The sequence below is a fragment of the Amblyomma maculatum genome, chromosome 2, assembly GCF_055883805.1.
Source record: "Amblyomma maculatum isolate TAMU_Amacu chromosome 2, ASM5588380v1, whole genome shotgun sequence".
Classification (NCBI taxonomy): Eukaryota; Metazoa; Arthropoda; class Arachnida; order Ixodida; family Ixodidae; genus Amblyomma; species Amblyomma maculatum.
This window is the reverse complement of record NC_139345.1, coordinates 133,517,934-133,590,022: the sequence shown is the minus strand read 5'-3', so window position 1 is coordinate 133,590,022 and position 72,089 is coordinate 133,517,934. Positions and strand designations below refer to the sequence as shown.

General features: G+C 46.8%; 1 long non-coding RNA gene across 1 annotated transcript; it reads left to right on the top strand.

Annotated features, from left to right (window-relative positions):
* Nucleotides 1-19,155: 19,155 nt before the first annotated feature.
* On the top strand, nucleotides 19,156-70,720 carry LOC146199927 (uncharacterized). The gene is made up of 4 exons (XR_014704778.1): nucleotides 19,156-19,316; nucleotides 47,132-47,199; nucleotides 51,437-51,526; nucleotides 70,573-70,720. It is a non-coding gene; the product is annotated as an uncharacterized LOC146199927 (long non-coding RNA).
* The last annotated feature ends 1,369 nt before the right edge of the window (nucleotides 70,721-72,089 follow it).

The following is a 72,089-nucleotide window of genomic DNA, read 5'->3' as shown; positions in this document are numbered from 1 at the left end:
GTTTATTGCTGCTCTCACTGATCCAAACGTCTTGGCCCATTTCAACCCATCCGCCAATACTGAACTGCGCACTGACGCAAGTGACAATGGCGTTAGAGCTATACTCGCTCACCGACAACACAGCCGCACAATGGTGACTGCATATGTCAGCCGCCTCCTATCTACGCCCGAAAAAGAATATTCTATTAAAGAAAGTGCCTGCGCTTGTTCGGGCTATTAAAAATTTCCGCCCTTATTTGTATGGCCACCCTTTTACAGGTATAACAGACCACCATGCCTTGTGCTGGCTTTCTTCCCTCAAAGATCCTACTGGCAGTTTGGGGCGCTGGGCGCTTCCATTACAAGAATTTTCCTTCGTCTACAAGTCCGGCCGGCTTTACCAAGAGGCAGACGGCTTTTCCCGTCATCCTGTTGACTCCCCTAGTCCTACCAACTCTGACGATGACACATGTGTCTTTTTTGTCTCGGCCTGTTCTAACATTGCCGACGATTAGCACTCAGATCCTTCGCTGCATTCTCTTATCCTCCGTCTTACCTCCGACCGCCCTGATCCATCTCTCGCCTTGTTCGTACTCCCCCAAAACACCCTTTTCCGACGTAATATGCGGTCAGATAGTGAAGGCTTTTTGCGCGTCGTTCCTCAACATCTGTGTTCCACCATCCTTGAGCAGTTCCATGACGCTACCATGGCTAGCCACCTGAGTGTCTCTCACACATACGAGAGCCTACGCCGATGTTTCTAATGGCCAGAGATCTACCGCTCCATCCAGCACTACATTGCCGCATGTGAATTGTGTCAGCGTCAGAAGAAGCCTACAATCTTGACTTCAGGTCATTTTCAGCCTACCCCCATACTGACTGACCCGTTCTCTCAAGTAGGCGTTGAACTTGGCATTTCGCAGTTGCCGCCTCGAGGAACAAATGAATCGCCGTCGCCACCGCTTACGCTGCGCGGTACGCTATTATCCGAGCCATCCCGACCAGCTGCGCCACAGACGCCGCTGACTTCCTTCTAGAAAACGTTGTTTTTCTTCATGGCACCCCTCGTGAACTACGTATTGACCATGGCCGCTACTTCTTGTCGCAAGTGGTTGACGAAACTCTCTAATCGTGTTCCATCCGCCACAAATTAACTACCGCCTATCACCCCTAGACCAACGGCCTCACGGAACGTCTAAACCGTACCCTCACAGACATTCTGGCCATGTATGTGTCTGACAACCACCGGGATTAAGACGTTCATCTACCCTTTGTGACATTCGCGTAACGCCCATCTGTACATTATACCGCTGGATACTGTTCATTTTATCTCTTATTTGGCCGACACCGTTTACTGCCCTTCGACACCTCACTACCCGCGGCAGACAGCACCAGTACTTACGCCAGTGATGCCATCACCCGCGCTCATGATGCCCCCAGATAGCTCGTGCCAGGCTCTCTGCATCCCAAGACTGCCAAAAATGCCGGTAAAACAGTCGCCGCCATCAGGTCCACTACACTCCTGGATCTCTTGTCTTGCTGTGGCTCCCGCGCCGTCGAGTGGGGCCGCGCGAAAAACTTTTGCCTCATTACACAGGCCCGTACCGTGTTTAGTGCCCCGTGACCGACGTCACATACGAAGTTGAATTTGTGTATCCAAAGTTCTAGTGCACAGCGCCACTCATCGAAATAGTGCATGTGTCCCGTCTAAAGCACTATTATGCATGTTCTGTTTCACTAACGTAGAACGCACCGGGACTGTGCTTTTCTCGAGTGGGGCAGTGTTACTTAGCTGTATTCGCTGGTCGTGCTGAGGAAAATGAAATGAGACAGGCTCCCAGAAGAGGACGACGCAGACGGATGACGAGATCTTTTCTGTCATCAACGTTAGCTGTGCGGGCGCCTATCTTTCTGTGAATCTTGACCGGCTCCCCGCAATCAAGGATAGCAAGGTTCGTGCTTTCCGGCTGATCGCAAATCAAGCGTTCCACCCATCACGAGACAAAGCCGTTTTCTGTCACGCATGGTTTGACATGTACTGTACCACTGAGCAAAATTAATAGCTTTTAGCCATCGATCGTACTCACATCCCTAACTAATATCACACCCCTTACTGTCTACTGCACAGTGTAACAAACAATGTGCAGGCACCCGCGACGTTACATCAATCAAGTCCTTGTTCAGGTGCGTTTGATTACCGCAGTTACGTCTTGCAGTGAGAATCCAACTTTTAAATTGCTAAAACAAGGCACACCACTAGGAGACAGCACTTAGCCTTCTTTGTTTGATGCCGAGAGGCGACGGCAGAAATTCCGGTAAGTATAATGACAAAACCATAGATGAAAAACTGTAAGCATAAAAAGATCGCGTTCATTGCCTAAAGTGTAAACCTGGACAATATGTATCGCGAAAATGATTGCGGCTCACCCGATTCGCCCATTTTTTACGGAGCGAAGCAAATCTGCACGAATTACAAACGAAATACGAGACGAAACACCATTGCAATCTTAATTTTCTGCACGCTAAACCTGCCACACTGGCGCTCGCAGCACAGACAAGACTTTCGCAGCTAATAAAAAGCTTCATTAGCTGAACGCCCAAACACTGATAAACCTAGATGGCTTTATTTAAGTGTCTTCGACTGTCAGGACACGTTCATTGACCCCTCCAGTAATCTTTTATGCCCTTTAAGTTTTCAAGCGGTACACCAAAGTACCCCGCAGGTGCTACAGGCCGGGGGATATTTTTATAAAGGAGAAAAAAAATAATGCGCTAGTAAAGCAGTTTAAATATTTTATATTGTTTTCGTATTAAATTTTTATTTTTTGTTTCTATAATCAGAGTCGCTACAGGTATTATATGGCGTACAAAGTACAGAAAACAGCAATTTAAATTGGCGGAACGAGCCTGAATAGAAGCACGAGACCCTCCAGTCAGCTTCTCGACCATATATTTCTGCTTGACGGGTTCGTCCCTATCGACAACGCTATATCTTTAGAAGATATGACGGAACGGCGAATGTGCCTACGTAATTTAGTAGAATGTTCTTGTTGGTTCATTTCCAACGAAGGTTATGAACTTTGCCTCTGCTTTGTACTTTTTTCAAAATCATTAATTCTAAGAATTAGTTTTGATGATGCAGCCACGCAACTAAGCAAGTTCAACAGCCTCTCCTGGATGGTGGCTCGTGCAAGAAATATATTAGTCATTCCACGTCTCATCAGTTATATATTATCATTTCCACACATGTATGTTGCTGTCGGTGGGGATGAGCATAGCTATGTGGCTTTGACTTTTGTATAACAAAGGCTCTTTAAATACAGGCTTGAAGAAAGCGTAAGACACTATAGTGTCTTGGACGAAACGCCTCCCTGACCGTCGCTATGATTCTGTTAAGATCGACAGCTGCGCTCTTTTTGTTCAGATATCTCCTGATTTCTAGCGCTCAAGACGGGACAGATGAAGACAGTGAGAGTGCGTGGAAGGTAACCATGTAATGCTTTTTTATCTGCTCTAGGCAGAAAGTGCAGGACAAAAACATCTCCTGGCTCTGTTTGTCAAATTGAAATTAAGCAGAACATGACGCAAGTTTAATTTTATGTCGCGTTATTAGGACCTCACACTACAGCCTCTGTGATCGCGACCGCGTGATAGAGTAGTAATGTGGTTAAAAAAGACTTCGTCAATTGTCCTCACTATACTATATCTCTAGCTGAGATCAAGACAAGCATTTCCTCGACTGCTCTTTCAACAAATAATGACACTTGATATATCCTTAGTTTATGTGTGTTCTTACTGGCCAGCATGATATGCAACGGTTGCCCTCTGACAATGTCTGTTCATGTGTATTTGTGATATTGTTTTGCATTTTTCGCTCAACCTAACTGATTTCAGGGCTAAACTTGATCACTTTAAGACAAAATGTATTATATTGTAGTGTGTCATAAACGTTGCTTGAGGTTTTTACTTTGGGGACAGTGGCGCTATTCTTTTTTTTTCCTCATCACTTTAAACTCAGAAAAATACGAACGTCTAGTCCAACAAATACTTTAAACGAAACTTCGAAGGCATAGTTTTATCTGCGTTATTATATTACATGAAATGTTCATATCAAAGCTTAGAAATTGCATTGAATTATCCTACATATGCAAGAGACGAAAATTGTTTTGAGTAGTAGGACTTCGTTGGCGTGAGTCCGGCCTCCTCCACAACCGGAGATCACCATAACAGATGCTTTGCATGAAGATTGTATCGCTGTAGACCTAATGTGTCTTCTCTGTGGCTATTCTTGCCGATTCTTTATCACATTCTTGTACGTTTGTGATTGATTACTCATCAATCGCATAGTTTCTGCCTCTGTTAGCTCCCTGTGTTCGACAATACCTTAAAGACCTACGGAGAAAGATATGAAGGCACACAAAAACCTAGCACCAGGGTCTTTGTTGCGCAGCTTTCCAGTAACATGTCCTACTATCAATCCAAGAGCACCGGAGGGCTCAATTACCATTTCTAAGGACTTATTCATATTGGTGGCTTCTGTGATGCGAGCGTGTAACGTCACACAGCTCGCAAACCAATCAACGTCTGTTCTTGTCCTGCCACTCACATGCCCAAAGCATGTACCGTCTGTTGCAGAAGTTTGCAGCCCAACGCGCCGGGTGGAGGAGCAGTATCGCTCCCGAGAGGCGGCGCTGCGCCCGCAGGCGCTGCGTGGTGACGTACTTATAAAGAGTGAGGAGGCTTGTTCTCTTCCCCTCATCCCGCGGTTGATATCGCACATCTTTGCTCTCAGCCGCGGGATGAGGGGAAGAGAACAAGCCTCCTCACTCTTTATAGCTACGTCACCAGGCAGCGCCGGTGGGCGCAGCGCCGCCTCTCGGGAGCGATACTGCTCCTCCGCCCGGCGCTTTGGGCTGCAAACTTCTGCAACAGACGGTACGTGATGTTTTGCTCATAACGCCGATTTTACTAGAGAACGTCGCTTTTTACATGTTATTGCTAAACATTAGAGAGTTTTAGCTTACCGTGATCCGCGATCCGTTACTGGGATCCGCCACCGCGCGTTCCACTGCGCATGCCCAGACCCCACTTGACGCCGACAGATGGCGCCACATACTGGATTTCGGCAAACAGACCTGCCGCGTCGGGACCAATCAGCTTGACCGCCCCCCGAAGCGCGGTAGAGAGCCACGATGGCGGATGGCGGATCACGGTAACCTAAATCTGTCTATTAGGTGGCAGCTCGTTAGCAGCATCATGGCAGACGTCAGAATGAGTGCGGATGCGTACCCTACCATCATTTTGAAGGTAGCGCAAAAAAACGAAGACAAAGGAGTAGAAGGACACAGCCCGAGGGTTTTTTCGCAACTAACCTTTTTATTGAAAAACAAGGGATAAATACCCATCTAACGGAACTAAAACAAAAGAAAACAAAGTGATAGGCTTAAAGTCCGACTCACAATCTTGATATCCCTGGCAGTGGTCAACCAAATGTTAGGACTTTCACCCTGATAGCGAGTTTTTGTCTTCCTTTGCTGTACATTTACAAAACATCCCGTCTGACCTATGTAGGTCTTTCCACAGGAAGCTAGCAGCTCGCATACCATCCCTGTTTTGCAAGGAATGAACCCTGAAGCATGGAATGCTTTAGACCTTCTCTTATTTTTGTTTTGTTCCTTCCAATTCGCCATGATTCTGCTCACTACGTCACACACTTTATTGAGCTTGTTTGAAGCGGATAATATTGCCTTTACACTATAGCGCTTGGCCACTTTGCTGATATTGTGTGAAAAGTCGGTGCTTGTATGGCATCAATACCTTTTCTTTTTTCCCTTATCGTCAGATGCCTTCTTTGGTGCGTTATCTTTTACACATCGGATAAGGCTATCACATGTAAACTTGATTGCGCTATCCGGATAACCTGATGCCGGTATTCTATTTACCTAGCTGTTCATGAAAGCTATGTGTGTGTATGTGTGCGTGCGTGTTTGTGTGTGTGAGCGCGTGTTGTCTATTGAGCCTAAATATTAGATTGTTGATAATGTCATAACTGCAATCAATTAACGCCTTAAAACAAACTGATTAGAAAGGAGGGAAAATAGCTACTTGTGAATAGCGTTAAGCGAAAGCAGGACTGCTGTCTGACGCGCTGTTCAAGCGACAGAGCTGCTGCGGCGACGATTCAACCTTCGGATTTTAAGGGCATCTAAGTTCGTGTTAGCTTGTCTCTCTTCAAAGAGGCCGTTTGCGCACACTACAACGGGGATAATATAACATTACTATGAACAGGAAGACGCCAAAGCGGGCATGGCGCGTGGTGGAATGATCGCTCTAGGCCTTCTATCAATTAAACCATTGTTCATCATAATGTGCTCATGTCGTGCCGGTTCCATCATTTTGCCATGTCATGTTACAATCTTTGCCACCATGCATTATCCTGGTAGCGGGCGTACCTCACTCTTCATCGTTATGTCCCTGAAGGAGAGCCATCCGCTCACCTTCACAGTCGGCTGCGTCTGAAATTAGGACAAAAGAATGAAATCCGCGTGCGATCTCACCCTTTCTAGCCGAGCTCAACAACCAGTTTTGCACTCGCTTGAGAGGTTAGGACGAAAACGCTGGAGACAGTTCTGCCCATCACTGAATTTCCTATTCAACTTCATCAAACCTAGGCATCATGGTCGAACTCCACTAGTAAATTACTTCAATCACGTATATGCATCTAGTACTGTTCCTGAACACTGAAAGATTAGCCACTTAGTCGCTTTTGTGAAGCCTGGGAAACCTCATTCCGAGCTTACCTCATACCGGCCAGTTGCGCCAGCAAGCTGTGTTGTAAAAGACATGAAAAGAATGGTGCTGACGAGACTTGAGCGGTTTCTAGAAACTAATGATGCAGTAAAGCAGGCATCAGCGGGGTTTCAAATTGGTTTGCACTAAAGAAAAGGTGCAGTATCTGTCACAGTTCTCCTCGCACTCTTTAACTGAGCCATAAGGAAAAGGAAACAGGTGGTAGTAAAAAAAGAGGGAAAGAGGTACCGTAGTGTAGGGCTTCGGACCACCGCTCAACAGACGAGTTAGCGTCATCGCTCTTTAGTGGTCTAAAGTGCCACCTAGAATTTTGTAGCGAGATGTAGATGCAGGTCTCGCGAAACTCCAGGTTTAACCGTAAGATGAACCACAGCTATTTGCTAAGAATGCGTCACCAACTAGCCCAGCATTAAGCTTTTTTTTTCAAGAGCGGTCCCACCCCACGTCTTCTTAAGAACTGTATGAAGAGGGCTACGGCAGCTAACTATGCCCAATCCCACGCCAGCAACATGCGTCTAAGACTCGATCGAACATTTTCCTTTTATGTAGAGCTCACTTCCCAAATACATAGATTTAAACATACACGTGGCCAGGCAGAAAGCCCGAGCAAAATGTGTAGAAAAATACCTAGCAACAAAAGCGAAAAAGCTATACACAGACGTCGCACTTTACCCATACAAAACAACGTGGTCAGATAAATGCAAAGCTGTAGCGACAGTGATAGGTTCGGACCTCAAGAAAAACGCTAGCGCGTCACCACGGGACTGAACGGGAACCGAAGGAGAGAAATGGCTGTTGATTTAGCGGCCGCGGAGGGTTACCGGGAAACGAACCCTTGACGATTCCAACAGTTTCGGGAGAGGCATGCCGTAACTTCACCAACGAAAGAATAGGCCACAAAGCGCTCGAAATTCTTCGCGTGGGCCTACGTAGAGCACCAATTACACGCACAATTTCCTGGATACCGGGACACACCGAGATTGAGGGTAACCAAAGGACCGATGAAGTGGCTCGCGAGCACATGAACCGAGCGCATGAACAACGCAGACCCAGATATCTTCATGAGAGCAATGCCAAAGTATTGTGATATTCTAGATTATTATAAAGGGACCAGACTAAATTACCGTTCTCCCCACAACGTCTTAAATAAACAGAAAGCAGTCTACTGGGGGAAACTAGAAACTGGAGCGTTTCATAATAACGCATCCTAAGCAAAATGCTCCCGAATCAATACAGAGATGTTTGTCCATGCTGCGGTGCTAGACCTACTCAATATCGATAACTTGGGAATGAAATAAAAACAAAGCTTTCCTCAAAATAGAAAATCCGAGAGCGGAATCCTCCAAAGAGGACTGGTCATCCGTGCCCAGCGAGCAGAAAACCTCAGTGGTGCCCTGGAATAGGGACGCCAACCCTGTGAGATAGAGTCAAGCCATCGACGAAAAGAAGAAAGGAGAGCAAAAACGTTTATCCTATCCTATCCTATCCTATCCGCATGATATTCTTGTCATCATGTATGCTTACTGCATAAACTTCGCCTAAAGGTCGCTTTCACGCGCAGGTACTTGTCTTTACTTCGACAGGCGGACTCCCCAGGATGTTCATCTTTTAACATCACCGGAACTGTGGACCATATAATATTAGTGTGTCCGTAATATATGTGCGTGAACAAAAAATGCTAGCCGCTTCTGTGAAGCGTTCGGACAAGTCAGAGGAGTTAATGCAGGGCGCTTGGCAGGGCCAGGGAAAGGGAAAGGGTGTACAGGCAGTGCTGGCTTTTTGCCATTTTTAGTGCGTAGCACTACTAGCCGCGTTCACGGTTTTCGCCGATGTCTGTCCGAAGCCGCTCACTCTCTACGTGAACTTTAGGTAGAGAAAGAGAAATTGGCGACGCGTGCGTCGAGTGGCTCGCCGGTGAGGAGGCGCAGCTGCAACAGAAGCCGCTCTCTCTCTGTCCGCCTCGCCGTGAACTTGAAGGGAAAGGGAAGGTTGCGACACCCACATTACTCGACTTAACTGTGAAGGGGCGGAGCAGCCGCGCAGATCCAACCAGTGAGAGAGTGGGGCGTCTCACAGTTGCAGACGTCACGACCTTCACCGGACAATATTGTACAAGCATGTGTTACTTCGAACTGAGCAATCGTGTTTCGCTCGGGCGTCCTCGACTTCGGCATCTCTCCCCTAGCATCAATCACTCGTCAGCCTTCACGGACAGCAGACGTGCACGAGCGGCGCTCACTGGACCTCGGTTCCGAGCCGCTGGCTGCGTCGTGAAGCACCTTGTGTTTACCTGCTCGCCTTAGCTGGTACTTGCCTTCAATTACATTTCCGTACTCTTTCATCACCTTTCTTCTTCTTGGAGACCTTCTTTCACTGCTCGGAATGTGTTGATGCAGAAACTCTGGAGCATCTGTTTTGCTATTTCCCTACATACTCATCAAATCTCTCTTTTTCTCCACATTTGATCCAACCCAGACCTTTCAGGCGCAGAGCAGTGCATTCCAAAGGGGTATTCAAAACATCATGCTTATTTTCGCTCATTTATGATAAGAACCATGGAACATGGTGTAAGGAACACTGTGGACGCAGCTGCGCCGCTCGTTTCCTTTGTGTCGCAATCAGGAAGCCGGGCCTTCTGGCACTGCGGCGCCGGTTTGCCGCGTTCGACGTGCTGAAGTACAATGGTTACGAAGACCAGCGGGAACGCGACTCTACTGATTTTGTTATATCAGATAAACGGCAAAAGAACCTAGAAGCACAAAAAATGAAGAAACGTCCTCAGCGTGCTCATAAAAAACGAAGCATAGGAAAATGTAAAATGCATGAAATATATTGCAGGAATGAGCAGTGCTACCCACTTCGCATTGATTAGCTTTGCGAATCGGCTGTAATATTTCTTTTGTGCCACACGGGGCTTGCCTCGCGCTTATAATCAAAGTTGCTTTGCCTGTATATATTGTTACGAGCGAGCTGTTAACTTACGCATGACAAACGGTGAAGTCTCGGCTGTATTGTTGTTATTTTTGTGCCCTCAGATAAAAACAACCACTTGCGAGTCCCAGCACGAGCCGCTTCTTCGTCGACCTCATCTTATCATGTTTCCATTTCTTGGCGTTCCACTTTCCCAGACGCATCCGAAGCCCACTGTTCGACTTAAACATCGTCGCGTGATCGATAAGGCTTTAAGCGAACAACGTGGGCGACATCGCTTTTTGCAGAACGACAGCGCATTTGGTGAGGCGAGCGATACGTTAATTGAGTTCGATCATTTCGGCAAGAAAGACAAATGGTACATTGTGGCAGCACAGCCACCTTTGTGACAGACCCCGCTTCCTGATAGGCCGCCACAGCAAGGCCAAACCTCCAGGCTGGTAAATAGCGTGACCGTGGTGGGCATCGTACCGTGCTTTCGAGCGATCCTGGGACACTAAGAGGCGAAAGCGGGCGAGCCGACGGGCTTATTCGACAAAGCAGATTGTCTCAGCTACTTAGGTATCTTTATGACTAGTGGCTGAAAACGGGAAGGTGGTATCTAGGGTATATCGCGGGTGGCTAGCATAGAGCAGGAAGGATGGACTAAAGGCAGTGGTCTCATGACGGGCTGCGTTGAAAGCATAGGTAATGAACGGTAGTACAATGTCCCATGGACAGCATGTTAGTTATCGTAACCCTAGTGAAAAATCCCGTATCGCGACAAACGGGTTTGAAACGGTCCTGTATTATCCCGCATAAATTTCATATCGGTGTGTCCAGTCCTGTATGAAGCTTAAATGGGTTTATATCGGACAGGTCATGTCCGGTATGAATCTCATTCCGGACGATTAAGTCCGGTATCGAGTTAATACAGGGCAGACCATGCATCTTATAAATGACATCCCAATCCGGTATGGATATGAAACAGGGCGGACCAGTCCTGTATTGAGCTCATATACAGGACAGGTCATGTCCGGTTTAACAGAAACCGGACAAACCCGATATGAATGAAACTGATACGGGACAGAGTATTTCCGCTTCCCAGTACAATTCGGGCGGATCATGAATCTCAACCAGGATGACCACGTCGGAACGTGCCTTCACGCTAAATAAGCATGAATCCATACATATTATACGTTACAACTTTTCTGTATATGTAGAGTATGCGTTGTTTCGCAAATACCTAGAAGATATGAAGCCGTGGATGTGTGCGCTAGCAAGTACATACACGCATTGCGTTTTGCTTTTGCGTGTGCAACAGTCGCTGCAGCTTGTGCGATCTTGCGGGGCAACTTCATATCTGCGACTGAAGATCTGCCACCTTCAACGCGAAAGTGCAAGCAAGAACGTATCGTTTTGTTAGCCAGGATAAAATACGCTCGAGAATAAATGAAACACATCGCTGACCATCGAAATATGCACAGGTCAGCCGGACATCTGGAGTCGCTTCCTCGAGTGTTCACGTATGCAAAACACTTGGTCAGAAGTAAATTCATTGACATCGCGGCTCCGCTGGCAGCAGGTGAAACTATAACAAGCAGTATTACAAGTATTACAAGTGTTGGTGCACAGCATATATCTATATGTAGCAAAAATTGCATGCGTTCGAAGACGATGACAAAACACATCAGCACTAGTAAACTGTGACATTCTGAGGTTTGTCGGCAAGAAAGCGATACAGTGTAAAAATGCGGGACACGGATAACCCTTCGTGATAGCCAGGAAAAAGATTCAGCGTGTTTAAAGGGCGATGGTTCAATTACGACCACAAATTCTACACTCTATTAAAATACACAAACTACAAAAAAGCAATGTCGAATATAAGCAGAAATATAACCACTATCTCCGCATCCTGCCGTGGTGTAGTAGTTAAAGTGCCTGCTTGCTGCGTGAAAAGACTGAATTTTGAATCAAATGTAATTTTTTTTTTTCGACTTTGTTTATGTTTCTTTTTCTTTCTTCGTTTCATTTTCAAATGTAGTGGTGTTATTTTATAGCTCTGCATACTTTTTCCAGCCTGGCGTCCAGTTTTTTTCTGAAACAAGGGCCACGGACCATACAGGAATTCCGGAATGAGAGCTCCGTGCGGTTTCATTTCGGTTCAGCCTGTATCAATTAACCAGAAACCGGACGAACGCGTCATTTCTGGAACTGATACTGGGCAGAGTATTTCGCTTCTGAACAGAAGCCGGGCCGATCGACGAAGCTTAACCAGAATGACCATGCCGGACACGCCAGCGCACTAAATAAGCATGATACCAAACATATTATACAACTATTCTGTATGTAAATGGCACGCTTCGTTTCCCAAATAACTCGAAAATGCGAAGCCATCGAAGTGTGCGCTAGCAAGCATATACGCGCGTCGCGTCGCTTTTGCGCGTACAACAGTCACTGCAGCTAGTACGATCTTGCGGTGCGTCTTCATATCTGCGACTGAAGATCTGCCGCCTTCAATGCGAACGTGGAAGCACGAACGTATAATTTCGCTAGCGATGACAAAAAACTGTTCTAGAAAAAATAAACATCGCTGACCGTCGAAAGATGCGCAAATAGCCGCACACCGGGCGATGCGACCGCTCATGAGCGGTTTCAATATGTAAACATTCGCTATGGTTGAGGGTGGCGCTGGTGAACACTCTCAAGGTTCGTATACAGACAACATAAATAGCCAAGAAAGTATCAGGGGGGACAGCGGCCGATGTAGCTCAGTTGGAAGAGCACCGGACGCGATATTGGGAGGTCGTGGGTTCGGTTCCCATCATTGGCACGTTGTTTTTCCTTCTACTTTGAGTTTATTTATCTTTCCCTAAACAGATATTACATTACTAATTTATGTGTTTACCGAAGTATAAATTTAAAAAATGCCAAAGTACAATCCCTTATGCTTTCCTTGGCCTCGCCGACTGTTGGCTTCCTTCCTTCATGTATTATAAAGAGCACCCTCATTTCCTCTTCATTTAAAGGCCTTCGGATGTGATAAATACTAATTTTTTTCTGTCCGCCGGGTGGAGAGGTGTTTGCCAATAGCCCGATCTGAGGTCAATGGCGGGAAAGTAAGAGGCAGAAAAAAGAGAGTCAATGGCGTCATCTATACGGGGAAGAGGGTACACTTCTTTCCTAGTGACTGCATTTAGACGACGGTAGTCAACGCAAAAAGCCGTGTGCCATCCTTCTTCCTGACAAGAATCAATAGGGAAGCCCAAGGACTCGACGACTCTTGGATAACGCCCTTCGTTAACATCTCCTTCACTTGTTCATTTATCACCTTTCGTTCAGACAGTGACACTGGATAGGGTGTCTGTCGAATCGAATGCGAGGTGCCAGTGTCGATCCTGTGTCGAATACGTAAAGCAGGAATTAAAGGTGGGCCACCTGGTTCGGAAAAGTCAAACAAGGAGGAGTGTTGTCCTAGAATGGCCAGCATTGCACGGCGGTCCTTCGTTGTGAGCGAGGGTTCAATCATGCGAAGCAATTGCGATTCATCTTGGATATCAGTCATTGCTTTGTGTATGGCATCGGTAACCAAGTTAACAGATATTGGCAGGTCATTATTGCAGGATGCAAGTTTCAAACCTATGGGAAGAACAATAGGTTCCGTTGAGCCACAATTGTAGCGCGGCCTTTGGCAACAGACACAATAGCATCAGGAATTAAGACATTTTTCTTGAGGCAGGTGAGGTGCACCGGCTCTAAAGTCGCTTCAGACATGTCCAGGGTGGCATTGCGGGAGGAAACCTGTACACATACATCCGGCGATGTAGGCACAACTGTATTCTCAGAAACGCAAAACGCACTCACATCCCTACACGAGTCTTCTATCAGACCAGGGATACCACATTTACCGACACTAAGTTCACCAGTTTGGTAGTCGACATTGGCGCCACACATCTTCAAAACCTCGAGCTCAAGCATGAGGTCGTGCGTAATCGGACAAGCACTGCCATTTCCGCACGGAACACTTCACCACACAAAGAATCTTCAGCACTGCACACTCCAGCAGCAAGCAATGGTTCGCCACTCACAACAAAAAACTGAACACTTTTATCCCACTTAAATAACACTTTTCTTCCGAGGCGACGCTTAAATGCAACACTCATTACGGATATGGTGTCCCCGCTATCAACTAAAGCCCCCATCATAAAACGTGGACTTTGTTCAGTAACATCAGCACAGGCGGGGGTATCTCTTCCAGCGGCGAAGGTCCAGCGGCCTCACTCCCATTGGTCGCGCCTACTAGTTTCCCGGCGGCGGTGAGCGGCGCCGGGGCAGTGGAGAACGGCGCGCGCAGGAAGCTGGAGGTGGTGTCATACTTCTGTTCGATGCCGGTGAAATATCCCGCAATGGTGCTTGCCATGGGTCCCCAAAATCAGGGGGAGGGGGGGGGGGTAGCGCGAACGACGAGAAGAGCCAGGATTTCAACCTTGTTGCTCAGGGTAGTTCATGGAGTCGTAGCCGTAACGCGATGCTTAACGGTGAGACCATGATCTTGAGAAGTGGCCAGGTTGGTCGCAGCCATAGCACACAAGAAGTCTGCGAAAATATGGCGCAGGCAAGTAGTCTCCACTGAGAGCGTCGCGCCGACTGTTGTCATACCGGTTATGTGTCGGTTCGTAGTAGCGGGTCTCTTGCCTTGGGGTGCTCTAGATATGTTACTCTGCCTAAGCTTCCTTCTCCCGCCTCCATATGCCTTCTCCCGCATCGTCACCCATTATGACCTTCTTTCGTCGTTCTTCCCGAGTTCAGAGTAGCAGGCCAGAATTTAATCATTCCACCCTACCTGTCTACCGTTCCTATCAATAAACACATTGATCTTTTTGTTAGCATGTGCGGATCTGTACGTGAGTGCGTGGACGGCGGAAAAGAAAATCTGTTTACCATGAGGTGTCCGCTGTTTGATGCAAAAAGCTGGAGACTGTTGTACACGTAATTGTAGATTTTTGGGACGGAGACATCTTTGAGAATTTTTCCCTTCAGCCCTCAACGAATTCGGCTTATACCTACAGAGAATGACGAAGGAGATTTGTATGATATGATAATGCTTTTAAATTGAATAGCATGTGAAATCGCCGAAAGACTGCCCGACATGCTGATCTTCAGTTACAACTCTCCAATAGAATTTTGGAGTCGGTATTGTAGGCAAATCTCATTTCGAAAACACGTGAACATACGTACCTGAATTTCACAGTGGAATACAGAAAGAGACTAATATAAAGATTTTATGATGAGATGTATTATTTGTGAACTGGGTCAGTTTTGACAATTCGGCCAGTCGATTGTTTTGTTTATATAACAGCAATACACATAAAAGAGTGGCAGTGGTATAGTACTCTCATGCATGGGCCAGAGAAAGTGTTTTTTGTTCTGGCGCCATTTCTAAATACTGTGGCAGCAATGTTATTTTTTTTGAAACAAATGTATTCGTATTAAAAGAAAGTCTGCTGGTAAAGTATTACCTGTATATCTAGGATTCCCTGCCGAAAACTACAGCGATTACACGGCAGACGCCAAGAGCTAATCGAAGAGCACTTTAATGGTTCAACCGGTTAAACCGGACTCAGGTACAGGTTTCGACGTATTCTCGGTTTGCAGCACGGGCATACAGGGGGAGTAGAATCGATCAAAAATCCACGTGAATAATCCTTGAAGAACAGCAATGCGGACGCAAATATACCAAAACACACATTTAACGGTCTCTGACACTAGAGTTCAGAGAAATGCCTAGGTACACATGATTGTCTCAGGGTTCACGAACTGGGGAGCGGCTTTGCCCTTTGTGAACCCCATTAAGTACTTATCAAAGCTTACAAACAGGCCACGGAAACTAAGAGACACTTCAGTCCCGTTTAATTATCTCCATCTCCTTATAGACCGTTTTATCATGGGCGCTGCCATTGTGTGTATGTGGCGTCATCTAGTGGCCGAGTTGTGAATAACCGCCATGCTGGTATGTGGGGTCCCATCTGCGGAATAGGCGACAAGTTGCGGAAATCGGCATTTTGGAGCTTTCGCGTGCAAAGTTTTGCTTTCTGAAAGTACCTAGCTGAAAGAAAAAGTTTTCAGTAGCAGCGAAGCCATTCGGTCAGAAATGACAAAAAAATTATGCTCCTGGTCAGGTCGGCTGAAGGCTACAAGCCTGATTACAATTAGTGTGTAACTTTTATGTGGCACAGAGAGGCGGCGGCGCACCCCTGGCAGTAATGGCAGCTTTCGATCTACTTTTTATTCTTAAATGATTTCTACAGACGGCTTACCATAACAATGTGAGGAAAGAAAGAAAGCGAATATAGCCGTTTCATGTCACGTTTAGGATCAATGCTAGTCGCGCTAGATTTGTTGGGTCAACCCATCATTCATATACTCTTTACTGCTTGAGCGGCTACTGTGGAAGTTCCCACACTTCACTGGGGTTCTATTCTTCAGTAACCGTTATCCATTTCGGATCCGTTTACTCTACCCTGGCTACTTTTTTTGGGTGACAATCAGGTAGGGTGTTCAAGCGTCCATTGCCAGGCAATCGGATTTCAGCATTGCCTACATGACTCAACTACCTGTTTGCCGGTATGTGCGGGAAGTGGCGATGGCTTGTCAACAGCGGAATCTGCTATCCTGCAATTTTTCTGACTGGGCGTTAGTTGCGATTGTCTGACGCTGCCATCATGCTGACATTAAAATACAAGACAAAATGGACAAATGATACCTATGGAATATGGACCCTAAATTATGTCCCATAATGACCTCATCAAAAGTTGCTTTTGTCAACAATTATATAGTCCATTTTTCGTTGCAAGGTTTGCTTACTGCAAGCAATCGCTGCTATTCCTGTGATGACATTCCCATTTATTATCGGCAGCAAAATATTACGAGATGCGTGTTTTCGAAAAACAAATTAGCGTTGTTTCACTAAATAAGTTGACAACCAATTTATTAGTATATTGTTGTCTTCAAGTGGGACAGGTTCTTTCATACTTGCGTTAACCTCAGGTGACTGAATCGAAATAGTTCATCCTTACCTGGCGGCATCTCGTAAATATTTGCCGCAAGGAATATCATCCGCTTATTGCCCAAAGTCTGCCGTTGTTGCACGGCTATTCAGTTTTTCTCATCCCTACTCTACAAACACAGTGTTCGGAACTCGCACAAAACGCTGCCAAAGCGAAACATTTTCGGTTGGGGCTTAAAATTCAGAAGCTGCTCGTCTTCGCCCAATTCAGTGAGTTGCAAGTGGAACAGTGTAGAGCAACACACGTGCATACCACCGCTGTTTATCTTTTACCTTCTGCTAATCATCTCCTTTTGGTTGTTATTTTCTTTGTTAATGCATACAACTGAGTAAAAAAAAAATTGCGTTAACCGCGGCACTCTTAGCTGCTAAACTGCGGCCGGCGGAAATAAAACGATCAGGGAAATGAAGGAAAGAAAGGGGCGAATAAAGAAAGAACAGGGAAAAAAGCACATCGCTCACATCATCTAATCGGCTTAGATACTTTGCGGCTATTCAAGGCACTCTGTGTGCAAAAGACTGCAACGTGTGCCCTTTCTCCGTAGAATGCCCTGCCGCCCCCGCTGCTATCCTCGCGTCCCCACATACCAGACAGGAGGAGCCGCGCAACGCGTTCCCGTTCGAGGCTATTTTCCTCCTCCCCGCAAAAGCGGTCTATACACGGAGGCGAAAGAGCATAAATGGGAGAAGCATTTCTCTCTCGCGCTTGGATTTTCCCCTCGCACCGTCGGCGCTGCCAGCTGCGCGGCGTGGCTCCGCCTCGCGCGCACAGCTGTAACCTTTGCGACTCCGCTCGTTTTAAAATGGAACCGACGTTTAAATCGGGGGCCTGTGTAGCCTAACACCGTTAATTCTCTGCGCGTTGACTTATCGGCCACAGTCGCGATTGTTCTGTGCGGCTTTTGTACGCTGTTCATCTCATTCATGCTGGTTCCACGCCTCTTCGTGAGACGAGGAACTTACCTGCATGCAGCTCCAGGTCCATGGACTCATTTCTTCTGCTGATTGTGTTAGCCATGAAGTCAGCTACAGCCGCTGTGGTTGGTGGTGTTGAACTTGTTACCTTCATGTGCTGTGGAGAGGCGTAAGTGCGTTTCAAAGACGCTGGTTCTTCCAGTAAAGATAGTGTAAATAATTCATCGTGTATTTTGTTTATCTATTGCACGGCAACATGTGCTTTCTTGTATCAGATGCCAACCACCAGGTATATCGAACGAATGCATTTACGCGTACTATACTTGCACTGCTTTGTTGGTATGCAACGCTTGGAATGAATATATGTACAATTTATTTGTTTGATATTAACAATGCACATGCTGACACAACCAGTGGTGGTAAACTGGGCTCTTTTGGAAACATAAAACAAACATGCAATATTGCGATTTTGGCGAAGAAAACTAATTTAAGCTTTTGAATATGTAAAGTCGCTTTTTTCTAGTGCGATACATGGTCGCATCTTGTCATTCTATATTTCCCGTGCACACAGTTAATACAATATGGGAACGATATCTGTTCTCTGTTCCATTTCGTGCCACGATCGGGCACGCTTGCTCGCAAGCGCGGGTGCCCTCGAGAGTGCTATGCCTGTGGTTTTTCGGTCCATCATACCTTTACTGTCGCTAGGCGGCCGCGCCGCAGTAGGACCGGCACCTCCTTAAGCGCACCGTTTTTCGGAGCGCCTCCGCTATACGGCCTTTGACGCACCTCCGCTCGCTACGAACGCACCTATATAAAGAGGCGTTTGTCGCTAGCCTCTGTAATTCGTGGCCGCTGGAAGGTATCAGAAAGTTCATCCCCCAGTTACAACATCAACTCAGAACAGCAAGCTACCATGTTCACATGACAAGCAGTGACATGTGTGGCTGAATAGATACGAGAAAGAGGCGTGTTGTGGCGGTTACGTCGTGAGTACCAAGTCGCCTGAAGCTGTGAAAAAAAATCTGTATTGCCGAAGATAAATCGCCCTAGTCTAGCGCAGTTTGAGGTCCTCCTCGCTGGCCCGAGCAAACTGCTTATGCTATTTGCGAGGGCCACGAGATATAGAAATTGAAATGTCAGTGGGGATATGAGATCTAGGTCTGTAATTTACTAGACGCAAGGGCCGCACCACTAGTAAGAGGTCGAAGTGAGGCACGCGATAAGCATTATGCCAAAAGGAATCATTCAATTGTGAAGGCACGGTAGGTAAATATGTAACAGGGAGAGCGGATGTCCCTTTATAAACGATGACTCAGTTCTTTTACGTTTAGTTGGTTATAAATTACTGTTTTGGCTACATCGGCATTCGGATTTTTCAACAGCAGCTGCAAAAGTAACAATTTTAACTCACCTAAAGTGAGTAATCAGAAATGCACATCTCACCAATAATTTCTTCCATATGCTTCCAGTTCATTGGAGGAGAAGGGGAAAATATGTACATCAGAAAACGAAATTTTGACCCTTATGGTAATGACATAATCAGGTGTACCATGGCCGCTCGCAATTCCACAAATGAAACTGCGAAAACTGCGCTCTATGCGACCAAATGGTTCAACACGAGTGAAGACAAAGGGTGAGTAGATTTCTCCTATAAAAGTGCACGCGAAAACGTATACTCGATTAATTTATCTCGCTTTTATGGCTCTGATAAGATAGGAAGAAGAATCCAAGGTGATTTTAGCATTGCAGGTCTTTTCACAAATGAAGGCAGCGAACATAGCTGCCGGTAGGGATGGCGGCCAAGAAATACAGACATAGACAATCAGTAGGCTCAGTCACTAGCTTTGGTTGCTCCGCTGATGTTTCCAAATGGGGAATGAAGATCAACAAATCACGCTATATATATATATGTTTTACTCCAAGGAGTATTTCCAGTTGCACGAAGAATTTGCCTAGTGACGCAAGATGCGACGGGCAAACGAAAATAGCACATCCTGATACCTATATTCAGCAGGATAGCTTAGCAGGCTAAAGCTGTAATGTTGTGCTTTAGCCTGCTAGTACGCGTGCTTTCCAAATTTAGAGTGCTTTCCAAACCACGCTATTTTCGAAACTGTCGATTTTGGCAACGTCATAGTTAGGGAAGAGTAATAAGCATTAGTCTACTGAGGATAAGCCCTTTCGGCGCAACTCGTCGGCCTAAAGGAGCAACAAAGTGTATGCTCGTTCGATTAAAGAGAGCATAGCTGTAAGAAAAAATGAGCCTATGAATAATGTCCTCGGTCATGCAAGATAGATGGATTTATTGAAAGGAAAAGGCAGAGAGGTTGGCCCGAATAATTCAAATCTGGCCTGCTACTCTGCACTGGGGAAGGGGACGGAGAGAAGAAAGAAGGTCATGATGGGTGACGATGTGGGAGAAGGCATATGAAATATATATACAGACACACCAGCTTGCTTTACAAGCGCGAATCAAGTCCGCTGGCGCTCAAATAGCGGCAAAGAGCAGGCACTGCCTGGACGCCCTTCCCCTTGTCCTGCCAAGCGCCCAGCAGCCATGCAAAATTTCAGCACATGTCTCCAGGTATTCGAGTTATACAGTGTGCAGGGGTATTGAGCCTGCCTTATATACCTGTCTCTTGCTACCATCCAGTAATTGGTAGTCATTTTATCCAGTTCTTGTTAGTTATAAATGACGCATTTTAATAAAGCCTGCCCTTAGGGGTATGATGGGGCTACGTTATTGGATCGCTGACAGCATTCGCTACTGATTAAATCGCACCTCTCTTACACCGTACCACCGTTTTATCACAAGTATTCTTAAACATACATACTATGCTGTAGTTGTTGCGACTGAAGGAACATAGAAAAAAATGTACAGGCCTGCTACTGGCTCTATAGCTGAGTCATTTCCGCTGCCTCGCGTGAACAGAAGAGAAAATAGAGAAGAAAGAAAAAGAAAAGGGAGAGAAAGACGCGAGTCACACAGCCATCGTCCTTCACCGAAAGAGTTACGGGTGCAACGATGGCCTACAACAGATAAACATTTGGTGGCAGGCTAGCCCCCGCCGCAAACGGCAGTGACCTACCAGTACCAGCCGCGTAGGGCCATGATCAACTACCGCAAAAAATTTCACCTACATACTGTGAAGTCGTGAGCTGCAGCGTTGTATAAAAGGACATACGACATAAGTCCCGTTTTAACAAAGTTATCCAGGCTTCTCTTCGTTCTCTAGTCATCATATCAAATTAAGCGTCACGGGCTAGAGACCCATATATTTTCATCTAATTGCTGCCGAGCTGGTAGAAGGACACTCCGGACACGAACCTCGCGCATCAAAATTCATGAGATCTTTTAAATTTCACATGACACAGGCATGCTCATGATGTTGCCTCCCCTATACGAACCAACGTTGCCTTCATTCCGCTACCTCATTGTACCTTACACTTTCCCCTTCCTCTCTTCCGATGCTACGTATACTTGGCTTCAGGCAGTAGTTTTTACTAATATTTTCAGTCGCCTGAAGCGCTTCATTAGAGAATCCATTTGGGCACACTATTCCGGATACACTTGAAATTCGCCTTACCTAAGTTTAGCACTCAGTAGCATTAAGAGGACTTTCGGAACATCAGCCCTCCCAATTACCACGCTGTTCGAGACGTCTTCGTTCCGGATGGCTATGACGATTTGCAGGAAGTCAAGTGCATTCCTGCGGCCTAGCTGCTCAGCGCATATTTCGAACGAGTCGCTCCCCAGGCCACACTAATAGCTGCCCACCGGTTAGGGCAACACAGGGGTCAACGAAACACCGCTCACGCAAAGAACAGGCTCCTCCTAAAAACTAGCTCCTAAAATGTTGAAAGGCCAATGCTAGAGTTCACTTATGTTTATTTGTCTCGGAAGCAGGTGTGTTATTCATTATGTGAGTTTAGTAAGTAAATTTCAATTTTTTTTAGAACTCAAGATAATTATCAGTAGAATGAATAAAGGTTGGAACATGCTAACAATAAAAAGTGCGCTAATTTTAAATGAATACCCAATTAATACGCTGCAATCTAACTTGAATTGTTTGGCTAAAATGTAATACTTATGAAACAACATGATTGTAACATCTGTCGTGATGCGCTTATTCTATAAGTATGCAGTATAGTGATAAGAAACATGCCTACCGGATTTGTGTCATAATGAAATGCAGAAAGTAAAAGAAAAATAAGGACCATAAAATAAAACTTGAATGTTTAATTTGTGCTCCAGCATGTTCCAAACAATAATTACTCTTCACTGAAGCAGTAGTCAATTGTTTTTTCTGTATATGGGGTAGCGTCAGAAAGGATGTTCTCAAGTATGAAGAACCTGTCTTGTCCGCCTGCTCCGTAATAGACGACATGGTAAAATAGCAGTGGGAAAATGATTGAAATCATACATTATTACAAGAATTGCGTCGTATTGAATTAAATATTTAAGTTATAAATGTGCTCTTTATTGCGGTACTGCGAAAACTGTACTGTACTTCCGAAGTGGTTTAGTTTTGTAATATGGCTAAGGTAAAGATGTTCAAACAGATGAGCCTACTGTATTTTATCCATCTAACTGTTCTTCAAGTGACACTCAATCGTATCTTAAGTTTTAATTGGTATTAGCAAACAGTTTGATAGATCCACTGGCGGCTACGGCATGTTCGACGTCTTCGACAGAACCAGCGTATGAGCGATGTGGTGGTGCATATTTTTTTAGCAAACTTAATCATAGCTACTCTACGCAAACCTGAAAGAACGCCTGAAGAGATGTGATGAGACTGCGGATAGTCAAGGTCGACTCAGCGAAGGCTAGCATTCATTCTGTGCACCAGAGGTCCGCTTCTTTATATTGGGCTTACGGCTTTGAGCGCTCCTGTTTACTATCCCTTCTTAGGGGTTACCAGTCATGCACTGGCCGTCAAATTACGCGCTTTCTGCAGCTAATGCGAGTGCCTCTGCTTCTTGTAGAGTAAGGTGTTTCTTCGCCAGCAGCTGCTTTTCAACATTCTTCGACCTGACGTCGCATACAATATGATCTACTGATCATTCTCTCCAACATCAATGAGAAATTGCTTATCAACTCCAGCCTTCCCCGAGGCGGACATGACTATAGGCAGGGACCATGATAAAGTCTCCCGTCACGTCCTACCCTTTGCTATTTACATCTTTTCGTCTTTGCTAAACAGTTATTCCGAAATTTGTGTGCGCCTATAATATCGCACGTCATCTCAAACATACCAGGCTACAGCACCAACCTGCCATATTATGCGACAGATCATTCCAAGTAGATATAAAGCACCCTTCAACCACGGATTCGGAAATACCTGCATGACCTAAAGGTTACATGCCTGACTCGTGATGAAATGGCTTCAGGTTCGATTTCCATGTTACCATCTGAGAGCTACATATTTTCCCATTTGGCAGGGCGCCGGCGTTCCAGAGTGTTACCGGCAAGCAAGGTTGCAAATGTCGATACACGAGATGAATCAAAATCTAGATTTTCATCAAGATGAAGCGAATTTCCGAAATGACACCCTAGAATTTTAAGTGTTCAATTTATTGTGGCGCGATTAGTTCTCCGTAGAGGTCTACGCATGCGAGTCTTGCAATGCGCGCACCACATTGCGGACAGCTCCTCATTCACTGATTGTGTTCAGCACCTATTTTATCATTTGACGCGAGGCGGCACTTACAACCCATGCCTGAGATTCATACCTGAGCAGAACGAGACTAGTCGCAAAACGGACAAAGAAGATTAGGGGAACAATATTGCTTACACAAATATGGGGGGACAAAAATAGCAGAGTGGCTTGAAATCAAGCAACAGATACAAGCAGAGGATAATACGATATATGGCTTTAAAGAAACGCACCTTAGGGATCTCGACAGCGCCCTGCTTATCTCTTGCTGCCGTTGGGAATGTTGTAATAGACGGGGGGGGGGGGGGGGGGGTGAATGCAAAGGTGCTGGCATAGGAGTGTTTATTAGAGATGGAATTATTTGGCAGCGAGTGACCAAAGAGTCTGAGGAGCATGTATGGGCTGAATGCAACATGGCTGGTAAAGACGCACGATTAAGTGAAGTGTACTTGGACACAGGAAGCAACAGCCGGTCGAGAAGAGAAACTTTACGAAATGTCTATCGAAAAATATCGGGAAAATGCGAGGCAAAAGTGATGCACATTCTAGGAGATATGGATGCTCACGTAAAAAAACTTGATGAAACTGTAGACTGCTCCGGAAAAATTATGTTGACAATTTGTGAGCAGCAAGACCTTATTATTTAAACAGAGAAGAAAGTGTGATGGTGTAATCACGTGAGAATCTGAAGTTTCCTTCTCAAGCATTGACTACCACATAATGATGAGAGGGTTATATGAAAGACTGGATGTGATGAAAAAAGACGAAGAAAACAAAAATTTATATTGGAAGCGACCATAAACGTTTAATGGTAAATGTGGGTATAGCGGGAAGGATAACGCTAAACCGCGGAAACATAGCGTTCAGTTCAGTTCAGTTCAGGCGTTCAGTCGTGTCCGACTCTTCGTGACCCTATGGACCATGTCACGCCACGCCTTCCGGTCTCTCACTATCTTCTTAACATCACATAGCTTCATCTGCAATGCCTCGAGAATGCCATCTAACCATCGCGTTCGCTGCCTGCCCCTTCTCCGGCGACCCTCAACCTTTCCCAACATCAAATCTTTCTCCAGCGACTCCTCTCTTCTCATCAGATGACCAAAGTAGCTGAGCTTTAACTTTAGAATTTGACCCTCCAATGAGCAGTCAGGGTTTATGGTCGACAATATCGACTGATTTGATCTTCTGGCAGTCCAAGGAACTCTTAAGAGTCTTCGCCAGCACCACAATTCAAACGCGTCAATTCTTCGGTGGTCAGCCTTTTTCACAGTCCAACTCTCGCATCCATACATCACAACTGGAAAGACCATAGCACGAGTTATACGGATCTTGGTTGGCAGACTAATGTCTCTGCTCTTTACTAGGCGGTCAAGGCTAACCATTGCTCTCTTTCCCAGAAGCAGGCGTCTCCTAATTTCATGGCTGCAGTCTCCTTCCGAGGTAATCTTGGCGCCCAAGAACAGAAAATCTGTCACAGCTTCCACTTCTTGTCCATTGATGCTCCAGGACTTGATAGGGCAAGACGCCATGATCTTCGTCTTTTTAATGTTCAGTTTAAGCCCAAACTTCTCACTCTCTTCTTGTACGCGCATCAGAAGTCTCTTGAGTTCCACTTCACTTTCTGCCATTAAAGTGGTATCATCCGCATATCTAAGGTTGTTGATACGTTTTCCAGCAATCTTCACTCCAGCTGAAGACTCGTCCAGACCGGCCTTTCTCATGATGCACTCTGCATATAGGTTAAATAGGCAGGGCGACAGTATGCAGCCTTGCCTCACCCCTTTCTCAATCGGAAACCAATCAGTAAGACCATGCCCAGTTCTGACTGTGGCCTCTTGCCCTTCATAAAGGTTCCTGAGGAGACAGATGAGGTGAATTGGAACTCCCATCTCTTGGAGAGCTTGCCACAATCTGCTGTGATCTACGCAGTCAAACGCTTTCGCATAATCAATAAAGCAGAAGTAAATGGGTTTCTGGAACTCTCTTGCTTTTTCCATGATCCAGCGAAGGTTGGCAATTTGGTCTCTAGTTCCTCTGCCCTTGCGAAACCCAGCTTGCACGTCCGGAAGCTCCCGATCCACATACTGCTGCAGCCTACCTTGCAGGATTTTTAACATCACCTTGCTAGCATGCGAAATAAGCGCGATCGTGCGGTAGTTGGAACAATCTTTGGCACTGCCTTTCTTTGGAATGGGGATGTAAACTGACCTCCTCCAATCCTGTGGCCACTGCAGGGTTGTCCAAATCTTTTGACATAATGTATGCAGTGTGTTAACAGCGTCGTGGTTGAGGTTTTGAAGCAACTCAGCTGGAATACCATCAATTCCGCTAGCTTTGTTCTTAGCAAGGCTGGCTAAGGCCCATTCAACTTCACTCTTCAGGATGCCCGGCTCGAGATCAGTAATCACAACCGGCTTATGTTGGGTTTGCACATCCGGGTCCTTCTTGTACAGTTCTTCTGTGTATTCCTGCCACCTCTTCTTTATCTCTGAGGCTTCAGTGAGGTCCTTGCCTCGTTTGTCCTTTATCACGCCCAGCTTAGCACAGAAGCTTCCTTTGATATCTTTGATTGTCTTATACAGAGCTCTTGTGTTCCTTAATTGGCTGTTGTCCTCAACTGCTTGACACTGTATGTTCAGGAAGGCATTCTTATCTCTCCTTGCTATTTTCTGAAAATCCGCATTGAGAACCTTGTATCTTTCTCTTTCCCCCATACCTTTTGCCATCCTCCTTTCCTCAGCTATTTGCAAAGCCTCTTCAGATAACCAGTTTGCTTTTTTGCATTTCTTTTGCTTTGGAACTACCTTAGTAGCAACTTCTTGTATTATATCACGAACATCAGTCCACATCTCTTCGGGCTCTTTGTCTTCTAGATCTAATTCTTGAAATCGATTCCTCACTTCCACAGCATATTCTAATGGAATCTGATCCAGATCATACCTGAAAGGCCTTCTAGTTTTCTGCGTTTTCCTCAATCGAAGCTTAATTTTGGCAACAAGAAGCTGATGATCGGTGCCACAATCGGCCCCAGGCCTTGTTTTTACTGCTTGTATAGCGCTTCTCCATCTCTGCCGGCAAATAATATAATCGATCTGATTCCTGTACAGACCGTCCGGTGAAATCCATGTGTACAGGCGCCTCTTGTGCTGTTGAAAATGAGTATTCGCTATGGTCAGGTTGTTTTCTTGACAGAACTCTACTAGCCTCTGCCCAGCTTCATTTGGCTCACCAAGACTGAACTTGCCTGTAATTCCGGATATTTCTTCATTCCCGACCTTAGCATTCCAGTCTCCTATGAGAAAAACGACGTCTGATGATGGGGTGCGGTCTAAAAGGCATTGTAGGTCCGCATAAAATCTCTCAACGTCAGCTTCTTCAGCAGCAGTGGTCGGTGCATAGACTTGGATAACTGTTATGTTGAAAGGGTGACCTTGGATCCGAAGTGAAATCATTCGGTCGTTTTTGGGGTTGTACCCTAGCACTGCTTTGCCCATTCTTCTGTTTACTATGAGAGCGACCCCATTCCTTCTCTTGGATTCGTGCCCACAATAAAAGACATAATGGTCGCCGGAGTTAAATTCTCCCATTCCGGTCCACTTGAGTTCGCTGATACCCAATATATCAATGTTCAATCTGTCCATTTCTCGCTTGACGATATCCAGTTTACCTTGCGTCATAGATCTTACATTCCATGTTGCTATGTGATATATCTCCTTGCAACATCGGACTTTCCGGTCGCTTCCCGGCACATCCACACCTGAGCGTCCTTTTGGCTTTAGCCCAGCCGCTTCATTCGTCCTGGAGCTACTAGGAATCGCCCTTTGTTCATCCCCAGTAACATGTGGGACGCCTTCCAAGCTGGGGGGCTCATCTTCCGGCGCCATATCGATAATGGTATTGTGACTGGCCATAGGGTTTTCTTGGCAGGAAATACTGGAGTGGGTTGCCATTACCTTCTCCAGTGAATCACATTTTGTCAGAACTCTCTGCCGTGACCTGTCTATCTTGGGTGGCCCTACACAGCAGAGCTCACGACTTCATCGAGTTTCGCAAGCCCCTCTGCCACGACAAGGCAGTGATCCATGAAGGGGAAACATAGCGTACCGTGCGAATTTCGGTATATGAACGACCATAGTTTGATGCCATATCAAAAAAGATAGAGACCACATAAAAAGGCGCATATCGGTCATGAACGTATAATGAAGTGGTGGAAGCAATTCAGGCGGAGATAGATTTGATGCTAAAGAAAAGCCACCCAAGACGCAACAATAAATCAAAATGTTGATTATGGTACGTATATGTTACAGGCAATGTAAATAAGAAGTTCCGATTAAGCGGACAGATAGCCAAGAAAGAGGAAGAGGAAGTGCTTTTGCGGACCAGCTGACTCAAAGTTAAGCCACCACCGCTCCGGTTCTTCCTCTGCCCGCTACCAGTGCTTGGATCCCCGCTTAACACTTGGTGGAGGTGCGGGGTATCGATCCCCGTACCTCTCGCACTTGTAACACTTGGTGGAGGTCGCGGGATTTATCTTTCATTTCCTCGCCCTGGAGCTCCGCAGCCGCCGAATTTTGACTTCAATGACTGAGTCGAGCACAAACACCACCGGCCCCGCTCCCTCGGCCCCTTCTATTCCATGCACCGGGGTGCTTCGACAGCGGGACCCGCCGATCTTCAGCGGTACCGACGATCAGGACGTCGAGAACTGGCTTTCTTCGTATGAACGCGTAAGCACCCACAACAAGTGGGATGACATCCTAAAATTTAACAACGTGATCTTCTACCTGACCCAAGTAGCAAAGTTGTGGTTCACAAATCACGAGGCTGACATTCCAACTTGGGCCTCGTTCATATCCCGATTTGTGGATGTCTTCGGTCGACCTGCGGTCCGCAAGCTTCGCGCCGAGCACCGTTTGCGCGAGCGGGGGCAGCAGACATGTATTATGTTGAGGCATGAAAAGGAAAGAAAAATAAAGAGCCTCTGCCCGGAGAAACCTTCATCAGCTACATCGAAGACGTTTTAGATTTGTGTCATCGTGTAAACGCATCGATCACTGAAGCCGAGAAGATTCGCCGCATCATGATGGGCATCCACGAAAGCGTATTCAACATACTGATGGCAAAAGAGCCCCGTACTGTAAGTGCGGTTGTTACGATGTGTCAAAACTACGACGACTTTCGTCGGCAACGCATCGTCCCTCGACAACCTGACGCCACGATCGCGGTTATGTCTGACGCCCCTGTCAGCTCCACACTAATTCAAGAAATCAAAAACTTCGTACGAGAAGAAGGTACACGGCAATTATCACTAATTCCCAACATTCCGCATTCCAGCTCACACCTGGCTCCGACCATACGCCAGGTTATTCAGGAACACGTTGCCGACGCACATCCGCCCCCTCGACAACCTAGTCTTCATTCCGCACCACTGACAGCTCCGTTCATTCATGCCGACGCTATTCCGACGTCCGGACCCACTCCACTGTTTTATGCTGAGGTTGCCGCAAGACCAACCCCTCCTACACCGTTGCCATCGTATGGACTGCCTCAGCGCCCATTTTTCAGTCAGCGTCGTGCGCCACCTATTCTACGCTCTTGGCGCACATCTGACAACCGGCCAATTTGCTTTGCATGTGGTCTCCCTGGCCATGTTGCACGCCTGTGCCGCCGTCGCCCGACACCGTAAGCTTTCGATCAGAGCCCGGTTGCCTACGCACAGCCGCCGTCCCCACCTCGTGCGCCACCTCAGCCCTCGTCTCACTTTGACCACTTCTCGCAGGACCACCGCTAAACCTGTCCGGGTCGTCGCTCGCCGTCACCGATGCGTCGTCGCTCTACCTCGCCAATACCAGAAAACCACTAGACGCAGTTCCGCAGGCAAGAACTGTGCTTTCGTCGACAAGTGAAAGTCCTGCTTCGCCACCTAATAATTTAATCGAACATACCATTGAAAACGTTTGTCCTCTTGCGCTTGTAGATACTGGTGCTGCTGTGTCGGTTATTAACGTTAGACTGTACCGCTTGTTACGAAAAAGTTGTTCTGCCGTATTCTGGAATTTCTTTGCGCACTGCCACTGCGCAGCACATCACACCGCTCGGTACCTGCACGGCTCGAGTCACCATTCAGGACGTTCTATATGTCATCAGTTTTATCGTTCTCCGTGAATGCTCCCATGACATTATTTTAGGATGGGACTTTTTGCGTCGCAATCGCGCCGTAATTCATTGCGCTCGTGCCGAAGTTCAGCTTTCACCGCTGTGCACCACACCGACCGCCGCTAACGTTATTTGGGAAGCCAAATGCCACGTTGCGGATACTACTGACATCCCACCTTCATCTGCTGCGATTGTGCCTATAAACTGTGCCTCTCTACAAGACTGTAAAGTGCTCTTCACCCCATCTTCCCTTTTAGTCTCGCGACGCTGTCTTCCCCTCCCCTGCGCCGTCCTTAGTGTACGAAGCGGACGCACCGAACTCGCCATTAGTAATGATTCTTTGTATCCACTCACGTTGCAACGGGAGGAGTGCGTTGGGCATGCCGAGCCTGTTCGATCAGAAAATTTTGTAACCTTCCCGCCGCTTCTCTCCACCTGCACCTACACAATCTCCGACAGCGTCAGTGCCCTTAGCCCACCTCGTTCCTCGCCTCCGTCGTCGCCTCTGGCTGCCTTCGACAAAGCCATCGACAGTGCTCTCGCTCCAGATCAACGCGCCAAGCTCCTCGACTTGCTGAACCGATTCCGAGCTTCCTTCGACATCCAGCAGCTATCCTTGGGTCGTACATCAACTGTTCTCCACCACATCTATACCGGTACGCACGCCCCATTACGCCAATGTCTTTATCATGTATTAGCCTCAGAGCGGCGCATCAATGATGAGCAAGTGGACGAGATGCTCAGTAAGGGTGTCATTCAGCCTTCCAGTAGCCCTCGGGCGTCCCCGGTCGTTTTCGTCAAGAAAAAAGGCGGGTCTATTCGATTCTGTATGGACTACCGCCGCCTTAATACGATCACACGAAAGGACGTCTATACGCTACCACGCATAGACGACGCGCTGGATACCTTGCATGGAGCAGAATTTTTCTCTTCAATCGATTTACGTTCTGGTTACTGGCAAGTTCCAATGGCTGAGGACGATCGCCCCAAGACAGCTTTTGTCACCCCTGACGGGGTCTATGAGTTCAACGTCATGCCGTGTGGCCTGCGTAACGCGCCCGCCACCTTTTAACGCATGATGGACAATATTCTTCGCGGTTTGAAGTGGCACACATGTCTCTGCTACTTATATGATATCGTCGTATTTTCATCAGACTTTGCGACCCACCTAACTCGCCTTGAACCTGTCTTGCAATGTCTTAGCGATGCCGGTCTGCAGCTCAATCTGAAAAATTGCCGTTTCGCCGCTCGCCATCTCGCTATTTTAGGGCATTCAGTGTCCAACGATGGCATCCTTCCGGATCCGTCTAAACTCCGCGCTGTCGCTGAATTCCCGAAGCCGACATCTATCAAGCAATTACGCAGCTTTATAGGCTTATGCTCCTACATTAGGCATTTCGTTCGGAACTTTGCGACCATCATTGCCCCTCTGACGCGACTTCTCAGCGCTCACAAAGATCTTTCTGCCTGGTCGCCGGCTTGCGATACTGCTTTCACGAAATTGCGCACGATACTTACCTAACCCCCCGTACTGCGCCATTATGACCCGGTTGTTCCTACCGAAGTGCACACTGATTCCAGCGACGCCGGCCTCGGCGCTGTTTTTGCCCAACGAAAACCCGGTGTCGATGAATACGTTGCGGCGTACGCAAGTCGAACGTTGACCAAGGCCGAGATCAACTATTCGGTGACAGAAATGGAATGCTTGGCTATTGTTTGGGCGCTTCAGAAATTTTGGCCATACTTGTACGGGCGCCCTTTCGATGTTGTTACAGACCACCACGCTTTGTGCTGGTTCTATTCATTAAAAGACCCCATCGGCCGTCTCGCCCGCAACACCAAACCATCAAGTAGCTTTCAGGGCATATCGAAAAGCCAAAAACGAACATAGACCCTTTCCTGGACATCAGCATAAATGGGACGAATGCAAAAAACAAAAGAACCATGTCAATGTTTGGTAGAAGATAAATGTTTTGCTACAACCGACTGACAGGTGGATAGTGTAGGGAGCTAGCGCCACAGGATGCACGCAATTCCGGGCACGAGAGAGAAGAGAAGACGACGCAAGTATGTTGCGCGTGCAAGTAAGTGAGGACAGAGAGCAGTGGTGCAGCACTGCTGGAGGACGGGTGGTCAAGGAGCTGTGGCTGATCGCGTCCCGCCTGGCCTACAACCCGGGATACCAGCCCGTTTCCCGCCTCCCAGCCACCTGCTGGCCTGGCCCAAGCGCCTGTGTACACCGGGCGTTCATTGAACTCCTCGCCCACGCAACTGGCCGCGTCCTAATGGTGTTGATTCTTCTAGCGTCCAGTAACTTTTACTATTTGTGTTCGCTCCGTGTTGTTTGTTTAGCTCGTTATTTGATATTTCTTGTTTTTCGTCTAGTGCAATGAGCTTGTATAAAAAGATATGTTCCTAGCTTGACCGGTCTGGTTGTGTGTTCGTTCATCATCATCATCATCAGCCTGACTATATCCACTGCAGAGCAAAGGCCTCTCCCATATTTCTCCACTTAACCCGGTTCGTTAAATCCCACTAAATCAACCCTTTTTTTATGGATTTTAAATAACGTCCTCACAGATGGCAAATACTCGAAAAACAATATGTGGGCACCTAGAAAGTTGTGGAACCATCCCAAGTTACTGGGCGAGAAATGAGAATAGACGCGCCGCCAATATAGGACGAGGACAAATTTTATGGAAAATGAAGAGGGAGGCTATGCAAATCATTCGTAAACAGCTAGAAGATTTTAAAGAGTGTAACGACGGCCGTATTAATAACCTTGATTCGGGTCACTACAAGAGAGGGAAGTTTTTAACATCGAAATTGACAAATTTCATTTGGAAAGAGCTGATAAGAAGGGGCGTTTCCATACCGCAACTGGTTTTGACGAAATGTTCATGAAGCTAATTGCAGTGCTTGCTAAAGGGACAAACATGACCCTGTATGTTGCTCTAAGTGACGCACTGAAGAATAAAAATATCCCAGCAAGCTTGCGAGAGAGTAGAATGAGCCTTCTCTACAAAGGCAAAGGTGAAAAAGATAACATCAAGTTTTATAGGCCATTAATGGTTACATCGGTATTGTATAGAAGAACAATGAAGACACTCAAATTCATTACAAGGGCGGCCTGAGGAGGGCGAGGTACTAAGAGAGCTGGACAACGCCTTCATACATGTTCGTAGACCGCACGATAATTAGTTCCCAGTCACAAAGTAATTGAAATCGCGGCAATTGAAGAACGTCCACTATGATGGGCGTTTTAGATGTCAAAGGGGCTTGCGATAACGTAAACCACGCTCCGATGCGGCAAATTCTGAGAAAGGTGGAAGTGGGCAGCGATAACTTTATTGCAAGAAATTTACAAGGAGAAAAACATGGCAGTGAAGTGGCGGGCCATGGGGCAGTTAATACAAGTTGCGGCTAAAAGGAGACTAGGCAGGGATTGCCTTTATCGCCACTTCTATTCATGGTCTACAGCAGAAGGATTGAAAGTTATTGGACGCATTTGGTTTTACAATGTCATGACGGTAGGAGGGTGAATTGGAAACTAGCTGCTTACTGGGATTCATAAATGCAGATGATAATTTTCTTCTAGCAGACAGACAGAAAGGCCTCCAAGACTTGACAGACAGTTGTGGATGAGAGGCAGGTATTCTGATATTAAAATGTAGTTCCAAAAAATCAGCAATCATGATTTTTATAGATTAGCCCAGCACAATCCTGTTACAAAACTTAGCGTTACCTAGAGTTAAAGTGTACAGGTACTTTCGCATTTGGACAAATTATGGCACACACTACTTGCGGGATAACAGAGAGGAAATTGTAAAAAAACAACAACAAAGGAACGCGGCTTGGATAAAAACAAATATTAAGTTATTGGATTACTCTAGAAAAGCCCAATCCTGCCAGAGCTGACGTTTGGAAACGCTATGCTGTGTTTCGGATCTGGCACAACTTCCGCACTCGAATTAAAACAGAGGACACTCGGCATACTTGCTTTGGGGGCACATAGAGCCACCGACAGACACAGACAGGCAAAGACAAACCCACACTGCGTTGAACTGACAACCTAATTTTTATTCATGAAGCATATCTTTTTATACACAGAGGCTGATAGAAAGTCGACAACGAGGTTTGTCTCATGTCCTACAACATCACCATCTCGGTTCCAAAGAAAGCTGTTTCCTTCGCATGAAGTGCTTCTTTACCATCTGCTATTTTTATTGCCTAAATAACTTTACTTGCTATTTGGTCTACACTTCGGCTTATTACTTCCGTCTTTTAAAGGACAGTTCACACTTGCTGTCCTGGCAAGAGGCCCGTTCATTTTCCGCTCTAAATTGTTTTTGTGCTCACGGACTCTAGCATTTATACCGCGTCCTGTTTGACCAACGTATTACCTTCCGCATGTCAGCGGAATTCCATACACGACTTCTTTTTAGCATGCGACCGACGGGTCATAGTGTCTTTTTTACACCCACTGGCGTTCCTTTCTTAGAAGGTTATTTGACCAACTTTACAACTTGTCTGGTGCGGAAAAAACCACCTTTGTTTCCACCCGAGTAGCAATTCTCTTCAAATTTGTGATACCTTGTGGATGCATGTAATCAAGACTGTATTTCGCTTTTTTCCACCTGCAACCTGGCTGACTTCTGTATATTTTTTTGTTTTCTCGCGAAGAATTTTGAGCATGCCTTCTGCCACCGAGATCAATATCTGATAAGGATACACTGTGGCTTTAAGCTTATCCACATGCCACTTAAAGCTATCATATATCAATTTTAGGGAAGCTTTTTTTTCTTAGCGTTTTGAAAACATAGCTTGAAAATTACTTTCTGCGCTAGTTTAGAATGTGTGGTGCTAAGTTTCAACAAGCTGCTTATTACCTCTTGGCTGGTACATCCAAATGGTTTCATATGGAAAGAGCAAAAGCCTAACGTCCTGACGTCGAGCAACCGAATGGCGGCATCAATCATTTTTCATACGTACTGTTAGTGCGTCGGAGGATTCATTAAAAACAGTACGTAGCTCAGCTACACCATAGTCGCAGTTACTTTCGTGATGGTTAAAAAGGACCAACAAGTCATCAACAAGCCTCAACACTTCAACATCCTGCGCTTTAAGTTTCTTCAACCCGAGAGCCAGCAATAAGCAAGAAAAAATGTAACCTTACACTTTTGCGATGCATGAACCTATGCAGACTCGCTTGTTTTGAAGATATCATCAAAGGCAGATGCATGTTATGGTGCATCCTATTGGTTTCCGTAGTATTCTCGATTGAAACTTTTGCCGACTGATTCTGCAAATCGATAAATGCGCCATTTTTCCCTAAAAAGGCCGTACCGAGGATGACGTCACGGGAACACTGGGACGAAAGTCACCAGAAAGGTTTGCCGTTTTACAATAATTCTCGCCGTTTGCCCTCCCATGTGCATAGTTAAATATCTTCCAGTGCTGCGTATTTTCGTGCCATCCCAAGCTGTTTTGACCTTTCTGAGAGCTTCTGCGAACTGTCCACTCAGAACTGAATAATCTGCACCAGTTTCGACTAGAGAAGTGACGTCCTTGCCGTCGACGCAGATCTGTAGGCCGGCAGTTTGTGGCGTCGAGTGGCGGCTTTTCGGAGCGTCCGGTCTTGGCTGCTTCGATGGTTTGAAGAGTGGTGCATTGGAGGTCGGCTTCATGGCTACTTTGAGGATAGGTGGGTTGCCATTTCAGTGTCGGTTCAGCTGGTGTCCGTGTGCAATGAGTAATGATGTGCAGCGAAGAACTCTAGTGCAACTGTGGAGGATCTTACAGATTTCGTACTTGCGCAACCCCACCACCAGGGGCTGCTACATGAGCTGCGTATAAAGAATGGTTAAGGCAAATTAATGACAAGAGCAGGGCACCAAAGATTTTCCGGCACCTGCACTGATGCAGTATTGATGCGACATTGAGGAGAAGCAATTGCTGGCTTGAAAATAATTACAAATGTCATTGGTATGAAATGATACGAACATCACCTTCAAACAAAAAGTTAAATCTTCAGAAATTTCTAATTGGCAAAAGAGAATGCTGGACAAACCGGCAAAAGAGTTTTGTAGGGTGGTAGGAGCAAAAATCAAATGCAACTTTTTTTGACATTTCCAAAGGCTGTGATTTATTTTTCATGGCTAGGGCCGAATGCTTGGGGAAGAAATGCTACCGCCAAACATTTGACAGCTCAGATGAAATTTGCTGCTGCAACATGCAAATCAGGGAAACGACGGAACATAATTTACAAAATGGGAGGCACTTGAACCCGCAATGCACTACGCCTACGCTAGCACTCGAGGAGCCCTGGGGTATCGGGACGTCCAAGGCAGGCTAAATTATGCAACATTCGGAGCAAGTAATGGGTTTGGCTTGAATATTGGTGGGAAAAATCAAAGGAGTATTGTTGGGCTGTGCACAGGAAATATATCTATTAGCGTCAAAATATTGAGACCTCACCGTATTGTGAGCTAGGTGTCAGTTCTCACCACCCCGTTAGAAAGGGGATACTAATAATTATCTATCCGTTCCATTTATCAACTCTGGCTTTCTCACGCTCGGTGAAAGATGTGATCCGATAACAACGAGAAGCGCATTTGTAAGTTTTTCCTGTACACGCAGCGCGGCCGCAAGGAGCAGCACCAGCGCTGTTGGTGTTTTTTGCTGTTTTTAGGGGAATGCATTTGCGTATTTTAATCGCGGTTTTAAGCTGGAAGCAAGTTGCTGTGCAGCCGTGCGCTTCGAATTCGGTCTTACCTAACATTTAGCAGCTGTTAATGGCTGTAGGCATATCACTTTCCGCAAGAAGTAAGCATAAATTGCAAAAATGAAACAGAAGGAGTCTTCGTTTCTTCACAACGCCGCTGTATGATGCCCTGAGGCCGTCAGCTACTGCGTGGCGGCGATGCAGGATTTCATTCGTCGCGACTGTCTGTAGCGCGGCGACGGAGCGCTACACTAGAAATGTGTAAATCGTGGCAAGTCCCCGAGCAAGTCTGAGGAGGAAGTGTTTCATCACTTGGGACAGTCAGTGTGAGTGTCGGTGTGCCGCTCTGCACCCTGCCTGAGTCATATTTCGTTTTTATCTCTTTGCAAAACAGTACAACTTTCAGATGATCTAGGAAATGTTTGAGCTAGCTTTGATATCCCGAAGTAGCCCGGTGTGCTGACCGTTTTCATAGCTCTTCCCCACATCCAGAATTAACGCCATATTTGCATGCTGGCTACAAGGCAAGATACTCATGAACTCTGCAGCCTTCGTAGCCTATTACCTTCCGCGCCGTAGTTTGAATGGAAACCAAGTTATTATGACTAACGTTGTAAAGCATGCACCACTGAGTGAACCAAATATTCCCCCGTCATCTGTACCTGCAGAATAGCTGAAAACGACGACGGTCACATCTAACGATATCTTTCTCCGGGTGAGCTAGATAGAAGTGGAGGTGACCATGTTAAAGCAGCAGCAGCTACAAGTAGAATTAAACAGGTAGTCAAGAGTCTATGACAGGCACTCCGCCATACAATTCGACTTAGGTTTCACCAGCATCTTCAAAGTCTGTTAGAAACGAACAAAATGCTAATACAATACTTCCTCGAGCGAACACAGCAATTATTTGACTTACTAATAGCTATTTTCGGCAGCTGCCTGCGAAAAGTGAGAAAATTCCACCAAGCCCCTAGGCTGCGTCCTTGCAAGCAGGAACCTACAAAACTACTGAAACTCGCAACAACTGAAAACATACCTTTACCACCGACCAAACGTCAGCATAGACAGAGAGCTAGCAAATATGCGCCACAGACCGACTCATGGAATTCGTGGGGCCAGTACCAGCGCAGCTAAAGCGCCTATTCTAGAGAGCCCATCGCCAACGCCGCATACTCCTCCACGTAACCCGCAGGTCAGCCACAACTGGTAAAGCGAGCCTAGCTAAAGCGAACGACCAGAGGGCTCTGGCTGAGGGGCATTCATGAGAGTGTCTGCCTTAATTTTAAATAGTTTTTCCTCCTTCTCCATCTGCGCACATACGCCACGGGCAAGTAATCACGGTAAAAGGTCTGGCAAGCAGTACGAAATGCTCTTTTGTCTATGACAAAAAGGTTCTGGGGATATGGACGAAGAAAGGTGCTTTGATGCTGTTCATTTTGAAGCAACAAGATTTTGAGACCCGGTTTCTATGAAAGCTTAACTTCACCCCAAGTTTCATAGGCTACGTTGCCTACTCAAACCAAGGGATGAAGAAGAGTACCAAAAATTGATAAGGCCTTCACTGAACCGATTGTCATTCTGGAACACGTAGGCACCCAGTAATTACGCACACCTTCTGGTCTCGTTCGCACCAGAAAGACGAAACCGCGTAATCATACTTTTTTCTAAACGCCTGCAGCAATCACAGAACCATAAATCTCATATTAAATGGCATGTTCGAACCACTACTCGATATACCAAAATAACGGAAGGTTTCAGTATGCATATATTCGCTGCGGAGAATCGTGGACGCAATAACAGAACTAAGACACCAAAATTGCTGAAATTAGCCCTCATTGTTGCGGGCAACCAGCTAATCCTACCCACAGACCCAGAAAACCGCACGCTGTTAAGAAATGACATCAACATTAAGCAAAGTGGATTAATGATAGAGTCGAACGTTGAGCTAGTTGGTCACACATATCTTGGAAGAAGGCAGCAGAGCAGGTAACAACACAAAGCATAAGAAGCACACACACACACACAGTGTCAGTATGCCATGAGTGGTTTTGTTGAAGGAGGAATTAGAATTCTTGTGGAAGCCGGCAGGATGTTAAAGACAAGGAAGAAGTTGGCTGCAGACGTGAAGTGAGGGGAGATGTGCGATTCCTTGTTAATATAGTCTAATATAGTCGTCAGTGCAGCGTTGTCCTTTGTGTGTGTGTGTGTGCGTGTGCGTGTGTGTGTGTGCGCGTGCGTGCGTGCGTGTGCGTGCGTGCCTGCGTGAGCATAAGATGCGCGCGCGCGCATCTTATGCTCTGTGTTGTTACCTGCTCTGCTGCCTTCTTCCAAGAAACAAAGTGGATTGTTGGGCGAGTTGGTTGGACATTAGGTTAAAACAGGGCTAGATTGTGTGTTTGTCTTTCTATTTGTCCGTGATTCTAGCGCTGTTTTAACATGACATTAACATTGACACTTGTCCGGACCTCGCGCTGGCGCGCACCATTCTTCATACACGTGGATGAACCTCCAGGTCCTACATTGACGACACTACCCATCAAGCACGCCTACAACAGATCCAAAAATTTTAATTCTTACTGCACCCCCTCCCCCACCGAACACTCACCCATTCAAAACTCGCCCCCGTAAAGTTTCTCCTATCATAATGCTATGCGATTGACCAAGGTTTTTTTCTACCCCGCTCTTGTTCATATAGAATAAAAATACTAACCATGCCACAGAAGAGCAGCGGACAAAAAAGCCTGATGTGACGCAGTTATAGTACTGTTGGCGCACAGCCGCCGACTCGCCGTCACTGTTCAACCTTGGTCACTACGCCTACTTGGGGAAAACATTCGCTAATGCAGTTTTAAAAAATCTGCTTCCCCAGGCAAGCTCCAGAAAAGGTTTATGTGCCGCCTAGAGCTTCCGGAACAGCGATACCATAAGGCATCCTGGAAAGGCCTAAAGTCACACACCTGCTGGCGCTAACAGACAGAGTGTCTTTGTCCTGATCAGTGGAGCTAAACCCAAGTGCGCCCATCTCTGCAGAGGCCGGAGTGATATGCGACCTATATATATTAATTTTTTGTGAGGTTGAAGGAAACAACCTACAGCGACAAACTCCTCATTAAGCTCATCAAGAACTGAGTATGACATGTCTTTTCCAAAAATATGCACTTGTGATGTGCCGTAATTAGTCCCTCAAGCATGCTAGAAAACCATCCAGTACATGACAGTGCGATTTTTGTGGTGCAGCGCATTATCACGATCATTGAGTTTCACGAAAGCCTTATCCTGCTATTCAGATTTTGTGTATTCTTCCACGATACATTGACTGATCTCATAATTTTTTTTCTGGTTTGAAATGGTTTAGCTGAGACACAGAACCATTCTGTCTTTACAGCTACCAAATTTAAAGCCAAAGTGGAAACATAGATACCAACACAAGATAATCTGCCTTCATGTCAAAGATACATTTTAGTCCATATAAAAACACTGGCATAAAACTTCATTGCTAATACAAATAGATTAAAATTAGTTAAATAACTTCCCTATGTGCAGCTCCTGCTGGGCTACTTGGTACAACGTAAGAAATGCACACTCAGAAAAAGTAAAGTTAGTGATAATAAAGACCTAATGAAGGCAGCACACACGTAAGAGAGCCATATAATGGCGGTGCTCATCAAATGAAATGAGCTGTCGTATGCTATACAAAGTGAACAAAGCAAAAACCCTTGTGGTAAATGGTCGGTCAAATAAAACCAATGAGTTTAAACCGTAACAAATGAACAATAACACGGAGCTAAAATAGCAGAAGCCAAATAAAAATATCACACATCTGTTTGCAAAATACGGCTTCCTATTCGCACCATTTCAAGAAGCAGCGATGTTATAGGTTACAGCGCAACCCAAAATCAGAAATATTTATAGGAGCAAATTTACTTTATTACCACTCTCGCTTGATTCAGTGCAGACAGTGTGGAAAAGACGGGGACGTAAAAAGAAATAAACAAGCTCTGATTTTCAACAGCGTGGCCTTGGGCTAGTGATCGTACGAACCGCCGGCCACGCAACCGGTAAAAAATAGGTACACGCTTCCCCCGACCTGGCGGCAGGTTCGTTCGGGAGAGCTTTTTTTTTCATCTTCTGCTGTGGCGCACGAGCTATCTACTCCGTCTCGAACGCCTTTTCAAAAGGTGGTTAGGTGTGCTTTTGCGTATGTGACGTCCATATGTTTGTTTATACCTGTTCTACTAGACGGAGGCCTTGGCACCAATGCATGGATTATTACGAATGAATAAAAGGTAAAAGGACCACATAATAGGCTTTTGCCGCACTAGCTGGACTTGTTTTTGTCTGATACCCGAACGAATCACTCAGCCATCACCGCCACTGTCTACTATATGATCCCTTATCCAAACATTTGCCAAAAGTCTAATCCGATTTAGCGAGTGATGCCTCCTCACTGGCGGTCAATCTCTGAGGTCCCAGTCTACAACCTAAGCATCCACAAGCCTGACCTCCTGCTGGCAAAATACAGGAGCGCCAAAGGGCTCCCGGCCTTATATCTCAAAATTTCATCGCCAAAGGTCACACTCCGCTCTGTTACACGAGGATGCAAACCTCCCAGGGACAAGAAAAAAAGTCAATCCATTTTTTGCCGAATGAACTGATGTGGTTTGCTCTGAACAAATTTATATCACCAGGCAGCCCGGATTTAGCTTCACCCTTGTTGCGATCCCGCTCCAGATGTCCCACGGCCGAAACTTAGGGACTCGCGCCAGACATGTGCTTGGCTATAGGAGGACGGCCTTATGCAACACACGCTTGAGACACAAGAAATGTTACAGCTCACTAAACAGTATCCTACGGGCTTACATAGCATAACCAAGACCGAGCCCCTTCTGAGGAGCTAACTCCCAGAAATGACGATCGCCCATGCTGGGGACCGCTACTCTACTCTGTTTACGTTGGGTTACCGTCGAGCTGTCAGTCTGGCAGCTCTCCCACCACACGTGGCGGACCTGTCATCTACTACCTCCGCTTTGGTCGCATGTGGGTCCAACCATAAGCTCAGACAGGCGAAGTCTCAACTCTCTGTGTTGCACTTCCATTATGTGCACTCCTATCAGGCACCGTAGCGCGTGGAAGAAGCGGCCGTTGCCCTCGCACTCGCATAGCCGAGAGTGGACACTGTGATCACCGATTCAAAGACAGCCTACAGAAACTTCCGCCACGGAGTAATTTCCTCCGCGGTCCCAGAAATTCTATCCATGTCCAAGCCTCCGGGAAGAGCCATAGACCTCGTGTGGGTCCCGGCTCACTCGCAGGTAGCAGGCAACATCATCGCAGACTACCATGCTCGAGAAATGCTCGAGAATCAACATGCCGAGGACCCTGACCGTGGCTACCGGGGGTATTGGGGGGTTTATAAAATATATCTTGATTGGTTCCCGAGAATCGGGTTCTGTCTGTGAGGCTTGTTTCTTCCTTATTACTAAGAGTTTCGATTTTGCCGGTGAACACCTAAGGCCGTTCCTCTCCACGAAAGACTGTACCACGTCGATAGCTCGTTTTAATGGCTCTATTAATCTATCCATGCGAGCCAGAATTGGTCGTGCGGATCGTGCCAGCCAGCCAACGTTAGAGACAATTTTTTGCGTGCTAGCTAGTGCTACAGCTCGGCTTCTGTGGTCAACCCGGTGGGCGGTGCGCCAGCGAATCCTGCGAGGGAGCGGAGCTTGGCTACACGGCGGTCACAATGTGACCCTCCAGACGTTGGTTTGCCACAGCGCCAGGTGCACAACTTGGTGTTCGTTTGTTTGGTTGTCGTATGTTCAGCGCTGTTGAGCCTCTGTGTTTATTGACAGCCTCTTTAGTTGCATGCTGCGCATTGCCTTTCTGATAAAACCTCGTGTTTGTGAATTTTTAGTGTTAGTGTGTATTCCTCTGAATCGTCTCTTGCGGTGTATAAAGTTTGTTTTTCTATGTTACTTCTGACTCAAACCCTGACTCTTACTTTAACCTGCGAATGCTGGGAACCAGACGGCTACTCCCTTCTGTCACTTCAGGCATTTGACTTCCGGCTGAGCTTGCTAAATAAATCGAGGGCATCCCCTTTGAAACCGGGACAGCTACCTCCTTCACGCTAAGGGTGTATGGAAGTGTGCGCACCAATAGTGGCGAACATGAATAGCTTATAATAAATATGAATGGGCGACAATTACTCCGGAGTCGGCAACAAGACGTTTGGTGCACTCAAAGTGAGGGATTGGAGAACGAGTCGGAAGACTTTACGAATACTTCGTAGACTGTGCAGAAATAGGGCGATAGCAATGTGTGCCGCGCTGTAGCGGATGTGTAGGGTGCACCGAGTAGTACTATATATTAGCATTTGAGCAGTTCAGAATTGAGATGAATCTCATAGAGAATAGAATAGATGGATTTATTGAAAGGAAAAGGCAGAGAGGTTGGCCCGAATAATTCAAATCTGGCCTGCTACTCTGCACTGGGGAAGGGGAAGGAGAGAAGAAAGAAGGTCATGATGGGTGACGATGTGGGAGAAGAAAGTATTGCATTGCAAGGAGAAGAAGAAGTATTGCATTTAGCTTACAAAAGGGTCTAAAAGGAGCAGAATTGCGATAATGGGTGGACCAAAAGAAACGAAATAAAAGAAAAGGAGAGAAAATGACAGAAGAAGCAAATCGAGGCAGAGAAACGAGAATCAGTACGCAAACAATGGCTTAAGAAGGAGGAAGAACGAGCGAGAGAATAAAGCAAGCTTAGGTTAGAGAAAGATAATGTTTCAGAGAGATATTCTTCTGAAGAAGCTGTCTGAAGTGCAGCGTTTGAAGGGTATCACTGAGCATCTGAAGGTTACGATTCCCTTTATAGAGTAGTACAGTGATCCATTTGTTCAGAACCATAGAGGTGGTAGAAATTTGTTCCAGAGGTCAGAGTAAGGTTGTTTAACAGCCCGTTCCGGCGACACAAATTTTAGAGAGAGATGACTTTTCTGGGGCCCATATTTCCCAGGAAAGTAAGAATGTGCCTTTCAAGATGACATGTTGCGCCGACGTTGCGAAGGCAGATGTCGAGTCAGAAGGGTTATGCATGTGCTTCTCACCTGAAAAGAACGAAGGGCAAGATTCTAGCTCCACATTTATTTGCCCCGTATCTGAGTGCATTAGTGATCTAGAGGAAGAGCTGTCAAATAACAATGAGCCCGAAAGCTCAGATGGAGCTGAAGCTGAGGACAGCACTCTTCCAGAAATTTAAGAATGGATTTCGAGGGATGGCACGTTTATTGATGAGGTTCTTGTCGCTGGGGAAGATGAGGAACCCTTTTGCTCAGAGGAGAGCGGCGTGAAGATCCAAAACTGGAGAATTCAGAAATGAAAGAAAACGACAGTTGCACTGCGATGAAAGAGTTTAAGAAAATTTTAAGGAACAGGGGGTGAGTAAAAGTGAGGAGAATGAGCCTCCAGTTGATAATGGCCCGTGCTCTATAAGAGTGCGACAGAAGGGCTCTCTACGACAGGCTTCATAGACAAAGGCAAACAATGATGCAGTGGTAATCGAAACAGGGACGCCAAGAGAAAGACCTAAAAAATTCAGAAAACTGTATGAGTTTCGTTTCTTTGATGCTGACCCTGGTGGTGCTTCTGAACTCGACGAGTACCACATCAAAGTCAAGGAGGGGGCAAAAAGGAGTCGCAGCCGAGACTGAACTCCAAAGTAGACAGGAAGCGAGGACCGCGTCCGTAAGAGAGGCCTAAGAAGAACTAAGAAAAGCCCGAGCCCTGTAAGAAAGAGAACTGGCATACATAAAGGTTAGAAAAGAACTATTCTGTTGCAAGGAAGAGGCGCAGGCCTCTTTTGGAAATATAGGAGAAAGTATGCATTGAGTTTGTGCGCTTTTTATTGAAGTCTCTGTTTCTGTGTTGCTGATTTTGTGTGCGTGTCGTGAAACCAGTGAGTTGCTATGTTTGTGAACATCATTGCAGTTTGCGTGAGAATGGTAGGATTTGTTATTGAAGTTTGTGAAACTCGGATTATTGAGGGGTGTATGTGTGCTATTGCGCCATTTATTTTTGAGCTCATGCATGTGCCCGCGATATTCATGAGTTGAGAATATTGTAAGACAATATTCTTTAATGAAAGGGCAATGTCATGAAATCGGGCCACATATTTATTAGGTCAGGGCGGCGCAAACGAAGGCCGCGCGGCGTCTGCAAAGAGAAATGTAGCACATTATAGAAACGCCTCTTTTTCCACGCGAGGAGAGCGCTTATCCTTACGCACATCGGTGTCACCCTCCTCTTCACCACTCGGCGGCGACGGTGACTCACCCAACCGCGCGGTGCTCTTCATCTCGAGCCGCACCTAACCAATGACCACGTGCGGCTCGGCGGGAGGAAGAGAAGACGGATAAAGAGCGACAGTTAGGTGTATGTGTGCGCCGGCCTTGGCGCGTTGTAACAGAGAGACACGGTGTGCCACATTTCTTGAGGTCGCGTTGCCAAGAAACGTTAGAACCACTGTTGCTACATGTTAGCAAGTGCTACTGCTCGGCTCCCAGGGTCAACCCGCAGTTCGACAAGACTGCGATATCTGCGAGGAAGCGGCGCTTGTCTTCACGGCGGCCACATTGTGAGCCTCCACAGGGCGGTCTGTGACAGTGCCCGGTGCACAATTTTGCGTTTCTTTGTTCGCCTCTTGTGTATTCAGTGCTGCCGAGCATCTGTGCTTTTTGAAAGCATCTGTAGCTGCATGCTTTGCATTGCCGTTCTGTGAACCTCGTGTTCACGGAATATCAATATGCAGAAGACTAAGGTAATGTTCAACAGCATCGGGAAGGAGCAGCAGTTTACATTAGGTAGCGAAGTAGTGAAAGTAGTAGGCGAATATGTCTACTTAGGACAGATATTAACCGCAGATCTGGACCATGAAAAGGAAATAACAAGAATAATAAGATTGGGATGGAGCGCATTTGGCAAGCACTCGCAGATTATTGCTAGCAGCTTACCGGTATCGCTCAAGAGGAACGTATACAACAGTTGCATCTTACCTGTACTCACCTACGGGGCTGAAACGTGGAGGCTAACCAAAAGAGTTCTACTTAAGTTGAGGACAACCCAGAGGGCTATGGAGCGAAAAATGGTAGGGGTAACGTTAAGAGATAGGAAGCGTGCAGAGTGGGTCAGAGAAATAACTCAAGTTACCGACGTTCTAGTGGAATTTAAAATGAAGAAGTGGGCATGGGCAGGACATGTAGTGTGAAGAGAACATAATCGATGGTCGCTTAGGGTAACAAACTGGATTCCAAGGGAAGGAAAGTGTAGCAGGGGGCGGCAGAAAGTTAGGTGGGCGGACGAGGTTAAGAAGTTCGCAGGGGTCAAGTGGATGCAGCTAGCACAGAACCGGGTTAAGTGGACAAATATGGGAGAGGCCTTTGCCCTGCAGTGGGTATAGTCAGGCTGATGATGATGATGATGAACCTCGTGTCTGTGATTTGAGGACAACCCAGAGGGCTATGGAACGAAAAATGGTAGGGGTAACGTTAAGAGATAGGAAGCGTGCAGAGTGGGTCAGAGAAATAACTCAAGTTACCGACATTCTAGTGGAAATTAAAATGAAGAATTGGGCATGGGCACGACATGTAGTGCGAAGAGAGGATAACCGATGGTCGCTTAGGGTAACAAACTGGATTCCAAGGGAAGGAAAGCGTAGCAGGGGGCGGCAGAAAGTTAGGTGGGCGGACGAGGTTAAGAAGTTCGCAGGGGTCAAGTGGATGCAGCTAGCACAGAACCGGGTTAAGTGGAGAAATATGGGAGAGGCCTTTGCCCTGCAGTGGGTATAGTCAGGCTGCTGCTGCTGCTGCTGCTGCTGCTGCTGCTGCTGCTGCTGCTGCTGCTGATGATGATGATGATGATGATGATGATGATGAACCTCGTGTCTGTGTATTTTCAGTGTTAGTTTGTTACTTCTGACTTCGTCCCTCACTCTTGCTTAAACCGGCGAAAGCTGGGCGCCAAACAGCCACTCCCTTCTGTCACTACAATTAGTTCACTTCCGGGTGAGCTTGCCAAGCAAGTCGAGGTCATCTCCTTTGAGACCGGTACAGCTCCCCACCTCAAGCTAATGGTGTATGGGAGACTGCGCACCAGTCGTGGCGCACTGTTACTCCCTCGTATAATTATTTTGAGTGAGAGCAACAAATACGAAAATGCGAATAAATATGTCTTTTTGTTTACCTTGTTTCATTGCAATGTTCTCACTTCTGCGTGTACCTGAGAAAAGAGTGCAGTGAATAATAGAAAATAAATGCTAAACACGTATTTTGACCCCCTATTTCTTTTCCTTTCGGCTACACTAGGCGGTGCTGCATCTTTACATCGAAGTTTTTTTTTTGTTTAGCAGTGCACAGCTCCAGTGCGGCTACTTTACATCGTCTGTACAGTGGAGACCAAATAGCCGGTGGTACTAGTAGTAGTAAAAGACTTTATTGAGGCGCCACACTTTGTGTATTGTAGTACAGGTTTCGTGCGGCCCTTTCCATATAGTGGTAAACCTCTCTTCGTGCAGCATCTAATTGGTACCAAGGAGGATGCCGTTTGGAGGGCGAAAACGATTGTTTCAGGTTGATCGCAGATATACTAAAGATAGGGAGGGTTCACTGACTGCGTCGGAAGCGTTACAAGTGTGGCCATCGAGTATGTTATATATGCGAACGAGTAATTGCGCTGAAGGAGAGGCGCTTGAGGTCGCCATTTCCTCGGTAACAAACGTCGCGAAATATAAAAAAGTGCTTTTATACAACAAATCATGATACTTTCTAGCTTATCGATATTTTTTGCAAAAAGTGTAGATATTTATTAAACCGGTATCTCCAAGCTACTCCAAATACGTTTACGGTTCTCCACACAGCTATGCCATACGTTCCGAGTATAACACCAGCGGGGATGTTCTTACAGCCACTCAGTACTTTGTCGTCGGTAAGTATGCCATTTCTTTTCATGGAAAAGCAAATTCTTTTTCCCATTTGCACACGAAGCAGCAGTACATGCTTGCAATGTCCGTAAATATTCTTCAATTGATACGGCGTGAAATCTTCACTCAGGACGGGGCTGTGCCAGACGGGCGAAGTGGGCTCTCTGTTACGTTCAGCGGCACCACTTCTGCTTCTTCAACCACTGACACATTGTTCTGCTACGGTGTCTTCATTCCTCTGTGACATATTTCCCCTCCACAGCCGATGGCCGCCAAGCAATTTAAGGTATTTCCCGAGAGTTACGTGTGAGAATTCAGTTTTCGAGGAATGACAATTTGTAGTGACGCGTGTAATTTCGTACGTCATGTCACTAATTCTGGCGACAAGCACGTAAAATTCATCACAGTGGGTCAGTAGACTTTGATTCAAGTCTGGGTGCCGAACCGGATGCTGAAGTTAGACTATACCACCAGCAGCGTAGATAACATGCCGGTGGTGAAATTCTTAGAGGTCCTTGAAGCGCCTTTGGTATGTAGTGGGTCGTATAAGCGGGCCATCCGACGAGCATTTTCGGCCATGGATAATATCTCGGTGATATCCGAATTTTTACCGGTAGGAAATGACAGGATTGTGTTCAGGGTGTTGCATGGTGGGCGAGCGTAGAGGAGGTAGAATGTACTTCCACTGGTCGTTCATGAGTTACGATATTGAAAGCATGTGTTATGTAGCATATGTTATAGTGTCCTAATTCTTATGATCCATGTCCATATACATGGCAAGCATGCTGGTGAGTGTCCTCTAGGCTTTTAGGCAATCCGTTTTCTTAAGAGTGATATGTTGCTTGCGTGCCTGTAAGTGACTGTGCACAGACGTCGTAGCTTCACAACCATCGCGGCAGTTAATTGGCGGCCTCGGTCAGTGATTCCTAATCCCTGTGGTTCATACCTAAAAAAGACAAAGTGCAGAAGGAAGAGTGACATTTGGTGCAGGGTAGCCGATAGTAGAGTAACTGTTTCACAACAGCGAGTAAGGCAGCCAGCGCATATTACGATTCTTCTGTTTCGTTTGGATTTTTGAGAAAAGGCGCGCAGATCGATTCCTACCAATTCGAGCGGACTGCTTGAAGACGCCCCAGGGTGAGCACTGGAGTGGCGATAGGGTGTTTAAAGCGCTGACACTGAGTGCAGCTGGCTACATATCATAGTTCTCGTCTTTATTGTCTGTTATGCGTATTTGTCACGCTTATATAACTACGAGCATGAACTAACCAGCCCCGCAATGCGTTTTACTGGCCGCATATCGTTTTATTGCGGAACGTATTCTCGGTGAGCAAAAACTACCTTTAACTTGAGGGAGTGTGCGAGCCAGTCATAAGTGTCCGTACGCAGGGTCGTCATGGATCACAATAAAATATACGAAATGCCGCATGTAACAACGGGCAGGATGAACCATGTAGCATGAAACAATCAATCCTATCTCTAATGCTGAACAAAAGAAATGATTTCGCTGTCCACTATAACGAGAGCTCCATAAACAATTACCAAGGGCAGTTTTTTAGTTATATTTTATTATACAGTTTTATTGAAGTTTTTGTATTATTTTACCACAATCTCAACTTTTTTCCTTATCCTGCACACCTTTAAAATGAAGCTGAAGTAGTCTTTTAACTATTAGATGAGATTCAATATTCAATTGCACGAAGCAGGCCGGGAAAGTGCAAGAATAGTTTCTCGTTAGCATTTGAAAATATTGTTATGAAGCGGCAAGCCGATGAAGACAGGAGACAGAACATGACCGATGACGACGGTAGATGACGTTTAATGAATGTTCGCGGGCCTAGCGGGAGCGCTCCTTCCCGCGCCACTGCCCGCTTCTTCCTTGTCGTCTGTAACATGACCCGGGGCCACCGAGCGATCGTCCCGATCGTGGACGAGGAAATTTAACGATGTTAATGATTTTATGGCATGATGATGGGCGTGTCTGGATGCTTGAAGAAGAAGAGGAAGAAGGAAGAATAGAACGGCTTGCCGGTACGATGTCTGATGCGTGGGTGATCCGCCTCCCTTGGAGCTGTCAACCATCCGTCACTAGAGTCCATGGGACCGATGGCTCGAGGTCACGTCGGGCAGCTTGGGCGGGGGTTGCGTGTTCGTGTCCATCGGTTCCTTCGGGTCATTCGGGTCTTTCGGGTCCTTCATCTCGGTTCTGATTGGTCTGTTCTCCTTGTCTTCAGGTCCAGGCTGGGGGCTGGGCGGTGGTAGTTGTTCAGGTCTGGGCTTGAAGGGCTGGGGCGAAGCTGCTGGGAGGTGTCCCTGGGCCCTCGGTGATGGTCCCGGCTTGAAGATGGCCTCGTAGCTCCAAGGCGAGGATGGGGATGTCGTACGCCGCACCTCCAACCAAATGTTATGAAGCGGCAAGCCGATGAAGACAGGAGACAGAACATGACCGATGACGGTGGTAGATGACGTTTAATGAATGTTCGCGGGCCTAGCGGGAGCGCTCCTTCCCGCGCCACTGCCCGCTTCTTCCTTGTCGTCTGTAACAATATGATGTAATCGCGGACTAAACTATCACGCTTCTCCTTAATGCGTCGGAGTAAGTAATTAAACTCATAATCACGCCTTTGTAGCCGAGTGCTCAGAGTTTCGCTCACATTGACAACATGCTGTTATGCGTCGTCGGGTCCTGTAAATGACTTTTCATGAGCTATATATTCGATGGCCCTGGTTCTCTCCCTTCGGGCGCCGTTTCTTCGCTTGAAACTTAGCCCCGCTATACATGATGTCATCTTCACTGCCTCAACCAGGTTCTGTGCAATGCAGAGATGTGTTAATATGTAACGTCCCTTCATTTGGGGATTCCATTAGCAATTCAAGTTCTAGCACTAAAAGACTCCGCACTCTTTTCCTGATAGATTTATACATTTCGCCCCTTTGTTCTCGTCGAATTCTAAAACGTGAGACAAGCAGAGCACGGACAATGTCGCTTCAGCTCCATCGCTTACACCTCTTCCTCCTTGGTCGTACTGTCAACAGAGAATCGCTCCACTGCTTCGCCGCCAATATCAGCCGCGCATTTGTCTCCCGGATGCATACTATACACCGATACATCACTCACAGCTCTGAAGGGAGTTACCGCTGTGGAAATTCCCTCCCATCGTCTTAACTCTCGCGCAACGTATGGCGTGGACACATGCACCCTTTTGCATTGGAGCTTCAGGCGATACACAACGCCATTAGTTCCCTCCCACTCGAACCCATATTTGAAACTGTTCGCATTTACACTGACTCCCAGCCGCTCTTAAGTAGTTTAAGGCTGTTCGGTGTACATTCAAAATTACACAATCCATCCACCAGCTCTGTAAAAAAAAAATCTGTCTTGTGCGCATAGACCGGCTTCGCCGCCATGCTCACGATCTACATAATATCCATGTGGACAAAATGCCCTCCTTAACACATTAGAAATCCCGCCACCTTTACCTCTTCCCCGAGATCCGCCCATGTCCCATGTTTCCGAGAAAGAATCTTTGCGCCAGCGAACACGCGCTCAAATTCCTCCGTGTTCATGCCTTCTACCCCGTAATCTCGCTAGGGAGGAAGAGGTATTTGTGCGCCGGATTTGTGCAGGAGCGGCTCTGACCCCTTCTGTGCATTATCGGTGGCGTGGCGAACGCTTAAAAGTGACCGAATAGTACCCGCATTGTGGTGCTTCACCGAAACCGTGCGATGCGGAGCATCTATTGTGGCCCAGCTGCGTCATCCGTGAGACAGTGCTACCTACGGAAAGTAGGCCTGCGGTGGGACCGTCAATGTGATTACAGGAAGTGAACGCTGAACAATCAGTTTATCGGCAATCTATGTGATTTATTAAGGGAAACCTGTTTGCACTCTTTCTTCTAGTTTCTTCCTCCTCTCTGCTTCTTTTTCACTATGCCTAATGGCAGACTCCTCGAATAAAAAAAAACATTCTAGAGCCTCTTCAGCTTCTCTTAAATAGAGTGATACAAACGGCAGTGTCATGGCTCCTATTGCTGGCCGTTAGGCAAATTCAGGATTATACGTTATACTTCACTTCTGGTGAGAAGGTTCCTGAAGAATTATGTTGCGCCTTCGAAATGAGCTACAGGTAGGTTTGGTTGTATAGAAAACATATTAAATTAGCAACGTGTCTTCTATGGGCTTCAACCTATTATTGCAGATATTTACACTAAATAACCGTGCTTTCGCCCTTCACCTTTTTAGGGAACGCCACAATGTCCTCCACAAACGATTACTTTTTTAACTTCACGGACGGGAAATGCGCTGTTGTCCTGATGCCTCATCTAGACGCATGTAGGTATTGAGTTTGATACTTTAAAGTATAAGCAGCGAAATTTTCTTTTGTTTCCGAGCACCAACGTTGTGTTTGTAATTAAACAATTTTAAATGTTCCAGCGTTATCAAGAGGCGCCGTCCTGTATCAATTATTGTGCCGGAATAATGTTTATGTAAATCTGCAAATACGAATTAAATACACCGATGCATTTAGTGTGGCAATAGATTGCTTTTTTTCATGAACGCATGACTGAAAAACATTTTTCGATTTATATAACATTACAGAAACATTTGTGGACATGAACAATGTTTGGATTTTATACATTTTATACACGAAGAGTTGCTGCCTGGTGAATATTGCCGAGAAAAAAATGAAATATTGGTAATTTATAAAGGGCAGTAGTCACGGGTAATATCTGCACGAAACCAATCATTCCTTTTTTTGGCAACTTGTAGTGAAGCATTAGTCGCGAGCCGGAATTCGTATCTTCAATAACGCAGCACGAAATGCAACGTCAACTCCGAATTCGAAAATAATTATGTACTAAAAATCTCTAAAGAAACACAAAACTTTTTTAGCTGTTTAGATCGCAATAAACGCAGAGTATATGGTACCTACTTTTTCAAGCTGTCACATCTGCTTGCAAAACAGGGAACGCATCTCGAGAATAATCACTAAAAATGCCTCATGGTCTGAGTGTTCTCACCATCGTAAGCGTCAGGTCAAAATTCATTATTAATATAAACAGCGCGAACACGAAGACAAAGGACAAGATAAACGAAAGCCACAGTACAAGCGCTGACTCACAACTATGCCTAAGCCCTTTACTCCAAGGCCCAGAAAAAACAAACATGAATAAAACGAAGCAGTCACGTGAAACTACCCCTGGGTTCCCCTGCTGCACAAAAAATCACTTAAATAAGACACCTATTTGCTTGAAAGAGCAAGAGAAGTCTTGCTGACACACTTATTGTCCGTTGAAATACAATATGATTCCACTATCTCTCTCGTCATCTTGTCTTTGTGGCGATACAAAATCCTAACCTTGTCAAACTTAGGAGCGTGGTTTTTTGGGCTTGTTAGTACATGGTTCCAATACACTATAGCGCAGCAAAAGACGAGGACACAAGAAACGAGAGACGAACACCACGAGCGCTAACTTCCAACAAATTTTATTCTCCTGAAGCATCATATTTACACGCCAGAAAAACAGGAATCACGTGCGCCAACAGTATCAATTCCTTAGAAAGACGAGCTCTTTATCTGAGAGGAGAATGGAAGGTGTGCTTACAGACGCGCATCCTGAACTATTTATCTTTTCGGCTTTAATGATTTCGCACGTTACCCTTTCTCTGCTTTTTCCTATTACCACACTTTTATCAAAGAAAGGCTTACAGGTTTTTGACTTGCATTCGAGAATGTGGTCAACCAGCGATCCGCCTTGCCGGCCGTTTCTGACGTTGCGAGCGTGTTCCATTAGGCGCTCGTTCAGACATCTCCCCGTCTGGCCGATATAGTGTTTGCCGCATGACAAGGGAATTTTATATACAACACCTTCATCGCACGTGACGTACGGCTTCTGGTGCCTAATTGCGCATCCGCGCGCTTTGTTGGTGTTGGTTTCTTTCAGCTTGCACAATGTAGAAAGTTTCTTCGGCGCCGAGAACACTACGGTCGCATTTGCTCGTTGACCAATTCTTTTCAAATTGTGAGAAATCTTGTGCAGATATGGTAATACAACAAGGTTTTTCCGTTCCCGAGGAACCGGATTTGGGCGGCATTGATTTTCTGGTTTCATTTTTTTAAGACGTTTTTCGGAAACAGAAACTTGAATATGGGCGGGATATCCAGCATTAGTCAGCCTCCTGGACTGCTCTTGAAAACTATCGCTCATCATGTGTGGACAAGATTCCCGGAGAGCATTTTGAAAACATAAATTGACAATACCTCTTTTCACAAGTTTAGAATGAGCGGAGTGATATGGCAGCATCGGCTTTTCGCTACGCGGCTGATAGGCTCAGCATATGTGATGAGCGTGAAAGGTGAAGTTAATATCTAAAAATCTAATGGAGTTATTAATGGGCAATTCACATGTTAGAACAAGCGGTTTAAAATGCTCTTTCATGATAGTTAAAATGCTTTGAGCCTTTGGCTCAAGAGAGCCATGGTCACACTTAACAAGAATAAAAAAATCATCAACAAATCTAAAGACTTTTATTACGTCCAAGCTGTCAAGGTGGCTGCAAACAGCCTTGTCAAGTTTGGATAAAAGCAGATTACTCAGAATTGGCGCTATGCACGACCCGATGCATATGCCTTCTTTCTGAAGGTAGGGTTTTCCTTCCAGCACAGCTCATAAAAAGTAATTTCTTTACAATGTGCTACATAAAATGCATTTCTAGTACTAAAGCTGTCATCACGTAGTAGAAAGAAATACAAGAAACCGTGGAATAACGCACAGCTTTATGGGCTTATAAAAAGAAAATCAGTTATACCAAGACTTTATTGTTCTCTTGATTCAGCTATATTGGCGGAATTCAAGAAATGCCGAAATGCTTTAACAGCCGAAAGCAGAACGGTGTTACTACCAGAACCGTATTGAGGGCGCATAAAATAATCCGCGCGAATTTGGTACGTTGTAAACTCGTTAATTTCAAGAAAAAAAAAGCAGGGAATAAAATTACTCAACCCGTAGTTAATAGTGAAAGCCTTACAGGAGACCGGGTAGCTAATAGAATAAATACACATTTTGTGAATACTGCTTCCTATGTAGAAAAGAACGTTCAGGACGGCATCGAGGTCGACGGGGAAGCGGTGCGATCAAGACCAACACGATCTGCGCGATGGCAGTTCCACACACCTTCTTCTTTCTCATCAGCGTCCAGCGAAGGGGTCCATCTTCTTCTTCACAATGCCCCCCAGGGAAAAAGGAGCCACCCTGGCGACTTAAGGGGACGAAAAAACAATGGGGTCGTAGAACGGCTTAAGGCGCTGCACATGAACAGTTTCACGGCCACGGCGTCGCAAATCGGAACATGGCGTAAGCGGCTCAACAACATAGTTCACTAATGAAGTGCGCTCGACGACGCGGTAGGGCCCATGATACTTTTTTTTAGTCGATATTTATTGCCTCAGGGCATCAGTAGGTTATGAGATTAAGGATGAATAAATGATTAAATTAATGGAAAAAGGTTGGCTGATTTTATCAAGTCCAGAAGTGAGCGATGATGAGGTCCCTGCCTCCAAGTGACGTATGAGGCAGGATTTGTTGCTGAGAGGCCAGCTATGCTCAGGTGCTGGATTCGTGTTGGCTTGAGTGCTGGGCAGTCCCACAGCAAGTGGTGGATGTCGGCCTCGACATGTTCGTTGTTACAGATCGGGCATCCTGGGCGAGGATATAAGTGTTGGAAGTATGACCACGTCCTAGTTATAGCTGGTGTAAGGGCAACACCGACCCGGATCCTCCTAAGCGCAACCTCCTCTGCACGGGTGAGACCGCGGGGAAGGGATATCGCACACGGAGGGATAAGTGCACGTGTGCGGCGCCGGAGGTGCGCCTTTCTTGACAAAAGGAGGGTAGCGTCGTCGACTTCGAGAATCCGTGGGATTGATGCGTCTTGGTTCACGAGGCGGGTTGCAAAATCAGCTTGACTTTGGGAAGGCAGCGGATCCTGTGGGACCCGCTCAATGCGTATTGATTGTGGGATGCGCGCCGCAAGCTGGCGAATGTCCTGGCAAATTTTAGGGCAGCGGCTGACACGTCGGAGCAGACGTACTGCTTGAAGTGCGTCAGTGCGGATGACAACGTGGGCTGTAGGGAGCATGGTTATAGAAGTTATGGAGCAGAGTGCCTCCTGAACTGCCACAAGCTCAGCGCAGAAAAATGTAAGTGGTTCCGAAAGCTGAAACGTAGTTGTCTGATTCAGGCTAGGTCTCCGTGGACAGTAGATTGCCGTTTTGGCTTCACAGCCTTGCAGGCTTCATCTACGTACACTACTATGGAATCTTGAGGCAGGTTAGTATCTTGCTCTTCAAATCTCTGGCGTAGCAACGAAACAAGTTGGCAGACGTCGGTCTGCAGATGTCAGTTGGCTTGTTGTCTCCTAACTGTATAAATTTCCAGGGAGGGAGAACTGGCGCAGGTGGCTGAAGAATAATGTGTGATGTTGCATACGTCCTCAGTGCTTGCGTGGAATGCGACAAAGTGGCCTTGAGTCTGCGAGCATCACAGCGCTGCTGCACCAGTTCATCGATGGTGTTGAGCTGCGCATTCTCCTGTAACGCTACGACCGGTGTGATTCGTGGAAGGCACGTTAAGGTCCTCATAGCTTCTCGATTTACGGCTTCAATGCGATCCCATTATGCCCTTGTAAGATGCTGGAACTCGGCCTGATAAACAATACGGGGCTGCAGAACCGCCCTCACTAACTGGCGTGCAACAGACGAGCCAGCGCCACCCGTTTTAGGTGCAATTCTTCTTATTAAACTTATAGTTTGAAGTGCTTGCTTTTTTGCCTGAGAGAGCCAAGCAGTCGCTGATCCTTATTGGTGAATTGTTAAGCCCAGAATTTTCAGGCTCGAACTTTCTTGTATTGGGGTGCCTGATAAAGAGTGACGAATTGGATTTGAGGCAAGTTTACGGCGTCCCCAGTGGTTGGCGACTGACGTGTATGAAGTTTTACACACAGAAAGTTGAAGGCCAATGGAGGATGCGTAATCAGAGGTTACGTCTAATGCTGACTGAAGGGCGGCCTCTTGAGTGAGAAGATCATGGTGAGTGCTCCATACCGTGATATCATCTGCGTACTGCAAAAACTTGATTTCAGGGATATCATGTAAGCGCCATGCCAATGGGATGAAAGTAATATTGAACAACGTCGGAGACAATACTGATCCCTGGGGCACGCCACGTAGTGAAACGAATGAACCAACAGTGTCACTGCTGAGGCGTATTGCAAATTTTCTTCCATCCAAAAATGATGCGACAAAAGTGCGCACTCTCGGAGGGAGATGAAGCATGTCAATGGCATTCAGGATTGCAGCATGACTGATGTTGTCATATGCCTTTTCAACATCCATTGCTAATATGGTACGTACATTGCGGCTGCGGGTAGATGACAGAACTGCTGATGCCAAGACAGCCAACCCGTCTTCTGCACCTATGTATGGACGAAATCCAATTTGAGCAGGGTGATAAAAACCGTGCTGTTCAAGCCACCAAGAAAGTCATGTGGCTAGCATTTTCTCTGCGAGCTTGCAAAGCGTTGATGTTAAGGAGATTGGTCGTAAGTTGGCGAGGCCCGTTGGAGGCTTCCCAGGTTTGGGAATAGGGATCACGACAGCGGTTTTCCAGCTCTCGGGTACGACACCATCAAGCCACGCTTTGTTTATGGTGTCTAGTAGTTGAGGAAGTGCAGCAGTACTGAGGTTCTTGTAAACCTCATACTGAATTTTGTCCAGGCCGGGCGCTGTTTTCCGTTTCGCATCGTCAATTGCAGCCAGCAGCTCGCACATCGAAAAGGGGCTCGCAATTCCATCTGCGTCAGCAGCAGATGGTAGTTTCCATGTGTCTGCAGGTATACCTGCCATATTAAGGTTTACAGCTGAAGGAGGCAGTATATCGTATTTTGGGAAAAATTTTCGAGCAGCTTCTTTTGCGAAATCACCCGTCGACAGATTAGCCGCAAAGCATGCTGTTGCTGCTGCATCAGTAGAACGACGACCATGTTCCATTGCACGAAACGTTCGCCATAGTGAGGCATTCGATGATTTATCAGAAAATTGTTCACACCATGCATGCCACTGGCGTCGCGAGAGATCGCGTTCATATCTCCGAGCCTTCGCGGTAAGATAATTCAGTCGTGTACGTGCCTGCCCCGAAGTAGGGTCTCGCGTAGCAGCCAGCTCAGCTTGACGGCGGGCTGCCTACAAGTTAAGCAGGCCGAGATCTGGTGCCGGTCGACCTACATCAATCCAGGTAGTAGTCGTAGCGCTGTTTAGTGCTGTCTGTATACGGTCAACAAGGAGTGACGGCGAATCTGAAGACATATTGTCGAGACATGAGCGAAAGCTGTCCCAGTTTATCACAGAACATTTGCGGCGTAAAGGGCGGAGACAGGAGGGATGGAGACCGATGAGGATAGGGTGGTGATCACTTCCCCAGCAGTCCGGCTCCATGTGCCAAGAGGGAGTTGCTGCGCCCAACCACCACGTCAAGTCTGGAGCATAGGCAGCACTACGTATGTGACGCACAGGCCGTGTTGCTGTCCCAGGGTGATTAAGCAGAACAAACAGGGCATCAGTGAAGGCGTCCCGCACACGCCTACCACGAGGGCTTGCAGTCGGATACCCCCAATCTGGGTGAGGGGCGTTAAAGTCGCCTCCGACTAAAATTGGACACCCGGGGTATTGCCGACGAACACTTAGTAACCAACCAAGATTAATACGGGAAGAGGCGCCTCCACCTGGTCGAACGTAATAAGAAACAAGAACAACGGTTCCTTTCAGAAATTTAGCAGCAACTGCTACTACCTCTTGGTATTATGTGCACCAGATTTCGAGAGAAAGGCGTACATGAGAAATACGCGTTTCAACATATATCGCCGCCTTTCCCGGGGTCGAAGCAGTCTGCCCGCGACGGTCGGTCATTGAAGGAGACACGTAGCCGCTGAAGCCCGGAATGGATGGCAAGGCGTTCGTTTCTTGAAGTGACATAGCCCACACCCGAAGCTTGTTAAATCGCAGTCGGGTCATGAGCTCGGCCACCTTCGTGGAAATGCCTCTACAGTTCCACTGTAGTACACCAGGACGACCGGATTTCGCCATTTTTGTGTGCTAGTCCAAGCGCTGTAGTATCACAGATGTCAGGTTGGACAACTGGTTGACCATATAGCGGAGCAGGGATGTTGCAGAGTTATCATTGGGCGTTGTGGTACTCTGGGAAGAGGCAGCAAATGGCCCTGTTGTGCGGGATGAATGCGGTTGTGTTGGGCAATTACTAGATTTGGCGGTTACTTCTGCAGCTCGCCGACATCGAGCAAGCATTTCGCGGTGTTGTCGGAGCTTAGAGACCTCTGCTAAGAGACGATTGATTTGCTCATCCACTACAGCCATATCATGCACCGACCACTGCTGCTGAAGAAGCTGACGTTGAGAGATTTTATGCGGACCTACAATGCCTTTTAGACCGTACCCCATCATCAGACGTCGTTTTTCTCATAGGAGACTGGAATGCTAAGGTCGGGAGTGAAGAAATATCCGGAATTACAGGCAAGTTGGGTCTTGGTGAGCCAAATGAAGCTGGGCAGAGGCTAGTAGAGTTCTGTCAAGAAAACAACCTGACCATAGCGAATACTCATTTTCAACAGCACAAGAGGCGCCTGTACACATGGATTTCACCGGACGGTCTGTACAGGAATCAGATCGATTATATTATTTGCCGGCAGAGATGGAGAAGCGCTATACAAGCAGTAAAAACAAGGCCTGGGGCCGATTGTGGCACCGATCATCAGCTTCTTGTTGCCAAAATTAAGCTTCGATTGAGGAAAACGCAGAAAACTAGAAGGCCTTTCAGGTATGATCTGGATCAGATTCCATTAGAATATGCTGTGGAAGTGAGGAATCGATTTCAAGAATTAGATCTAGAAGACAAAGAGCCCGAAGAGATGTGGACTGATGTTCGTGATATAATACAAGAAGTTGCTACTAAGGTAGTTCCAAAGCAAAAGAAATGCAAAAAAGCAAACTGGTTATCTGAAGAGGCTTTGCAAATAGCTGAGGAAAGGAGGATGGCAAAAGGTATGGGGGAAAGAGAAAGATACAAGGTTCTCAATGCGGATTTTCTGAAAATAGCAAGGAGAGATAAGAATGCCTTCCTGAACATACAGTGTCAAGCAGTTGAGGACAACAGCCAATTAAGGAACACAAGAGCTCTGTATAAGACAATCAAAGATATCAAAGGAAGCTTCTGTGCTAAGCTGGGCGTGATAAAGGACAAACGAGGCAAGGACCTCACTGAAGCCTCAGAGATAAAGAAGAGGTGGCAGGAATACACAGAAGAACTGTACAAGAAGGACCCGGATGTGCAAACCCAACATAAGCCGGTTGTGATTACTGATCTCGAGCCGGGCATCCTGAAGAGTGAAGTTGAATGGGCCTTAGCCAGCCTTGCTAAGAACAAAGCTAGCGGAATTGATGGTATTCCAGCTGAGTTGCTTCAAAACCTCAACCACGACGCTGTTAACACACTGCATACATTGTGTCAAAAGATTTGGACAACCCTGAAGTGGCCACAGGATTGGAGGAGGTCAGTTTACATCCCCATTCCAAAGAAAGGCAGTGCCAAAGATTGTTCCAACTACCGCACGATCGCGCTTATTTCGCATGCTAGCAAGGTGATGTTAAAAATCCTGCAAGGTCGGCTGCAGCAGTATGTGGATCGGGAGCTTCCGGACGTGCAAGCTGGGTTTCGCAAGGGCAGAGGAACTAGAGACCAAATTGCCAACCTTCGCTGGATCATGGAAAAAGCAAGAGAGTTCCAGAAACCCATTTACTTCTGCTTTATTGATTACGCGAAAGCGTTTGACTGCGTAGATCACAGCAGATTGTGGCAAGCTCTCCAAGAGATGGGAGTTCCAATCCACCTCATCTGTCTCCTCAGGAACCTTTATGAAGGGCAAGAGGCCACAGTTAGAACTGGGCATGGTCTTACTGATTGGTTTCCGATTGAGAAAGGGGTGAGGCAAGGCTGCATACTGTCGCCCTGCCTATTTAACCTATATGTAGAGTGCATCATGAGAAAGGCCGGTCTGGACGAGTCTTCAGCTGGAGTGAAGATTGCTGGAAAACGTATCAACAACCTTAGATATGCGGATGATACCACTTTAATGGCAGGAAGTGAAGTGGAACTCAAGAGAGTTCTGATGTGCGTACAAGAAGAGAGTGAGAAGTTTGGGCTTAAACTGAACATTAAAAAGACGAAGATCATGGCGTCTTGCCCTATCAAGGCCTGGAGCATCAATGGACAAGAAGTGGAAGCTGTGACAGATTTTCTGTTCTTGGGCGCCAAGATTACCTCGAAAGCAGACTGCAGCCATGAAATTAGGAGACGCCTGCTTCTGGGAAAGAGAGCAATGGTTAGCCTTGACCGCCTAGTAAAGAGCAGAGACATTAGTCTGCCAACCAAGATCCGTATTACCCGTGCTATGGTCTTTCCAGTTGTGATGTATGGATGCGAGAGTTGGACTGTGAAAAAGGCTGACCGCCGAAGAATTGACGCGTTTGAATTGTGAGCTGGCGAAGACTCTTAAGAGTTCCTTGGACTGCCAGAAGATCAAGTCAGTCGATATTGTCGACCATAAACCCTGACTGCTCATTGGAGGGTCAAATTCTAAAGTTAAAGCTCAGCTACTTTGGTCATCTGATGAGAAGAGAGGAGTCGCTGGAGAAAGATTTGATGTTGGGAAAGGTTGAGGGTCGCCGGAGAAGGGGTAGGCAGCGAACGCGATGGTTAGATGGCATTCTCGAGGCATTGCAGATGAAGCTATGTGATGTTAAGAAGATAGTGAGAGACCGGAAAGCGTGGCGTGACATGGTCCATAGAGTCACGAAGAGTCGGACACGACTGAACGCCCGAACTGAACTGACAGCCATATCGTCGTCTGGTAGATCAGTCCGCTGCTGTATTGGCTGTTGTCGACGGCGTTTCTTGAGCACCGCATCATTAGACTTTGTCTTAGCCGGAGGTGCATTCGAAGCGGGCTCAGGAAGCTCTGGCCACTCGTCATCATCCCACTGAAGAGCTGCAAAGCGATTGGATGTCTGCACCGGTGTCATGTCCTCTATTAGCCAACGCTTAGTGTTCCGAAGACGAGCCTTCTGCGTTGCCTTTTGCTTTGTCGGACAACTTGGAGATGGTATCTCGTGGTCGTCCGATTTGCAGAGGCCGCATCGGTACCTAACTTTTCCTTCAGACGCACCTTCATCGGCAGTAGCAAAGGGGCAAGATTTTCGCATGTGCCCTGCCCGAAAACAGTTATAACAGTAAACCACACTCGGTTTATACGGCCGTGGCCTTAATATGCAGCCGTAGTAGTACAGACAGGCTGGGAGTGTCGGAGGGCCTTGCAAGGTGATCATGCAGGAACGCCTCTTTCCTATGTGTCGGGCCTGTATGACTCGGTGCGTTGGGCAGTACAGCTCACGTTGAAGGGTGGTTTGATCTTCGTTTATGTCGACGTTGTAAACGACGCAGCGCTGCAAGTCGGAGCCTCCAACTAGATACACTTGCACAGGCACTGAGATCTCACTTGTGACTGAAATACAACTAAGCGTTTGGACACGTTCCACCGCAGTAAGTGTCGGGAGCCACACAGCTATAGTGTTTGACTTCTTCATTGCCGTGAAGCCCCGAAAACCTCTTGTTCCGAGACACGCGTCCAAGTTGGCCTGGATGATCCTGTTTGGTATATCGGTGAGGCTTTTGTTGGCTAGAGATTTAATCGCCACTTTATAAGATGACGATCCCGGTGTAGGTGCTACCTTGTTTTCGATAGTTAAACAGGAGCGCTTTCCTTGATAGCCACCACTTGCCGAGGACGAATTCGATTGATTATCTTCCGAAGGACGCTTGTGAGGGGCACGGGTGCTCGTTGATGCGGATGGCGGAGCCGATAGGTCCATTGGAGAGCTTGTCTCCTCAGGTCGCACTGTTGGATGTGCATCTCGTCGTGTTAGCTGAGTGGCCATAGCCGTGCTCCGCCAAGAGAACAGTTCACTTACGGGCTGTTGTCCATTTTGGGAAGGCTGAATGGGCGCTGGTGCTGAAGAACCGGGAGCACCAAGCTGGACCTGAGGCCGATGGTCAGCTTGAGGTGTCGACGGCAGGGCAGGAGTTGCAGCGAGCAACTCCGGCGAAGCTACCTCTGCCAGCGTGGCAGCGGCAGCACTAGGCCTAGCCTCCGTGCCGACCTGAGCTGCAATCATGCATGAGTAGCATGCGCCGGAGGTCTCGCAACCTGACGCGGAGAGGACGTCTGGAGCTCCCTCGGAAATAGAAGATCCACTTCTCTGGAGACAGGACAGGTGCTTACAAGGACGGCAAGAATTTTCAGAGGAGCGATGAAGCCACCTTAGCAGGAAGACACTTCTTTCTCCCGACGCTGAGTTCGAGGTTTTTTCTGATACTTTGAGATCAGTTTTGTTGAGAGGCCGGGGCTGCCGGATGGAACCCATAGCCACACGAGTGAGCCGGGCTCGAAGTGCGGTGCATTCTTCTGAATGGTATCATGGCGATATTTTTGGCGCCACTGAGAGTCGGCTGTGAATGTCCGTGCAATCTGGTGCCATTCTTCTGCATGCTGTGCAGCTTTGGTCACTGTGGTACATTCTGATGCGTCAGGGTTGTAGGGGAGGACAGTATCAAGGGGAGCAGATGGATGCCGACCGTAAAGCAAAAAGAACGGAGAGAAACCCGTGCTGGATTGCGTAGCAGTGTTGTACGCGTAGGTGATGTAAGGAAGGACAATGTCCCAGTTTGTGTGGCTGGATCCGACGTACTTCGCGAGCATGTCACCGAGGGTGCGATTAAATCGTTCAGTAAGGCAGTTGGTTTGCGGGTGGTAGGCGGTGCAAGTCCGGTGATGATTTTGCACTGAGCGAGCAGGGCTTGAATGACGTCAGATAAGAAAGCACGACCTCTGTCGCTGAGTAATTCACGAGGAGCACCGTGACGGAGCATGAAGTTCTTCAATAAGAAACCGGCCGCATTTCGGGCTGTTGCAGCTGGGAGCGCGGCGGTTTCGGCATATCGCGTCAGGTGGTCGACGGCGACGATAACCCAGCGATTGCCATCAGCTGTGTACGGAAGAGGGCCATAGAGGTCAATTCCAATGCGGTCGAAGGGTCTAAGCGGGCACATGAGAGGCTGTAACTCACCAGCCGAACGGTGAGAAGTAGGTTCGCGGCGTTGGCAAGTCAGGCACGATCGAACGTACCTAAGTACCGAGTCTAACATACCGCTCCAATAGTAGCGAAGACGGATTCGAGTGTAGGTCTTGAAAACTCCGGCGTGACCGCAATGCGGATTGGCGTGAAAAGCTGTGCATATTTGAGTCCGTAGATGGCGCGGAATCACGAGGAGCCATTTCCGTCCACTCGAGTTGTAGTTGCGCCGGTAAAGGAGGTGATCCCGAATCTCATAGTGGGAGGCTTGACGGCGAAGTGCGCGTGAAGGGGTAATCGCTGAATTGTTGGAAAGGTAGTCAATAAGGGATGCGATTCATGGATCCTTTCGTTGTTCAGCGGGCATGTCACTGATGTCGAGGGAAGATACTGCAGAGTCCGAGACGGAGAGGCTGGCAAGATCGGCTGGGAGCGTTGAGCGAGACAAAGCGTCGGCGTCTGTATGCTTGCAACCAGATAGGTAAATAACACGGATGTCTTGTAGACGAAGAGCCCACCGTGCCAAGCGGCCCGAAGGGTCCTTGAGCGATGAAAGCCAGCAGAGGGCATGATGGTCCGTGACTACGTCAAACGAACGGCCGTAAAGGTAAAGGCGAAAATTTGTGAGGGCCCACATAATGGCCAAGCACTCCTTTTCCGTTACAGAGTAGTTCGCTTCGGCTTTTGTGAGAGTACGGCTGGCATACGCGGCTACGTATTCACCGAAGCCGGGAGGGCGCTGAGCAAGCACAGCGCCGATGCCGACACCACTGGCGTCTGCATGCACTTCGGGTCAAAATGGCGCAGGATGGGTGGGGCTGTGAGGAGGAGGCGCAATGTGTTTTAGGCGTCCTCGCATGCTGGTGACCACAGCGAAATATCTGAGGCAGTGCCGAGGAGCTGAGTCAGCGGGGCGACAATGGAAGCAAAGTTCCGTATAAAACGCCGAAAGTGAGAGCACAGGCCCAAAAAAGTTAATTGCTTGATGGTAGTAGGCTTCGGCAACTCGGTCACAGCTCGGTGTTTGGCGGGATCAGGACGTACACCCTCCTTGGGCACAACGTCGCCTAAAATGGTCAGCTCACGAGCAGCGAAACGACACTTTTTAAAGTTGAGCTGCAGGCCGGCGTTCGCAATGCATGTCAAGACCTGCTTCAGGCGAGAGATGTGGGTCGCAAAGTCCGTCGAGAACACCACGATGTCGTCAAGGTAGCAGAGGCATGTCTTCCACTTCAGACCACGCAGTATAGTATCCATCATACGCTCGACTGTAGCAGGGTCATTACAGAGACCGAAAAGCATGACGGTAAATTCAAAGAGGCCATCGGGGGTGACAAATGCGGTTTTAGGGCGATCTTCCGCAGCCGTGGGTGCCTGCCAGTAGCCGGATCGTAAATCGAGTGAGGAAACGAGTTCAGCATTTTGTAAGCAGTCCAATGCATCATCTATACGCGGAAGGGGGTAGACGTCTTTTCTCGTGATTTTGTTCAGGCGACGGTAGTCGACGCAGAAGCGTATAGAACCGTCTTTCTTCCTCACTAAGACAACAGGAGAGGACCACGGACTGTTAGACGGCTCAATCACACCATTCTCAAGCATAGTATGAACTTGGGCTTCACTAACTCGGCGTTCGGTGGCAGACACTCGATAGGGACGCTGGCGCAGAGGAGCATGGGATCCGGTGTCAATGTGGTGGGCAACAGTGTATGTGCGTCTCAAAGCAGGCTGATGAGAGCCGAATGAAGAGCGGACAGATGAAGCAGTGCGTTGAGGGCCAGGAAGACTGGCATCGATGGAGCAGAGAAAAACGTCGGCAGAAGACTGGTCCAGCGCAAGAACAGGCGGTGTGAGTGCAGCCAAGTCAGCGGGCTGCGAAGAGGGTGTTTCGTCAGCGGTGAGAATAGAATCCATGAGCTGGATGGTGCCGAGGGATTCACCGCGACGCAGGGATACGGGAAATGAGAACGGATTAGAAATCCAGAGCGCGGTGAGGCTAGCTGATATAGAAAGTACGGCATGGCAGGGGGAGCCTTTTGCGGTTTAGAAAGATAGGTGATGGGGTGAAAGGTACATCGGTACTGCAGGAAAAAGCAGAAGCGGTGGGCACAAGAACGAAAGAGCACGCAGGAAGATCAGTATTTTCGGCAACGACAACTTTGGGGTAAGGAACGTCCGGCGATGGTTCGTCTAGCGCAAAAATCTCCAGTTCGGCACGAGCACAGTTAATCACCGCATTACGTCGCGATAGAAAATCCCAGCCCAAGATGAGATCATGCGAGCAGGAAGTCAAAACGACGAACTCTATTGCGTACACAACTTTCTGAATGACGACTCGTGCTGTGCACACCGCTATAGGCTCTATCGTCTGGGCATTTGCCGTGCATATCGACAATCCTGAAATTGGTGTCGTCACTTTGCGCAATGAACGGCAAAGACTTGCAGCCATGGCAGAAACAGCAGCGCCGGTGTCGACCAGAGCCAGTACTATAACGCCGTCAACAGAAACTTCAAGCAGATTTTCAGGAGATACGTGAGGGCTTTGACAGTTCGCTCGTTGCGCCGTTCTCGCCTCAGGAACTGCGGCATTCAGTTTTCCTCTTGCGCAAGATTGGGACGGCGTCGCAGAGGGGATAGAGAACGGCGAGGCGGCGAGGTTGAGCGGCGAGGAGAAAAGGTCGTACGGTCATCCGCGGCGGAACTTGCAGATGGATCGGCGGCGGCGTACTGACCTCGGGGCGGCTACCAGGAAGCTGACGTTCGGCGCGGTAGAAAATCATCGGGAGTGCGATTTCGGCAGTAGCGGGAAATATGGCTAGGAAATCCGCAGGAAAAACAGATGGGACGGTTATCACTGGTTCGCCATGGATTGCGGCGCAGCGGACGTGGTGGAACCAATGGCTGTGGCGCCTGAAGAAATTCTCGCACAGGCCCTGGAGGCGTAGCGTACATCAGAGGGTAGCTTGGTGGCCGCGGACGTGCAGCGACGGCAGCGTACGTCAGTGGTGCGACAGGAGGGGGGGGGGCGCATGTCAACGGTGGAGTGACAGGGACGTCGGTGTATGCGAGGGGCTCCACGGCCGGCGCTGTCTGAGGCATGGGCGCTGGCGGAGGGGCAGATGGAAGGGCCTCCGCCACGCGGTCGGCGATGACCTGTCGAAGGGGCGCCAAATTGCGGGACAGCTCGCAATTTGTGGTCAGCAGAGATATTTGGCGAGCAACTTCCTCGCGGATGAAGTCTTTGAGCTGCTGCAGCAGCGAGGAGGTCTGAGATGTTGCGGAGAGGCCAGAAAGTGACTCTGCAGGCGCGGAAGGCTGTCGAGGGAGGATGCGCTGCTTGCGCAACTCATCGTAGCTCTGGCAGAGATTTATAACTTGAGCAACGGTAGTCAAATCCCGGGAGTTTAACATTTGAAAGGCGTCATGTTCGATGCCCTTCAGGATATGCTTTATCTTCTGTGGCTCGGACATCTGAGCATTTACGCGACTGCACAGGTAGAGTACATCTTCAATATAACTTGTAAATGTCTCGCCGAGCCGCTGTGTTCGATCCTGCAGACGTTGTTTGGAGCGGAGCTTTCGTACTGCTGGACGACCAAAGACGCTTGTAAGACTAGCCTTGAATGAGTCCCAAGGCGTGATACCAGCTTCGTGGTTACGACACCACAAGTTGGCAACGCCGGTCAAATAAAATATGACTTTTCTTAACTTTGTGGCGTCGTCCCACTGATTGTACGAACTCACTCACTCGTACGAAGCAAAGCCAGTCTTCGCAGTCAGTGTCGTCAGTCCCGCTGTAGAGCGCAGGGTCTCGCTGGCGTAAGGAGCCAGAGCAGACAACCGGCGGGGTCATCGGGTTGGCTGGGAGGCGTTCGTCGTTAGCCATACGAGAGTCAGGGAGTGTGCGGGTGCGAAGCTCCAGCGTGAGACAAGGATTTCAGGCCGCACCTCCACCAAATGTAGAAGAAGGACGTTCAGGACGGCGTAGAGGTCGACGGGGAAGCGGGGCGATCAAGACCAACACGATCTGCGCGACGGCAATTCCACACACCTTCTTCTTTCTCATCAGCGTCCAGCGAAGGGGTCCATCTTCTTCTTCACACCTATATCAATACCAATGTAAACGTGCGCGATGTCCCAATGCCAGTGGGTGCAACGCTGAGTCAGTCTCCTTTCCTGCGACCTCTTGACCCGAATGAAATGCCAAATATAGTTGGCAAACTTAGCAATAACACAGCTCTTAGTATTGACGAATTTGGACCAAATGAAATAAACCTAATATCGCCTTTGATGTGTGAAGTCATTAACTGTATAATTAACCTCACTTCGACACCAGGTGTATTTTCAAAAGAACTGAAATTCGCTGAAGTTGCTGCAATATTCAAAGGTAGAGATATGAACTCTTTATCTAAATACAGACGAATTTCAGAAATTCCTGCTATATCTAAGGTATTTGAAAGTATTATTCAAAACCGATTAGCTTCATTTTTGGAAAAATATGAAGTCATAACTCAGTGTCATTATGGCTTACAGAAGCCCCGGTCAACTGAACTGGCTCTACTTTTCATCAAGACAAATATATTGAAATCGTGGAAAGTAAAAATTATACACTAGGTTTTTTTCCAGACAATCAAAAAGCGTTTCGTTCTGTACCGTTTGATTTATTCCTCAAGAAAGTATCGAGATATGGAGTGCGAGTTACCGCCTTAAACCTATAATTAGCTATATGAATGATCGATGGCAGGTGATTAAGACTAGCAACGCTGTATCAATGCTGTAAAAACAAGGCGCTCCGGAATTATCCATATTAGGTTCATTATTATTTCTCATTATATTGTTGAAATTCTTGGTGTAGATAGCTCCGCTCAAGTTGTAATATATGAAGATGATACCAATATTTTCTTCTCGTCACATAATTTACGGACATTAGAATCTTCTGTGAACACCTAGCTTGCACACCTACCAAACTAGTTAAGGAACAATAGACTATGACTTAATGCCTCTAAAACAACATATATCATATTTTGCATGTCCTGTCAGCAAATCTTTGCCTAGCAAACTCGCTGTAAAATTTGAGGATATTTTAATAAATCAAGTAATCGAGCAAAGGTTACTCGAGGTTTGATTTTATGAAGATATGCGCTGGTCTACTAACAGAAAAAACGGCCCGTACATTTGGATTTCTGTACAGCATATCTCATTTGATACCTGTCTGGCTTAAAGGAACGTTTATTTTGCCCTTTTATACTCAAGATTAAAATATGCTTTGACTGTTTGGGGGACCACTACGTAATAAAGTTATACTAAACTCCCTACTTTACAAAGTATTTTGATGCTTTGAATCTTTTAGTTAAATAGTACAGGGTTTAAGAACAGCTTCTCTGCCAAAAAAATCAGCATGCTAAGGGCGGATCAGTTATATCATTTCAAGCTTTTGTAAATGCTACACTACAAGACTTGTCACAAAAAGTAAACACTAAAATTGCTCAATATCATTTAAGGTATCCAAAACTCCACAACCGATCAGTAAGGAAGAATTGTGGAAAGCAAACAATGCCCTATCAAATACCTATAACCCTAAATAAATATCTAGGAATGTTAAACTTTGAACCTAGAGCAAGTGTGCTTGAACGCCATATTATTGATACATTGTTGTTCTCTGGTATAAAATATACACATAAATGAACTTCCTTCTTTTTGTGAAATAATCCTTGTGTAACAGAGATAGTTTACACTGCACCTTTCCTTGTGATCTTGTTTTTGTGTTCCTTTTGTGTTGTGTGAAATTTTCTTCAGTCTACATTGCATTGCATCTTTGTTTGTACCTTTACACTAATTAAGTTTTTTATATATTGATCAAAATTAAGCTAATATAATGTAATGTGTGGTACGTTGTTTTCTGCTATTGTATGTGTGAAACGTTTTTATAATTATAAAACAGCTTCTCGTTAAATACCTGGTCTTGTTAAGGAAAAACTTGGTATTTAAATATGTGCCGAATCATCAGTCCGAACTGTATAGGGGAGAGGCCTTGTCAAGCAGTTGATCTAAACTTCTGTTCCTGAATTTGATGTGTTTCTTTCTATGTGCTTGTCTATGTTGCGCAGCAGTTCTGGGAATCAGGCATTGTAAAGTGAAATAAATAAATAATAACATGGTCGCGACAGAGCGCTAATAAGAAGGACTCACTGCGCTACGGTTGGGCTACGGCTGTTAAGGATTGATCAGAGTAGCATCGCATTATCTCATACACAATACAACACATTCAAACTCCGTTTGTAACTAGGTATGACTGTTTGAGTCAGACATTTTGCTGAGTACCCCTCACAGCACTCCCCCTTCATTCTCTCTGCTTAACCGGGTCAGTTACAGGTAACAAAAAGCCGATAAAGTGCAGCTCATATTCCAGCTTACATTCGTTTATGGATTACTTAGTACAGTGAAATCAAAATCACAATACCCTTGGCGGACCGTTTAATTGAAAACTTTAATATGCAAGACTCACATGCTTGTCACGAAAAAGCTGCAGCATATAAACGTAACTCTATTTAATCCAGTTAAAATAGTTAGTGCTCTTTGATGTGTATTGTACAGGGCAACGCTCTTTAGAGGTGAACACGGAAAAGAACGGGAGAGCTGTAATGAGCGCTGGTTAGTCCAGCGGGGCCTCGCATCGAAGGTCTATGAATAAAAGGGGCTTCAGTCAAGTGAAGCAAATAGCCCAGTGCCTGGGAGCCGTGCTTGTTGTCGTCTAACAGATCAATCGAGCTGGGGCATATGAGTTCTGCTGCAGAAAAAACCGAGCGCTGCCTCCTGGTACTTATGCACCCTAACTTTCAACTTCTATAAACGGATGGCCCTCACAGCGCGGCTGTGCTTCGCCGTGTTCAGCTTAAGTGTGGACGACCCATGTTTACTGAGGCCTACTGTTTGCTGTCTCATATATGATGATAAATCAGCCGTGCTATCATCGTGAGGTGTTGAACGGTGCGCCAAATAGACATTCATCCTACTGCATGCTCTTGAAGACAAAATACAGCAGAAAGTGCTGAAAAGTGTAAAATGCACTTCCCTATATTCATCTGTTCAATCTAGGTACTTTCTATAATTTTGACATTCCTTGCAGTGTCTTTCTATTGTGATAGAGCCTGCGAAATGTGGGTTCGAGATGGAAGCACGGACACCGAAAACGATAAATGTGAGGAAGTCTACAATAAAACGTGTGGCCTTGATAGTGTCTTCTTGTACAATAGCAGCGTTTGTGAACTTCTGAAGGACGTGCACCCAAACATTTCGATCGAATAAATGGACGCTGCTTGCCTTTTGGAGTCATGTCGTTGTTGCTAAGATATAATAAAGGTTTGATCATATGAGCTTATCTCTAGCTTTTGTTTTTCCTGGGGGAGAGTAAGTGGAGAGGAGCAGCATCAAGGCACTTTTATTAGCAAGACGTCGGAGAAACAACAAACCTCCGAACCTCTTCAAACCTAAAATTTTGAAAACGCAAACCCAGAAGGAGAAGCAAAAATTTTATAATTCAACATTACGCTACTAACTGGACACCCCGGACAGCTGCCTTTCCTTGTTTTCTTACCTATCCAAAGCAGTTATATCAGAATATTTGACCTACTTAGAGAAAAATAACGTAAGGGCAAATTTCTTCACATCCCACCACTTTTCACAAATATGCGTTATTAGTTATGCCTGTTTATGGTTCAGTCTCATGAATAAGATTTACCGTTCCAAAGCCTGACTTTTAGCCTTTATCAAAAAGTGGTCGCCACGGACAATCCTGTCTGTTGACAAATTTTGAGAAGTTTGTATCCTGAACAAAACGCGGCAATCGCGACGCCGTCTTCAATTCTCAGAGTTTAGCTTGCGGTATTGCTCCAAAACCACCACACTGAACATATAGTCAAATGGATGTTGCTCTACGCGACGTGCAAAGGTACACATGCCTTAATAATCGCATGTTTGTTTTTTTTTACCAGGGTTGATGAGTGCAGTGAGTTGCACAAACGTTTCACGTTATCTGTAGAGCTTAGAACTCTACATGAGCCTTTAAAACCGAGATACTTTCATCATGATCACATCCCCCCAATTTACTCGCTACGCGAGCAAACTATATCTATGACATAAATCTCATGAGACTTGTGTTCTTACGGATGCGATGTAAAAGTTTAGCTGGTTTCGCTTATGGGGTATAAGGTCCCAAAGCAACTCAGGGTTGAGAGATGCCTAAGTGGAGGGCTCCGGAAATTTCGACCACCTGGGGTTCATTAACGTGCACTGACGTTGTACAGGACACGGGCGCCTTGCATTTACCTCCATCCAAAAGCGGCCGCTATGGCCGAAATTCAATCCCGCATCCTCAGGCACAGCAGTCGAACGCCCTAACAAATGCAGCACCACGGTGGAGCGAATTGTAAAGAATCTCTACCCGGCTCAACCTCTTAAAGGTTGTCAGCGAATAAATAATCACCGCTCACTTTTTCACACTTCAACACCTCCATTACCTCCTGGACGTCACCTAGCTGAGATTGAATGAGTCAATTAAGAGAGAACCTGCTACAGCTGGATTCAGTACCAGAAATCTGAAAAATCACAACAGCAGAGCACAGGGCCTCCATAGCAGCATTTCAG